The sequence below is a fragment of the Erithacus rubecula genome (assembly GCF_903797595.1).
Source record: "Erithacus rubecula genome assembly, chromosome: 8".
Taxonomy (NCBI): Eukaryota; Metazoa; Chordata; class Aves; order Passeriformes; family Muscicapidae; genus Erithacus; species Erithacus rubecula.
Window position 1 is genome coordinate 10,841,926 of NC_136659.1, and position 51,592 is coordinate 10,893,517.

Here is a 51,592-nt window from a genome sequence, read left to right on the forward strand (position 1 = left end):
CTCAGCCCTGGAAGTGTTACCACACCTGAAAGAATGACAAGCCAGGCCTGGCACTTTCCCTCAATAGTCAAAGACACAGGTGCATATCAACTGCTAAGGAGTTTCCCATCAGTATTTAACAGGTGTTGTCACAGCTATTACCATCCTCTGCCAAAATGCAAACTAGAAATTTCAACGCATATTGAAAAATGTTTAAAAGGAAACCTAAATATAATGCAGAGATATCCAAATATGTGTATATGTAAACTGCACGTGAGTTGGGCAAGAAGCATGTTTTTCTGGAGCTTGTTCTTCTGAAATATTACAGCTGCTACTTATGAAGAGATAGAAATTCAAATACATTAAATGCTTGGCTGTAGATATCACATCAGCAGATAGTTGTTCTTCACCTATTGGTGAAGCACCTATTAAAATGCTTTTGTTTGAGTACTGGGATTGAAACAAACTACAGAGTGTTTTCTTGATGTAAGAAAATATATAGAGCCTGAATTCTATTTTATGCTGTTTGTATACACCCTGAATGGGAGCTCAGGATTAGCATATATGCTATAAAAGTAATGAAACACAGCCAATTTCAGAAAAAGGGCTTTGAGTGTAGCAAAGATGACTTTTGCTGTGGTATCCTTTCTACTCAGAAACTGCAGATTTAGCTGTCTCTGACAGGTTAAACTAATTAACCACCCTGCAGGCAGTCCCAGAGGTCTGTATGGGAACTCAGACACTGAAGAGGTGAATAAGCCATTAGTTCTACCAGAGGAATTATTTTTTACATGCATGTCTCTCATCACTGCTAATCAACCATGATACACATTCTTTCTGCCAAACTCCCTGAGATGCATGGGTAAACATCCCCAAAGTAAAAAAAAATGCTACACACTTCACTTCCCTGTCCAACCTGCAGAAGGAGGGAAGAATGAGCAGTGAAGTGCACATGCAGGACAGGCTGTTTTAATGACAGCTCAGGAATCAGCTCATGACTGATCTGGTATATGAAAACTATGAGGGCTGCTGTGGGGAGAGAAGAGCAGATGTTGTAAGAGAAGCAGCATGTAGAAAGAAAAAGTCTTTCCTTTTACAATAATAGAGAACATAGCAAGGAAAAAAATAAATAAATAGAAGAATGGAGACTTGAGGAACCACAGAGAAAAGGACAAACATGTAGGCTGACAAATGTCTCTCAAAAATACAGTATTTTGTGCCTCCATTGGATGATATGTCTAAGCATTAATACACTCCATTATTGAATCTACTTACATATTGCAATAGCCACATGACAAAGATTGGAAGCAAACTCAGTGCAATCAGTCTCCATTAAAATTTGTAATATGTCACAGAAGATTTCTTGGACCTTCTTGAGAGTAGGAATAAATTGGGATTTTCCATTTTAAGTGGGAAAACCAGAAAGTTTCCACTCGGATCACAGCCTTAGGGCACGCTCACAGAGAAAAAAAAAAAAAAAATCTAGAAAACATTCTCCAGCAATATCCCAAAACTCCAAGCCAGGAGAAAGAGGATGTGTTTGGGAAAATTCCCGAGTGAATGCCTGAACACTTCTGGCTGTTCTGACCTTTTCCAACAGCGCCATCTTCTGGTGACCAAATATTGGATTTTTTTCCTAGTCTGAGGAAAAAAATAACCATATCTAAGATAATTCCCATACAAAAAAACTAGTAATGTGCGGCTAAAAAAAAAACAAAAAACAAACTATTTCAATAAAAAAATGTAAAATTTAAACTAAAAGAAATAATTAATTTTAAAAAGCAGCCAATCTTAAGTATTGGGTTGGTTTCTAACTTGCTACACTAACAAATAAGCTTAATGCCACCATATTTCCTTTAAGTCGTTTAATTTTCCAACGAGAAGAAGGCAGTCAATAGTTTGATTACTTGATTAAGCAATTAGTGCTCAATTAACTCTCCTTTCTTGAGTGGCTCAGCTAATGGGAGACAGGCTCAGTATTTGGTAGTTTTCTAGGTTTGCATACAAGTGTTTTTAAGTGGAGTAGGAAAATAGAATAAGGGAATAAATATGTGAAATATGAGAATTCTAGGAAAAGGAACCCTGAATGCTTAGAAATAAACTAAAAGGCTATTTCCTTGCTTTGTTTGCCGTGTAAAATACAGAGTTTTACCAGTACGCGTGATAGCTTTTCTTGCAATACAGCACAACTAGTACAACCAAAGCCAGTATTTCAAAGCTACCTCTTTTTTTTTTTTTTTTTTTTTTTAATATAACTACACCTTTACGCATACCTTCTAGTTTGGAAAGCAATTGCTCCACGTGGAGCGCTAAATCCCTGCTGGTGCCATAACTGGCACAGGCACACCCCGCGGGGTTTTGCCGCCCTGCGGCCACTCGGGCCCGGCTCCCTCAGGAGCGCACCCGCCCCTCACGGCCCCGCGCGCTTCCCGCCGCCTTTTGAACGGCCTCGTGACGTCACCGCGGGCGGGGCGGCGCGCGGGGGGCGGCGCGCGGCGGTGCGCAGGCGCGGCGCGCGGGGCGCGGGGCGCGGAGCGGCGCTCCCATGAGCCGGCGCTGCTGCTCGGCCGCCGCCGCCGCGCTGCTGCGGGGGCTCGCCGGCCCCGCCGCGCTGTGCCTGGGCAGCGCTATGAGCCTCTGCGGGGCGCCGGCGGGGCCTGCGGGCGGCGGCGGGGGTATCCCCGCGGCGCGGCTGAGCCCGCCGTGGCTGCGGCTGCCCGAGGTGCCGGGCGCCGAGCCGCACCGCACCAACGAGCTGCTGCTGCTGCCGCCGCCGGCCCCGCGCGGCCCGGCCCCGTCGCCGCAGCACCACGTCGTGTACTTCCCGGGGGACGTGCAGGTACGGCGGGCGGCGGGGGCCCGGGCGGGAGCGGGGAAGCGGCGCCCGAGGGACGCGTCCCCGCAAGGGCTGCGCGGGTGGGCATCGCCCGGCTCCCGCCGCCGGAGCGTCTGGCTGCCCCGCACGGCCGGGCACGGGCAGCGGGAACGGGCCCTCCGGAAAGCTGGAGCAGAAGTGGAGGGGAGGAGAGGTGTCTTCACAGAATCACTGAGGCTGGAGATCATTGAGTCCCGTTATGTCAACTAGACCCTGACGCTAAGTGCCTTGACTCCAACACCTCCTGGGCAAGCCATTCCGAAATCTAATCACACTTTATGTGAAGAGTGCTTGCTAGTGTCCAACGTAAACCTCCCCTAGCACAGCTTAAAACTGTGTCCTCTTGTCGCCCGGGAGAAGAGACCGACCCCAGTCGGAACTTGCAGAGAGCAGTAAGGGCCGCCCTGAGCCTGCTCTTCTCCAGGCTGGGCACCCCAGCGCCCTCAGCTGCTCCTCACAGCGCTTGAGCTCCAGCCCCTCCACCAGCTCCACTGCCCTTCCCTGGACTCACCCCAGCCCCGTAGCACTGCCTGAGGGTGACATTTGTGGCAGGGATGGCAGTGTCTGAACGCTGGCAGGGAGTGTCAATGGAGACAAGACAGGGAAGCCCTGAGGTGCCTGGTTGTCCTCCCCAGGCAGAGCACCGTGTCTCTGTGCAGGTGTGTTGACATCCCAGATCCATCCTTTGGGAATTCTCTTTGGGAGTTTGGAAAGTTCAGGACGCTTTCTCAGCCTGTCCTGAAGAAGGCACTTGTGGTGTCTTGAGTTGGCAGGAAATTGCAGATTCTGAAGTGCTGTCCTGAGCATGTGGTCGACCTCTCTAACATAACATGCTCTGGTAGCCAGCTAATCTCAATTGTCATGACTGCTTCTCAAAAGCAGGGGTAGTGCCACCTTCTTCAAGGGAAAGTTATTTCCCTTCTGTCAGGTAAAGATGCAGAATTTTGTGTGTTTTTATTAAGGATTAGGATGCCCTATGGAGACTTGCCTGATTGCCATTCTTGCATTTGGCTTCATTATTTCTTAGTAAAATAAATGAACTTTATGCCATTAAGATTTCAGACATGAGGTTCATTCATGACTTTGGTGTTAATTTCTTTCCATCTCTGCCCTTTATGGATGTGACTAAGGCAATAAAAATTTCCTACAGCTGAATGAGAAGGCCTGTTTCTGCATAAAATCCAGAAAAGTTGGTACAAAGTTTTAAGTCTGTTTTTGTTTTAAGATAATCAGTATTTCTGTAGATGGATATAATAAAGTTATATACTCTGTATCACACTAAGTTGAATAATATTTTAATTTTCTTTTTGTGTGAAGTAAACAAAAACTATGAATATATTCACGTGCTGATTTTATTGTATTGATCTTAGGGGTATTAAAAATATGTGGTAAAAAATATAAAATAAGCAAATTGAAATATACCAGTTTCTTTATTGTGTTTCTTATTCTGCAAACCTAAAAAATGAGAGCCTCTAAAGTGTGTTTTTCTTTTACAGTCCTTTCTTATAAATATGAGTACATTGGAGCGGAATATTTTGACACTGTAGTAATGCTTTTTTTCTTTCTTTTTTTTTTTTTTTCATTTTTCAGAACTATCATGACATCATGTCTTGCCACCCAGAAAACTTTCAGTGGGAGCACTGGAGTTTTGAAAATGTTGCTACCATACTTGCTCGCCGGTTCCCCAATAGCTTTATTTGGGTCATAAAGTGTTCTCGAATGCACCTGCACAAATTCAGCTGTTATGACAATTTTGTGACAAGTAACATGTTTGGAGCACCAGAGCACAGCACTGACTTTGGAGCTTTCAAGCATCTCCATGCTTTGCTAGTTAATGCATTCAGACTCTCTCAGAATATTCTGCTGTCCCAGAAAAGTGTGCATGGTGTCAGCAAGGATGCAAAAATAGCTACTTGTAAATCACAGCCGCAGTCTGTTCCTACAACAAATGGCTGCTCACCCAAAGAAAGGGAGAGAGATTGTGAATGCTCTAATAATTCTGCTGTGGACTTCATGGTACCATCTGCTGTGGGTGCAGCATCGTTTACTTTGATTGGCTTCAGTAAAGGTTGTGTGGTTTTGAACCAGCTGCTTTATGAGCTGAAGGAAGCCAAAAAAGACAAGAATACAGATGCCTTCTTAAAAAACATAAAAGCAATTTACTGGCTGGATGGTGGTCACTCGGGAGGAAGCAATACTTGGGTTACTTACCCTGAAATGCTGAAAGAACTTGCAGAGACAGGAATTGAAGTTCATGCTCATGTTACACCATACCAAGTGTTTGACACAATGAGGTCGTGGATTGGGAGAGAGCATGAGAAATTTGTACAGATACTTGAAGAATTTGGTGTGGAAATAAATGATCAACTGCATTTTGCTGATGAAGTTCCCTCCTTAGACAACCATTTCAGAGTTCATGAAGTATTTTGAGACTGTATGTATATGAACTTCTACTCTTTATAGAAGCACTTTAACATTGTAAATGTTGTCATCTAGATTTTCAGCTTTGAGCAGATGCTTTCTAAACAGAATACTAAATCAGTTCTGTGTTGCTAATAGATACTATATCTAAATTTCTGTAGCTTAAAAAAGGCATATTGGGACCCCATAACTATAACAGATGTTGTTTTTTGATTCCTGGAAAAAAAGTGTGATGAAGAACAATCCTATACATGTTTTTTGTTAAATCTGAATGTTTATTCTTAAACTGTTGGCAGAATTTTTAGTCCTGGATGTCTAATATCATATACTGCATTTAATAAGACTTTAAAGTACTTGAGAATTTCAGATGTGTAGATACTTCAGTTGAGTGGCTTCCAGGGTTTAAAGTATTGGTCTTTGTCAATAACAGATGTAAGGTTAGTGTTTTGGCTTAAGGAAATTGATTGTAAGAACAATGTTAGTTATATATTTTGCTGAGACCTGTTTTTATTAGGAAATTAAATCTTCCAGTTTTGTAACACTTCTCCTATTTGAAACAAAATGACAAATACTCACCTTTGGAATAATAGTGCCAATGCATTTCTCTTCCTTATGTGCGCCTTGCCATTTCTGTCACTCTAAAGTTTGATTAATTAATTGTGCAGTATCTGCTAGTGAACAGCCATTTCACCTGGGGGGCTTGAAAATTTTGATCTAGCTATGTTAAGTAACTAAGAATGTTGAGTAGGGTGCAGCTTGTTCCTGTTTCAACATACCTTGCTGCTGCTTTGCTAACTTCTGTAAGGACCATCAGTAATACCTTTGTCACACCAAGAGGTGACATCCCTACCTCGGGGTGGCAAGGTTTCTCTTGGTAACTGCTGCACTGATGTTGCTCTAAATTGAGCCATAAGCACATAATCTATTACAAGTTGCATAAAAAAATTCAGACTGTGTTGACTGTAGCTCTTTCAAAATGCCTATTTGAAAATCTAGTATCTCCTTTAAATGTATTGCAGTAGTTGCTTCTAGAACTATCCAAAAATCTTATTTTTGGAGCCTAATTTTTCCTACAGAAAAAAAACAATCTCTAATTAAATAGAAAGCCAGCCAGATTCGATACAAAAGATGTAATCTGGTTCAGACACCAAACCTGAGTGTTCTTAAGAAAGAAATACTGAAAGATGGACAATGATGGCATTAATGGAACTTTTCTACTGTTGCAAGTGACTTCCCATTTATCTACAAAACTTAGTATCATTCTTAAAGACAACTGCAGCTAATAACAAGAAACCAGTAACTCCAAATGGTTTTGGATTTCCTGGATGTGTGGGAATACAAAAGCAAGTCAGCAAAACACTGTGAAGATTACACAAACAATTGTGGGGACGTTCTGAAAAAAGGCCTTTTATTCATCTTTGGTTCTGTGTTTGATGGTTTAGTGAATTTCTGCCCTGCTCATTTCTTGTGACTCTTGTACTGTGGAAGGGAAGTCCTGGGTGATCTTTCTTCTGCTGGCATCACTAAAACTTACAAGGTTCCATGTAGACAGCTTTTGGTAGAAACTCTGCCAAAACATCAGTGATCACTGAACAATGAAAAAAGTGTGTTGTACTCCTAAGAAAATTTCTTTAACATTAAAATATTAAAGGTGATAGAAAGGACTATGCATACAGCATGTATCTTGCAATTTGAAAGAGAACTCTATCACTAATAATTATATTCATGTACCTAGTTCATCAAAAGAAATCTGTTTTAATTGATGGAGAAAAGTGCCACATGCAAACAATCTCTAAAGAACTTGAAATTTAGTTCCATCTGCTTTTTTATTTTGGGCTGTTTCTTGGAGATTTTGTTCAATCCTGTATGTTGATTACCATCTTAATAGGCTTATAACAACTTCTTTATGTGTTTCAAGGAACATTTTTTCCCTTTTTGGTCCTTTTGATAACACTTGCAGCATATGTGAGGACTTTTCTCTGTAAAGGAAATATGGTTCACCTAAAGAAGTGGTTTTAATAGAAGACCTGCAAATGGCTTGAAATATGTTTAACCATCCACTTACAAAGCAAAATTTTAAAAAGTAAACCAACAGAAGCCCCAGAACTTTCTATTGCTTTTGCTCCCTCAGTTTCAGACTGACTAGGCTAGGCTGGGTGTGCTAACACTTGCCCAATCCAGTAACACTGCAGATCAGAGACCAATTTCTAAACAATTCTGTGCCTGCCAAAACAACAGAACTACGTTGGTGCAAGCTTTTGGAAATAGCTATTAAAATATTGACATTGTCTTCAAAAGTTTCTGGATAGCTGTCCTATGAAAATAATACTAACCTGTTTGATGGAGGCTGCCTACAATAACTGTTAAATAGGCTTAAGTGTTGCTGCATTACTTTGAAGAATAGGCACTTTGTTGTAAAACTAATCTTGTTATGAGACCTCGTGTTGTGGAGGGAAAACTGACTGGTTGTTTTTCATTCTTTAAACAGCTGTAGTACTCTGTTGGAATGTGCCTCTGTCATTCACTACAATGCATGCTAAAAATAAATTTTGCAAACTATGTAGAAAATAAACTATTTCTAATGGGCGAAACCACTTTGATGTGAGTATAAAAACATTGAACAAGGAATCTACAGTTTTGTGGATTAAGCTTTATCAGGTGTTTGTGGAGACCTAGTTTAAAAAATCAGATTTATTTGATAACTTTTCTTCAAAGAGGATTTGTATTTTTGTAATCAGCATTCATAATTTTAAGACAGCTTACTGGCATCTCACAGACACAGGAAAACTGGCATGAAGTAGCCAAGGGTGGGACATCTCTATGTTAGGGTGAAATGGGTCATAATTTGCATATGCCCATTTTTCAACATTAACTGTAAAGGCAGTTTTTAATAAGCTTAGATGTAAATGCTTAAAGTTAGGTGGGTCTCCTGCTTGTAATGGTGTAGTTCAAGACACTTCTGTTTTTTAATGGAGTTAGCAACATTACACAGTCCTTAGTACAACCTAGTAATGACTGGTGTTCTTTGTCTTACATGCCTGTACAATAGACAAGACATTCTTCAGATTTTGAGACATACTAATGTTCTAAACTGTGTCTGTTAAATTCTTTCAAATCAAGGCTTGATTCTGTGAAATTGCCCAGATGACTTAAATGATTTTATTTTGTGTGAACCTAAAATGCTAGAAAGTTTGGTAAACTTTATCCCATCTGGGACTGATTTAATCACATCTCTGCAAATGCTGATGCATTAATCAGTATTGGCCCCTAATTCTGGAAGGTGATTAAGGGTCCCATCCTTAATGTGTTTTCTCTGTCTTCCCATTAATAAAATCCTGCTGCCTCCCTGCACAAGCACTTTTATGCTAAGCTGTTTTATCTTTCTAAACAAACATCATTGCTGACAGAGATAAGTAACAGCAGTGCTGTATATTTAAATAGTAATAGAAATTATTTCAAATAAGACTGCTAAGTCAGTTCAGGAGTTAGGTTGTTACAGCTGTGGATATGCACAGTTAAAAATGATTGTGCTTGAGTATGCACTCAAATTTTCCCTGGAGGTTCTTTTTGAGCTGTAACAGTTTCTTCACCTCTGCACATAACCAATATTTATTGTCTTGTACAGACTGAAATTTGAAGCACTGAGGTTAATTGTATACCTATTCATTTACCTAGAATGCTTATTTTAAATTACATGGGATCTTACAAGATAATACAGGAAAGAATTTAGTAACAATGAAAATTTTGGGATGTGTGTGCTCTGTTGTGAGTGACACTTTTAGGTACATCACAGCCTAGCAGAATCCACAAACACAGATTTATGTGTCTGGTGCCCTTGTGCAATACAAAGGCAAAGGCAGGTGTCTCAAGTCTGCAATCCATGAGAGACAGCCTCTTTAAATCACCTTCAAAGTTACTTCACAATCTTTTAAAATCTTATATTGAAATCTCATTTCATTCTTAAAAGGATGATAGATTAAAATTTAAGTTTACTTCTAATGATCATAGCTGATGAAAATTCAGACACATTTGAATATTGAAGATGGAGAACCTAAGACCAAAGCCAGCTTTCTGTTGGTGTTGTTGATCTGTTAACTCTGTTCAGATGCAGGGTGACTGTTCCTAACTGGAATAAAGTAGCATGAAGTCATTAAGCCAATAATGCAAGATCATATAACACCTACATGCCAGACAGGCACTGCCTCTTCCAGTGCCAAATGTACTGCTCCTGACTGACTTCATTCTATTGGTATTAATGCACTCCTCCTGCTGACAAAAAAAAAACCCACTTGCACTGGATTAGCTGTTCCACATCACTGTGGAAGACTGATTCAGGCAGTTATGTTGAATATAGTGTAGTGTGGGTTATATGGTAGTGATGGCTTTGTCATTTCCTGTCATTAGAGCTTGATTAAATGTTTCCAAGTGAGTCAAGAAGTATCAAATTCTACTTAAGCAAATGATGAGAAAAGCAACTGGTAATAAAAAAGAGAAAAATAAATTATCTAGTTTTAATTCATGTGTGTAAACACCTTATATACTTGAAAAGGAACAGAGTGCCATTACTTCAAGGTTCAGAATAAATTTTTCTCTCTTTCAGTAGGCTCTCAAAAGAGCACTTTGAGTCATGATTGCTAGTTTCTTTTGTTAAACTTGGCACTTCAGAGCTGTTGTTTCTAAAGAAAACACTGCTGCAAGATACAAAAAACAGTCAAGAGGCAGACCAGTGCTGAAGGGCAGGACAAGGCTCTTCTCCCACACCAGAGTTTATGCTCTGAGCAATACTCCTAAACATGGTGTCACAAAGCTGTTGTATCCCACCATGTGCTTAGCCTTTCTTTCCCATTCCCCATCATGAGAAATACATTAGGGTTTTGTGGTGGAAGTTTAAAGCAGTTCCTGCCTGACAGCTGAAGTATAAATGTTTTCACAGCAGAAATTGTCCATTGCTATGATCTGTGTTATGACTGCAAGCAGCAGCTTCTGAGGATTTTTGTATGAACGTGGCACTGCACGTGGAGCTGCGTGTTTGACATGGTTGAGCAGTTCTTTTAATGGCCTCAATCTGCAGCAAGGAACAGACCTGAACAGTTGGAAACAGAAATTCTTACATACAGAGCTCAGGATCTATCCCCACTGGAGAGTCTGACCTAAAGTAAAATATGAAATCTTAATGCACAGCTTTACTGAAAATTTGGCTAACTGTCTAAGAAAATGTAAAACTTGCCTGTCCTTCAAATAACACCAGAATCTTTGGTTATTGAGTGATACCAACTTAGAGAATCCCTTGTAAAAGCTACTGTCTCAGAATGTGTATCTTCAACACCTGTATTGTATGCAGGAACACACCAGGTTTGGGAAGATAGCTTTTGGTGAGAGGAAAAAAGAGTTGAGTATATACAGGAATTTCTCTGAAGTTGTGAAGTAACGCATGTAATACCACCTCTACTGTGATAAAATTATTCTCATCTCAGTCAAGTCAGTCTTGTGAAACCAATAGTGTGAATGAGATAGTTTCATCCTGCATATTTAAACAAAATTACAAATTTCTGATCCTTTGTGATTAAGTCAAATCCTTTCTCATTAGGCATTTAACTTGACACTTAAACCAGACCCTGTGTAGTTGCTGGAGAGGAACATGTTCTAAGTACATCAAATTGTCAGCACAAAAACAACAGGCAGATTTTTAATATGTTTAATTGTTTGACAAGAAAAATATTTTGACACTCAATTTTTTAATTTGAATGTTACCACAGCAAACACATTAAAAAATGGAATCTGAAATAATTTGTCATTCTTTATATTTCATATGGCTAAGAATAAATAATTTTTTCCAGGTGTTGACCTGCAACTAATTTCATTTTAAATGCCTTAGTCACCAAGTATTTAGAATAATTCAAGGTTTGGTGTAGGCCAAGTTTAAACTTCTGATTTCGGACAGTGTCTTTATATAACTGTCAACTCATCTTTCAGTCCTGGGCAGTCTGCAGCACCCAACTCCTACAAATACACTGTTTGAAGTGGCTGCTTTGAATGCTTAAGTTGATCAGTGTTTATTTTTCTAATACCTGTTAACACAACTTCATCTGTTTTATTGTGGCAGGATCTCCAGCAGACAAACGTCCACGGTCAGTGGCTCTAATTCTTTGTGTGATTTCAGTCAGGGATTTCTAAGTGTGTCTACTTGTAATCTCTTACTACGTTATCTGAAAGTTATTCCTTTAATACTTTCTCCATTCATTCATCACTTTACTGCCTGCTTCACACCATATTGCACAGTAGTTGCAAAACACTTAGTAACTTGATTTTTTAACACAGTAACTTCCAGATTTTTATTACTAGTCAGATTATACTCAAATTAGGAAAATACATTTTGAAATGCTTGTATTCTTCTTTTATAGCATTTCAGAACAACTGTTTTAGAGAAGTACTGAATAAAAAATTGAAGAAACTCTTTCAAAGTGAAATAAAGGCTTCATTTTAAAGCTGGCAGCATGAAGATAAAATTTACACTTGGGTGTCAAGGGGGCCTGAGAATACCAAGATAACACCTCCCTTTTGAGAATGGAGACCCAAGGAAGGAATGGCAAAAGGAAACATCAGCACACTACTTCTCTGTACCAGTATCTTGAGAAGCTCCTGGCAATTAAAGTGATGGCTGTGCAGGCACAATGCTGGAACACAGCTTTGTTGAGCCCTGCAGGCTCTCTGAACCTCTCCATTCAGTCCTAACACATAAAGAATATGCTCTGTTCACCTCTGCAATTCATAATGGGCCCTTGACATTGCCAGTCCAACAAAGCCAAGAGGTTACCTCAGCCTAACAGGCAGAGAGATTCTGTCTCAGCAGTATGCACAAGCAATCCTTGTTCCTTTCTGAACAAAATTTTGGGAGACCTATTTGTGATCCCAAATTTAAATTCTACCCTCAGAACGTACAATGATGCCCGTCAGAATCGCTTGGCTGGTTCCATTCATGCTTATTCATTGAGGTGGCTGGGTGCCCATTCACATGGTACCAGACTATTTTCACTGTGCTGAACTGCCAAGAAGAACAGGTTTAGAAGAATAATCTGCACAGTGTTCAAGCTCCTGCTCTTCTGAGGAAAACTTTTTTCCAGCACTTTTTTAACACTACACATTTATTTAGTCTAAGAGCTTTTGACAAATTACAATTCTGAAAAAACTTTGCTAGAAGTAATAGACTGACCTAAGTCACATAAATGCTGCTTTCCCCTAACAGCACAAGTAATAACATCAGAGGTGTTTCAAAGAGACAAGGACTAGCCTGTCCTTTTTGTCAGATCCCCACCTTTATTTCACAGGGCTTTTGTAAGCACCACAATCTGCTGAAAAAGTAACCTTCCACAATGCCTAAACAACAGGCTCCATCCCAAAAGGTGCTGTGCAAACCCCCTTTCATATGGTAACAAAGAGCATGTCAAATACAGCTCCCAACAAATTCTGTGTTCACTCCACCACTGTGCAACCCATTGCAGACACTAGGACTGTATCTGAATGGATTTGTGGGCACATTAGTGGCAACTATTTCACAGCTGCAGCAATAGCAATGCTGTCTGCACTGGAGCAGTGACAATAAAGATTTCCCTCCCAGTAGCTAGGAAAAGGGTAAATCATTTACATTGCAGTCAAGCTGCTGCACAATTCTAAGTGTAACCTGGCTAGTTTTTTGCTTTTTTTTCCCATACCTACTCTGTCTCACTACAAGGGGGAGAAGAAACTCCCCACACTAATTGCCAGGTTATTACATTAAAAGAAAACACGACCATTACAGCTACGACCAATGGCTTGCTTGGACTTCCTCAGAAGCCACTATGGCTTTCCTAAAATTTAATGAGGTTGCATTCACAAAGATGTGCTGTTACTTCTAAGCATACCTGCTGTCAGCCCACATACCAAAACTTTTGTTCAGAAAAATGTAAAGGGAACATTCCAAAAAGGTACATTTTTAACTGGAGGCACTGCAAATATCTGTCTCATTGTAGAAAAGAGACCATCTCCAGATCAAGCAGGCTGTGACCTCACTGCACATGAAAAACTAGAAAGAAAATCTACAAGATCAACTTTGTTACAGATGAATGTTTATTGACAGTTATTATATTATATATTGGTCTCACAGAAAGTGTATGTAAGTACATATGGACTGTTTCCACACCATACTAACATACAATTTTCTAATTGCAAGGGACCTTGCTGAATACAATGTGTGTTACTTTATCCATAATCATTCCTATAGGCTTTTTCTTGGATACGTAACACCATTCTCCGAGCATAAAAATCCCTATATTCCTCAGGTAGTTCTTCAAGTGTTTTCAAGGCTCTGTCCAAGATTTGTATAGCTCTAGAGGCTGCCATGGGATCTTTATTTCCATAAGTGTCAGTCTTATCATAGGACTCAGCAGGAAGATGCTTCCAAAAGACATTCAGTGCCACTCCAAATTCCTCAGAAAGTACATTATGGAACCACAAAGCTGTAGGAAGAATAGTGTCCAGAATAAAAATTACTGTCTATAACTTCCATGTGACTCCATGCAGGTGTCAGAATTGCCCAAACTAAATCTGGAAAAGCCTCAACTGCTGTATTTTTGTTGATTTATAAATATCCATATGAATATATTGCATTGTACCAAATTTGAAAAGTTATTCAAGACACTTATGCTGATCCATAACTTCTCATAAAAGTAACAATTGCTGAAGTGTAGAGATACTCAAACATAGCAAAGGATAAATATGTGTAGGATGAAAAACCTTCCTTTGCTCACCTCCACTCTAAATGCAGGTTGTCTATTTTCACTTAGTCCCTAACCTTGCACACACTATCCAGGCTTTAATGTAAATCACCAGCATCAGCCAGGTCACTCAGGCAAGTTGCTAATCTTCTCATAATGAAGGCAGGACGTTTTTTAGTTGAATCATCATGACTTTAGTAAGGAAGCCAAAACATCTTTGTTTCACTGAGTACATTTAAAGAATCAATTTAATATGGTATATTTAGGATATCTGAATTTTAAGATAAAAGTCTGAATGATGTGTTTATTGTATCTTATTGCCTGTAGGTGCTGAAGACAGAAAAGTTTATTCTGACAAATCATCAAGTTTCTTTCAGGTTAAGAAACTGCTTCTACCTTCTTCATAATAACCAAACACGTTCCTCCAAAACATCTTTTTTTTTTCAGTGATAAGCACTGCATGATGCTGACAAAACACCATTCTCTGGACTCAAAAATCCCTATACTCCCCAGTCAGTCTTAAGAGAGCTGAGCGTGTCTCAAGTTTGACTCTGCTCACCCACTGGCAAAGACAAACAAGTATCTGGATTTCATAAACAGAAAACAGGGATGCTGACATCAGCAGCAGTGTGACATACAACTATCTAACTGTAACCAAAAGTTTATTTAGGAAGAAACATAAAGGTAAGTTTAAAATTGAGTAACAAGTCCAAGGCTAAGAAACTATTAATAACTTCCTAAAACCTATTATCTTCTTGTTTACTGATCTGTTTATATTGCCCAGATAATGTAGAAGTGACAGGTTAAGTCATATCTGCTGCAAGCTCATGATGAGTGAAAATAAAATCAGAACAAGGAGGAGTAGTTCAAAAGGAGTAATACAAATATCTTTCCATGACTACCACAATTTGTCACGTCAGCCCAGGAAGCAGCTTTCTTCCTGTGCAGAAAAAATACTAGAACTTGTCTTTCCATTCCCCAAAGATGATTATAAATCTTAAGAAGGTCCAATAAATCTACCAGCCATAATTCTCATCAGACCATGTGCCCCACAGTGCTTAAGTGCCAGAGCTACAGAAGAACAGAAATGGTATTTCACCCAAATTGTGTCACTAAAAAACTCAGGTCACTGAAGTTATTTCAGAAGGTAAGTTTATAATATTAATCTATTAAGACACAAATTCAGGAGCATAGAATGTACACTTGAGGGAAAGTCAGATTTGTAGGTAGATATAATAATACTGTTTTTCAGGTTAACCATTGGAAGAAGTAAATGAGTTTTACCAACATCCTTCAATGCTCCTACTTAGAGAAATGCTTTAATAACCTCTTACCATCTCCAGAAATCATAAATTAAAAACAAGACTGTTTAACATCATGCCATGCTTAGGAACTATTTACTACTTACCTGGAATAAATAACACATCTCCTGCTTCCAAAACACATTGATATCGCTTGGCTTTCACAAAAAGGGGATATTTCTCCAAGTCTGGGTTATCCACATCCAGCACCTCTGATTTAGTACCTAGGAAAATTTCAGCGAATAAATATTCCACTCTTCTAATGCTAACAAAGCATTATCATATTGCTGGAAATGGCAGTTCTTGAATCAACTTCAGCACTGGTTTATTTCCCAAAGCCAGGGAAACCTGATGGCACCTCTCATTTACTGAAGGTATGTTCTCCTGTTGTCTGTATTTGTTCTGTAACTGCAACCTTATTTAACACCAAAAACCACTTTTCCTGACATTTAAAAAAGCATTTTGAATGCAGACAGAACATTTTATTCCTTCAGTTAGGTGTTGAAAATAACCAGGCAAAGCTGCTGCTCTCTTTAGCTCTGACTAAAGCATACAGAATCAGAGTTAAAGGAACAAATGACTTCTTTTATACCAAGTAATATGTTAGTGATTATTTTCTACAGTGTAACACTTGTGAGCTGAAAAGCTAAGATCACCAAACTCTGAACTAGACACCTATGACATACATACCTGATAAATATAAATATGGTGCATCTCGAGGACTGTACAAAACAACTCGTTTTTTCCCTGTCACTTGGATTAAGAAGTTGTCCATTACCTGGGATGAGCATAATAATAGAGATGTCAGCCAAAAGTTGAGTGGATAAATATATAGATTTCAACTGATCTAATTATTAAAAAAGAGAATTAATGAAACTTCACAGTAAGAATTATCTTTTAAATAAATTTATTCAGAACTCACTGCACAATGTTAGAAGATAATCTTATTTGGAATCTATTGCATTGTAGCCAGAAACCACTACAATCATTGCACAGTTGGCAGTGTATTGTACAACTAGAATTTATCCTAATCTGGCCATTAGAGTGAAAAAAAGAAGAAAAGTATTATTGAAGACAAAAGTGTTGAAAGTTACTGTTATAGATTTTCAGCTGAAACTCTAAACAGTTTAAGTAAATGGAAACAAAATAAAACCCAAAACTAAACAACCCAGACATTTTACAAATCTGGAATTACACATAAACCCAGTCAAAATATGCCCAAGCAATGCAACATTTAAAATTCACCATGCCACTGAATGTGGTTCATTTCATTATTTTAAAACATGTGAAGTTATTATTCTCTAATCTTTGGCAGAGATCTGTACCTTATTATCTCAACTCTGTAATGCCATCTGAAACATTTTATGCTTAACTCATGTATTACCTACATCATAATGTGTCCATAACTGCAATCCAGCTGAGCTGATGCGGAAAACACTAGAGAAAAACTGTTCCTTCTCAAAATACTCTGGAATGTGAACATCTTCTGCTAAAACAGGAAACTGCTTCCTGATATCTGCAATATCCTGAAACAGAAAGGCATAACTCTTAGAGAACCACCTATGCACATTTAAATGAGGGAGCACCTCACAATCATTTCCAGTCATATGAAATGGGGTTAGAACTTCAGCACTGGCAAACACCTGAAATCAGCAATGCTTTTCAGCAATGCTTTTGAGCACTGATTTGCTCAGTGCCATTAATAAGAACAGCCAGAGACCTGCTCTTAACCATGGCTGCTAGGAATCACACTGAAGGAGCAAGAGATCAGCATAAATCCTTTTCTAATAGTTTACAACAAAAGCTAAAGACAGAGAGTTTAGCAATGTACTCTTCAGTGATCAGCTCAGCTTCCATGCAACAGAAACTATTTTAGACACATTGAAGTACTCTGACCTAAATCCAGTCAGATTCACATACCATGTGACCCTAAGTAAGCTGTATGACAACAGGCTTTTAAAATTATTTCTAAACTGCAACTTTACAGTATTAGAACTGCAATCTCCAGCAACTTACCTTCCTAACATCTTCACCCACTGATCGCAAATAGTATTTTTCATCCTGAAGAGAACACAAAGAGAATGGTTTGGGGTTTTTTAATAAGAATTATCAAAACACTTAAACAAAGAGCTTGTATTTTCTCATTTATCTCATGTTTCATTAAAATATGGTACAAATTAAGGGCATCTACAAATTCAGCTACTTTGTTAAACTGCTCTTTACTGATCCCTGCAGTTCACTTTGAGAAATAGGAAAAATAAATTAACTGGAAGAAGAGTAAAGTGTGGGGAGAGGGTAAACTACTTCAGCTTTCTGTCACTGAACAGATTCAAAGCAAATGCAGATTATTATTTAAATTCTTCAGTATACTGATGCAGAAAATTATTTTGATTTGCTTCAAAACTTACAGCATTCGATGAAGCATAAAAGGTAAAAAGCATGTCTACATTCAAAACTATTTGCTTCCCAATCACAGTTAACTGAAAAATCCCTAGCCTGAACACTGATATGTAAAAATAACAACATATTTTCTACTCACAAATTATGTTACAATATACCTGGATTTGTATTCTGACAGTCATAAAATTCTAAAATATCTTAATGACATTTCTTGCAAAACACATAAATGATATGTTACTCTAAAGCAGGATTTTGATTTCTCAATTTTACTCTCTAATTTTTTGCTCATGTATGCAGTTTTTGTTAAGAGAAACAGAATGACTGAAGTTAACCACAGTGTACACACACAAAAAAAACTTCTGACAAGAATTACTTCTCACATTTTTCCTCTGGCATCAAGCCACAAGAAGGTTAAATTAAAGATAAGTCTTTTACTCAAGTAAGACTTTAAATTACAATTAATCACTTTCTTCTCTATATGCAAAATAACCTACAGAAGAAATTGTGACCCTAAGGAAATTACCTCAGTAAGAAAGTACTCCTTGTGCTTGACTTCAGCTGCTCTTCGTACAAATACATCAAAAGGCAGAGTTCTGAAATAGAAATATGTGAATTTGTACCATGAATCAGTGTAACAACACACTGTCTAAGCTCTAGATTTTTAATAACTCCCTTACCATATCAAGTATATTGGAAGATGCAATAGCCTGCTCTTGTATTCTTTTAACTTAACATAGTGACTAATCAGTGTTAGCAGCAAATGTTTGAACAGTTGTCCCAAGACAGAGAGAGACTCTGAAGTCAGTAGGAGTTACATATTTATCTACATAACAGGATCTTTTCATACAGATTACAGACTTTGGTATCAGTTGATAGCTGAATGGCAAACCAAGCACAATCAGCAACAGGACATGTATTCATGATTATGAATTCAGTGTTACATTCATGCAGCTCACCATCTCACACTAGGTGTCACTGGATAATGAATTATTGCATGTAAACATTACATTTCAGAGCAGCCATCAAGTACCCAGGGTTAAGAAGAAATCATTCTCAAGCAAAATTTTTCTTGATCTTGTTATCTTTTTTACTAGAATGTGAACCTGCATCTGACAGTACTTAAACCAATTCTCTAAACATTTTAGGCTTGTTTGGAATAGGCAAATACAAAACCCACTGAAGTCAATGGAAAACCAAACAAAACCCAATGCTCTGACTTCAGCCAAACTGTTCTATCATGTCCACTTACACTTGCTTCTGAAGAAAGTGAGTGCACAGCTCTACTATAGTTTGAACTGATGCATTTTGGTGCTACCACAGCTCTGCCCTTGCTATCTGCCCTCATCACCCCATCTCCCCCCTTACAGTAGCACTGGCACTCATCTGACCTCTCCATGAACCTGCTTACAAAGCTAAAACAGCAGAAAAACATTCAGATTTCTGCAGCATGCCACAAACCTGGCTGAATGAGTTCCAGAACCAACACAAAAACAGGAATAGGACCATGCAACTTACAACAGAACTACACTACTACTAATGTTTGTCAATTTAAATTTATGGAACTGCATGTTAAGTCCTCAGAGCTTCTATTCTTTTGTTTCTACTTATTGTCCCTTCAGATTAGAATGAGGGGCTTGCTGTGGAAAAGGTCAAAGCTTCCTGAACTTCAAGTTTAGTATGTGAAAAATCCTGTAAGGAAACACCATCAGAGTGTCAAACCTGCTAAAACTAAGACTCCAGAACAACTGTTCCTGAACCCACAGCAAGAGTTACTAAAAAAACCCCAAAACAGAGCAGGGAAAATTATGTATGGAGATAAGGCAAAGTTAGTCAAGTACAAGCTAATTTCAGAGATTCAAAAGTTCATTATGCAGTGAGCAGAATGCATCGTGATTGTAACTTGTGTTTATCCCCCGAATAACAGGCTCCACTCAGAGACTTGTTAACACCTACAGCATACACTGCCACCTGCTTAGAACCTTCACAGACTGAGCACATCCTGTTCCCACTTGGGGAAACAAAGGACTGCTAAAATAAAGGCATTTACCCTTGAAGGACAACACAATGACTGAGATTAAATGAACTCTGAAGAAATGTTCTGGCAGCTACATAAAAGAAGCTCCAGAGGAGATAAAGGTTTTTTTCTGACCCACATCAAGATTAAAGAGCTGGTGAAATGTGTGGTATCCAGTGGTTTGAACATTCTGAAAACTGCACATGCTAACTTTGAAAGGAGCTTGGTTTTAATTAGTTACACCTTTCTGGAGTGGAATACCACGGCTGGCACACACACACCATCAGTCAAAGGGGATCAGACACACAGTGAGTCAGAAATTATCAGATTATTCAGTAACATTGAGCATGTACCATATAACTAGAACAAACTACCAGGTCACTGACTGGAGATATCAAGGGTGTTTTCGTTTATTTTTAATTAATAGCTGCAAATGCCAGGCTCAAACTTCCACCAAGAGTGCTCTAACAAAATACCTTTACAACACTTCTCCATGACATCACTTTTAAAGTGCTGTTTGGGCCTCCATTTCACCCTCATTGTATTTATTCAGGGTGTAGAATTAATAGAAGAGGGAGAAATCCAGGACAGCCCTTTGGTACATATTGTAATGTTTTCACAAACTATCTTCCTATTCCCACCCTCAGCTTCAAACAGATGCACTGTATGTCTGTAAGTTACAAGCACATGCCTTTAAAATACAAGAGGCCTTGAAGTGAAGTACCTATATACAAAGTTCTTACTGAGGAAATCCATCTGTGGCACTGCAGAAACATGAATCTTTACTTCTTTAGATCCTTCAGCTTGGCTCAAGTAATCTGTTGTCCATTTGGTGGTGCAAGTGCCCAGTTCCAGTCCTGTCAGCACTACTGGCTTTCTCTAAGTAACAACAGCAACAACAACAAAAAAAAAATTCAATGGTGAATGACCACAGCATCCAACATAAAAAACCCCCCAGGATTAATTTTTCAAATTATAATCCAAGCAAACCAGTCAGTTCAATGCCAGGACCCACTACACAAGGTCACAACTAATCTGTTCACAAGCAAGGTGAACTACTGGAACTAAGGAAGGCTACTGAAACAAAATGCAGCAAATTATGGAATTGTTTCTCTATTAACTACATATTCTTTCCTAGTTGGGTAAGGAAAGATACGGACAGGCAATTGTAGCCCACACTTTGTGCTGGGGCCATTGACGAATCCAGCCTCCAAGAACAGGTTTTATTTTTCGAGCCAAGGCTTAACACTAAACATGCAAAAGCCCAAACAGTTAAGCTGCAGACTGTGAGCTGTGGTGATGCTGTATATTCTCATGTGAGAAGCTTTTTCCGCCTATATCAAGGTTCTTTGCTACTCACAAACACGAACAGGTTTGAACCAGCCCACACACAAAAAGCAGAAAGAGTTTTGCTTTTAATTGGGACCTCGGAGGGTGGGGGTAAGGGGGCGACGGGGGAAAACAAAACAAGAGATAACAAAGCAACAAAACTAACGATCACACTTTTTAACCACTGCTAAAGGAAATGGACTCTCTTACAGAGATCACCGTCGGAACCTGCCAGCAGCTCAGACAGGATCTGCCTATAGAAGCTCCTTGTTCCTAAAACTCCCATTCCCCTCCATGGATCAGGGCACCTTTCCGGGAACACACACCCGCAGACCCTGAGGTTTGCCTGCCCGCTGAGGAGGGCTCCCCGGGCAGCCCCTGCCCTGCGCCCCGTACCCGCGGGTAGATGTCCCGCAGGAAGCGCTCCCGCGTCACCGCGTGCAGCCGCTCCACCGCCGCCGCCCGCTCCCGCCGCTCCATGGCCGCGCGCCGCGCACCGCGCCGCTTCCCCCGGAACGCACAGCCCGCGCACAAGCGTTCCGGCCTCTCCCTCTGGGCCAGGGCCGGGAGCCCGCGGACCATAAATTGTCGGGGGTGGAGGGATCTCTGGAGACCATCGAGTCCAGCCCTGCCACGGCAGGGTCACCTGCAGCAGGTGACACAGGAACATGTCCAGGCGGGGCTGGAATGTCTCCAGGGAGGGAGATCCATGACTTCCCTGGGGAGCCTGTTCAAGTGCTCTGCCACCCTCAGCGTCAAGCAGTTCTTTCTCAAGCTGAGGTGGAACTTATTGTGTTTTAGTTTATGGCCATTACTCCTCGTCCTGTCACTGAGGGCCACTGAGAAGTGTCTGGCACCAATCAACCTCTTGGCACCCGCCTTTGAGGTATTTACATGTATTCATGAGATTCCCTCACAATCTCCTCCAGACTGAACAGGCCCAGCTCCCGCAGTCTCTCCTCACGAAGGGAGATGCTCCAGGCCCTGAACCATCTTTGTGGCTGCGGCTGCACCCTCTCCAGCACTCCTTATCTCTCTTGTACGGAGAAGCCCAGAGCTGCACACCGTAGCCCAGCCGCGGGCTCAGCAGGGCGGCAGAGGGGCCGCTCCCATCCCGGCGGTGACCGGGGCTCGAGCCGCTGCCCCGGCCCGGCCGCAGCCGCGTTTCCGGGGCGCGGGAGTCACGGCGGACGGGGCGGGGCGGGGCCGGGCCGGGCCGTCATGGCGCTGCGCTGCGCGGCCCCGGGCCGTGTCCGCTGGCTGGCGCGGGCGCTGGCGGGCTCTGCCCGGCTCCTGCCGCCGGCCGCAGCCGCACCGGGCCCGTGGGGCCCCGCCCTGACCCGTCCGCCCCAGCTCAGCGCTCGGTTCGCCAGCAGCGCCGGATCTGGGACCGAGGGCCCTCAGCGGCGTGTAATGGTAGTGAGGATCACCAGCCCCTTCGCCTGGCTCCGCACCCGCTTCTACTACCTGCTCATCCGCCTCTACTTCGACCAGGAATTCAGCATCGAGGAGTTCACGCGGGGAGCCAAGCAGGTGAGCGGGCCTGGGGCTTCGGGGCGAGGGGAGCGGCCGGCCTGAGGGGAAAGGTCCTGCTGGCCCTCCCCAGGGGCCGCCCTTGCTCGCGGTTACTGTCATGGAATATAGAACGCGCTAGGGTGGAAAAGACTTCGGAGATAATCGCAAATTCACAGAACTGTGTAGGAATGGACCACAGTGGGTCGTCTGTTTCATCCTCTCTGCTCCAGCAAAGCCGTCCTAGAGCACATGGCACTGGACTGTGTCCAGATGGTCTGGAATGAGGGAGACTGTAATGAGGGAGACTTCACAGCCTTCCTTGTGTTCAGGTAGAATTTCCGGTGCATTAGTTTCTGCCCATTGCCTCTTGTCCTGTTGCTTGGCACCACTGAACAGAACCTGGTCCATACTCTTGGCACTCCCCCCTTTAAATATTTATACACATCGATGAGATCCCTCTCAGCCATCTCTTGAGGCTGAACAACTCCAGTCCCATGAGCTTTTCCTGTAGGAGAGATGCTCCAGTCCCTCAATCCTTGCTGCTGGACCCACTCCAGGAGCTCCCTGTCTGTGTTGAACGATGAGTCCAACCTATGAGCAAACACCACTTTGTCAGTCAGTTTCTGGCATCAGTGCCACGTCCAGTCTTTCCTTAAACACCTCCAGGGATCATGACTCCACCACCTGCTTGGGCAGCTCATTTCAATGTTTAGCAGCCCTTTCCATGAAGAAATTCCTCCTGATGTCCGGCCTGATGTTATTATGTGTGTAAAATCCATGGAGTTCCCCAGTGCTGGCTCCAAGGACCACGCTTTGAGGGAAACGACATGAGCAGGGCTGGACCTTTCTTCAGGAATTTGTTTTCCCAGATTCCACAAATAAAATGAACTGGTTAAGCCATCCCCAAAGGTAGTGTGAATGAAGGTGCTTCCAAATGTTATAGTGATTTTAAGGAGAAGTGTGTCTCCTCTTACCAGGTTTTCCTGAAATGATAAAGCTTAGACAGGCATAGAGCTGGTGTATTTATTTATTTTTCCAAATTTATGTGCCCAGTAAGCTTTGTCAACAGACTATGTCAAAGAGCTAAGTATCTCAAAGCTAGAGAGTTATCTGTTAGCAAACTTTTTATTACTATATTTACTTTTAACAAAAAAAAGCAGTTCAAAACAATACATCAGAAGACAGAATGTTAAAATTATTAGAATCAATTCAAGAGAGGAAAAAACCCACAACCTACAACAAATAATTTGACAAGTCTGCAGAACCACCTGTTTTACCTTGGCCTGGTTTTTGGGGCTTTGTTTTGGTGTTTGTTTTTACTTGATATAGAGTCCTAAATACACTAAATTCTTCACAAGTGCACTACTTGAATATATAGAGGCATAATTGTATGTAAATATACCTACAAAATTGAGGGAGAAAAGGAGAGTTGAACTTCCTGAAGTCTAGAGACTAAACCAGATTTCTAAATAAAATTTGTAAATTGCAGTATCAGTTTTGACTGAAACCAGAAGATAAGGTGGAATAGAGGGCAGGGGAACAAAATATTTACAGGGAAAGACACAGACTGTTTGAATTATCAAAAAGAGTAAAAGCAGCAATCAGAATACTGCAAAGCTTTTTTTTTTCTGTAAACTATGAATTCAACTATTGGAAGCTTTGATGTTTTAAATAAGAGATTGAAAAGAAATTGTATGTTTTTATCTGTTCATGAAATCACTCTTGTAATGCTGGAGGGATTATATTTCAATGGTAATAACCTCTGCAAATACTGAAATCTTAAATAATGGAATATTTGGGTAGCTTGTCATATACTTATGGGGTTTTTGTGTGAAAATTAAGCCAGCCCAGAGTTGCCTGTTCATGCTTGGGTATTGTTTCTGTTTTATTTTGGTAGGCCTTTTCTGTTGTTTCGAAGCTGCTGTCTCAGCGTAAACTTGACCTGCTGGAAGAACTTGTATCAGCAGAGGTAAATGCTTTCCATCTATTCTAGCAGTTGATTGTCTGTTATAAAGCAACATGGATGCATTCAGCCTGTCATTATCTACGAGTTGCCAGTTTGGTTTAATTTGGGAAAAACAGCGTAACGCGACATAGGGTGGGCAATTTTTTGTCCTGCAGCTTTTTTGTGTTTAATTTCAAGGCATGAAGCTTAATTTGAAGTTACTGTATTTGAAATAAAATAAAATATATTTTAGCTGTTGAGCATATGGACTAAATGCCAGAAAGATTGCTGGTGTACCAGGAAGGATGGAAAGGCAGCAGGCTCTGGATGGCAGGTGGAATTGTGTGTCTCTAGGTGTAGGCAGGTGGCTGAAGCTGACTCAGTCTGACACCAGAATTCGTGTGAATAAAGAAACTGGTTTGTGCTCATCCCTGCTGCACTGATACATTCCCACCCCCAGCAGATCATTCAGCTGATCACTGGTTGTGGCTGGAAGGCCTCAGGCTTGTGTCATGGTTTCAGGGATATATCACTCACCTGGTTAAACATCAGTGCTGTGTTTTCTATGTTCTTATGAATTTGCAATTGCTGAAGTTGTCTTGGCCTTCCCAGGGCATGGAGGTAGCAGATGCATCAGAATCAAGTGGAGGAGACACTCCAGGTCTGTGTCTGCCTTGTTACAGGATGTCAGCGTGGCCTGTCCTATTGCCACCCGTGCATTTGCAGCAAAAACTCTGGTGCTGTTCTAGTGCATCCCCTCAGAACAGTCTTGCCTCCTCTCTCTGAACAGAGATAGCAATAAAACGTGAGTTTGTTTCTTGAAGTTGTTTTGAAAGAGCATCTCCTCTGCTTCTTCTTGAAAGAACTTGCTCTGGTCGCTGTAAATTTTTCAGGTTTACATTGATGCAGAGACTTCATATGAGCCAAGGATGTAGTAGATAGGGCTGTGATCCCACACACCTTATCATTTATTTGGTCAGTGAATTTTGTACCTGCAAAATGTACTAGAAACAACTGTCTTCTTTTGAAGATTTTCCTCTGGTTCCATGTAACCTCTGCATTTGTTTGTTATTTAAAAATAGTAGATCAGGTTTGGGTAAAAAATGAGTATTAGTTAAAAAGAAGTTCTGCAGTTTCCTCTTTCCTTGTGACTTGACTTTCTTACGTGTTTGAGGTGCTACCTCTGTGCAGTTTTTGCACCCCACCATTGTCCACTTAACACAGCTGTGTGAATCAGAGTACTCTTAGATAATATGGATGTGAGTGTCATAAGGACATTAATTAGAAGGAGAACATTTTTCAGTCTGTTCTGATTTGCAAGTGTTCAAACTTCTTTGAAATGTGGTGTGGATCACAAAATGGCAAAGATTAACTCACTGGTAATGAAACTGATTTTCAAATAAATTTGTGAAAGATAGCTAAAGATACTGAATCAAGAGCTTAGGAGCCTGCACATAGTGAGAATTCAGTGGTGAGAAGGCAGAGTGTGGTTGCGGGAGCAAGCTTTACTGGGCTGTTCTGGGCTGACATGGCTTTTGTTGATGCTGCTGTTTTGACAGTACTTTATCTAAACATTTTTTGAGGTGCTTGATTTTCATTTGTTTTGAGCAGTAAATGGACCTTCTTCAATGCTGCTGAATTAGGGTTTAGGAATGCCCAAACTTCCAAGTGCTTTTTCACTTTAGCTGTTACATGTATTAGGCAAATATTTTTGCAATACAGCTCATTTTATTAACTGCAGTAGAAATAAATTGTTACTTAAATTTCCTAATGAAAAACTAAGTGACAGTTTTTCTGAATTTAGGTACTTCAGGTGCTGAAGGAAAAGATTTCTTTGCTCCCTGACAGCCACAGGGATGCTTTAGCAGCTGACATTGATGCAATCATGTACACAACAGAAGGAGATGTTCGCATTTACTATGATGATGATGGTATGTTTAGAATCCTAAAACATTTCAGCAATGAGCAGTCTTATTTACTGATTATGCTACTAAGCAGACATTTTCCATGCAGATTTGGTTTTTAGTGCTGTTTCTCATTCCTTGTTTCTCTGTTTATAATTCATCCATATAAAATTTCTTGATTTCCTTTTAAACTAGAGACAGAGATTATTGTAAATACACCATGGTACTGTTTTGACTTCTGTTTGAGTTTTGCTTATTCCTCTTCTTTAGTACAGAATTTTATATTATTAGTCCTCAGCAATGTGAAACCACTCTAAAACAATTATTCTAATATATACTGAAAGTTGCTTGCTTCAAAAATAAAAATGCATTCTGCAAGAAGAATAATAAAGGCTGGATAATTAAATAAATTTTACTGGTGTAGTCTTTCTGTGATGAAATACACTTTGTTCTAGGACTCCTCGATTGGTTTGGGTTTTTGCAAGCTAGTGATGAACTCAAGCAGGTTTTTTTTGAGGTTGGATACCAGCATTGTGTGCTCTTTTCATTATCTGACACAGAGGAGATGATATGTGGATCTAACTCTGGGTCTTCAATTGAGCATTTCAAGTTGTCAGACCCAGTGAGCATTTTTCCTGGTTTGGAAAACAGGAATTTATTTTTCCTCTTTTAGATTGCTTCTGTGTTTGAACTACTCTACATACATCTGTGGTATCTGTACTTAACTTTGGAATTTGTGAGAAACAACCTTTTTTTTTTTTTACAGTTTCATTATATACATTGTCACACCACACTCATGATAAAATGTTTTGTTGGTTTTTTTTTTTAACAGAGTCTATTTTTATTGCTCAAAAGCATGAGTATGGCATAAAGTAGCTGTATCATTCATTATTCTATCCTATATTCTTTATGGCTGAAGTCAGCTATCTTTCCAGGGTCTCACTAGAATATATGCTAGGTAGCAAATAGGAGTATTTGACCAATGAAAAACATGAGATCTAACTTAAGCTCTGATTTGTTTCCAACAGGAAGAAAGTTTGTTAGTATCCTGATGTGCTTCTGGTATCTGAATGGTGCTAATCTACCTGACGAAGTGCCAGGTGAAGCCAAAGTCTTCCAGATTGTGTTTGGAGATGAAAACACAAAAGAAAAGAAACATCTTTTAACAGCAAACTATGAGTAAGCTTGCATGTCCCTTTCTTTTCCCGTGTCCATGAGGTATCTGTGGGGTAGGCAGTTCTGCAAGCATTCCCACTGTGCCACTGCAGAACCTGGTGTTTTTAATTTACCTTGATTCTAATTAAGTTAATTCTCATATAGTTTTGATTATAGGGCCAAATTTTTCAAATACCCCTAGCGTCACTATGTTATTTCCTTGCTTCTGAGTTGGCATTAATGGGAACCCTTTCTCTATAAGGAAGAGCAGTATTTGGAGCACTGAATGAGGTTTGTGGTCCTCAAAGCACACATTAGGAAGATGGATTTTCATAGGAATGCTTATAAATAATGTCTGTGTTGGTGTACTGATGTCAGAATAGTGCAGAAAATATCTACGCAGTTGGCAAAATGTATTGAAAATAAGATTCTCAGAAGCTGGGAGAAATGAGGATTTTTGTCTGATAATTGCAGTATGATCAAGGATTTCTACACCCACATTTGAAATTGAAAATATGGAGTCTAGGTGATGAAGAGCTCTGAAAGATAATGCTCATGAGGAGACCAGTGCTTTTTGCCTGGATAGATTGTTGTGGATCAATCCCTCAGCTGAATTCAGGATCTTCCTTCGAGTGGGAGGCTTCTGAGGCTCCATTAACCTTGAGAGCCTTCTCTTAAAGCCAAAATATCTTCCCAATCCCACTTTGCAGGAGTGGATTTGCACATGATTGCAAAGCAATGATATTATACTGCTCTTGTCCATGACATGCAGGTTATTTGAGAACATGAGAATTCAGCTTGAAGCTCAGACTTGTCTTTAGATAGGGGAGATTCAGTACACTGCTAACTTGATTTTTGATGTAGTTCTGAAAATATATTTTTAAACTACTGTTCGGGAAAGATGAAAATTTTCAAGTAAAATATGGAGAACATGATTTCCCTTCATTACCATCCATTAAATGAAATCCTTTATTTGCAGATTCAGATCTTCTATAAAGCTTTTTCTATATTCATGCTGTGAAAAATGAATGTTTTCTTGATATCAGGGTCTTTACTGTTGCTGCTTGATCCTGTCTGTGGGATCTGAACCAAAACACTCTGAAGTCAGTGCATTTTGTTTCTTAGTATAGAGATAATTTTTATCTGCCATTTTGGGGCATAAGCATTAAAGTTTAAGTAGATTTTACAGCAATAAGTTTGAAATAAAATATTTCTTCATGATTTCTTGTCATACTAGTAGCTCTTTAAGGTCAAGTAAGTTTTAACAACTCTTCACTTACCTTCTTTTTCAGGTTCCAAAGGGAGTTTACAGAAGGAGCAAAACCAGACTGGACTATTACACGGATTGAACATCCAAGGCTATTAGAATAAATGCCTTCTGCAGCCTTTTTATGTACCACTGTAATTGTTTTGATTTAACAAACACCAGGCTTTTGGGGGTCTTTTTTCCCCCTTCCTGCCCTTTCCTCTAAAAGAGGGATGAATTTTCTATGTAGGATTTCCAAAAATTTTTTCTGAAGTTTGCACCGTGCTGCAGCATCACAGCAAAGCCTTTTCCCTGGAACAGGCTGGTAGAAATTTAATTGGTTCCAGTGCTCATCCAAGGCATTTAGACAGCACAGTTTCATTCAGGCAGGTGTAATGGATATGTCAATTTCTTACATTCTGAGAAGAAATGGTACTCTTTGAAAATAAACAACACTTAAATGACTGATGGCCCCTCTGAGTTACTTTCCTGTGTTTTTTTCCCCAGGGACTGTACAAAATATAACTGAATAATATGCAAGATGAAATAGAGGTAGATGGACTTCTTAGCCTGTCTAGCCTCAGCAGTTCATTTTGAGGTAATCTTGTTTTTGAATATATTTGAGGTTAAGAGAGTTAGAGCTGCTATTAGTATTTGCTGTAGGATTGGAAAAAGAAAAAGCTTTTAGCATTGCACTGGGAAAACTGATCAGAAAGATATATATATGTTTTGGAAAATTAAAAAAAAACCAACATTTCTTTCAATTCAGTAATATATAGGCAATTCCAAGTTTAAAGAATTATGGAAGAAAAAACAGTTGAAAACATGAATTTAAAAGAGAACCTGTCAGTGAAGCTAAATGAAGTTCTCTGTTTGAAATGTATGTTGAAGAAATTACCAAATCCTTACAATTAGATGCTGCAACTGAACAATTTCCTAGTAATCACTTTATCTCTGGTTTTTGGAACATGAGAATCCTGGTGTAAGTAGCTGGAGGCTTTTCTGTGCAAATTAACAGAAGATCATAACAGGTTTCTTCATCCCCTATATCAAATGTAAAGGTAACTTTCTACCAAGGCATATTGTAGACATTAGTGCAGTGTTTTGAAAGTGTAAAGTGTAATTACTGTGATTCACAGTAACTGTAATTGAAGGTATAAATTAAATTTTCCATAGTTCAGCTCTTTTGATCCAATGACTTAATGAGAGGAACATCTGAAGCTTATCAACTAGTTGATAACACACTTTTGCTGCAAAAGATGTGATGGGAAATTCACATGCACTGTTTTATTCCTTTGAAGTTGTTTATGTCTGGTGGGTTGGAGCCAAAGGGTGCAGCAGTTCGATGTTCAGGGTTTTTTCCCCACTTCTGATCTTCAATTAGAAAATTATCCTGGAGACTGCAAATCTCCAACAGACACAGAACTGCCCATGGATTTATTGCACCATAAATAAATCAGAAAGGCATATAAATTACTGAGCTTGCTGCATTGGAAAATGGCACTCTCCCACATTGAATAAAACTGGCATAATTAAACTGGATTTATAGTCTAATACTGGCTTCAGAAGAAAAGACAACACCCTACCTCAAAAAAAACCCTCACAAACCAGCCCCAAACCCAACTTGTAATGAACAAATGTGGTTTGACTCCTTTTACCTGTCGTCCATAAATTCTCTGTCATAAATCTGATCACCATAGCAATCAATCTGAAGTGATGGCCACTGAAGGGCATTTGTCATTTTATGGCATCCACATTTTCTCTTGTGGAAATGCTTTTCTTCTGTGTAATTTCTTTAATCAAAACAAGAACTTCAGGTTTCTAATGTTGCCATCCAAAGTAGCAATAAGAAACTATTTCAGTTTCTTCAAGCTAGTCTTTATGCTATTGAGGTTGCCTGAAATTCTTATGGCAAGAAGGATGAGTAAAGGGTTAATTTTACTTCATCTCAAAGATGGAGAGAATATTGTCTTGTAATTTGGGGATTTCCAGTGCTGCCACTCAAATACTTCACTCTAAAAATCATAATGCTAACTTAAGTGTTACAGAATTTGAAAATAGAGCTAAAGGAAGTGTCTTATTAAAAACATCTTCCTGATTTGGGAATAATGATGCTCAGCAGGTAACACTAGAACAGTGTGGGGATCTCTGTGCTATTGCTCTCAGTTTCCCTTGCTGATTAGTCTCAGACATCACCTTGGAAATGACAGTGTGTAAGGATATGGGTGTACTTAATTTCCTTCCATTTCCTTGCCTGGTGTCCATTTCTGTTGCCTAATGCTGGTGTGCAGCCAATAAATCCCCATCTAAAACCCCCATTTAAAGTGTTGGCAGTTTTAGCCTACAAATGTTTCCATTCAGACCCCATTAATTCTTGAAAGCAGTGTTACCAGGTTTAGTAGTGATTTTGGAGGTAAAATTCATATCTCTGTTAGCAACACTAACATGTCTGATTCATTTTACACAGAGCAGTGGGGTGGCATGGTCTGGTCTAAACAGGATGCAGATTCAAAGTACCACACTCTTCTCTCCTAGGCAGCATCATGGTTCTTTAGATCCATGTCGAGTTGGGAAGCCTTAATTTTTTATTTATTCATCCAAATCTTGTATTGATCATATTTAGTAATTCCTGACAGCTGCCTGCCACAATTTCAATGCATGTGCCTAAATCTTGACAAGCACTAATTAAATCTGGCCAACAAACCTCCCATTAATTCACACACCCCACTCACCAGTAGATGGCCTTGGTCACAAAGCTATTGTGGCTGGGAAGTAGTAACTGATATTAATGAGAATGTAAGTGGGGCAAAGGATAAAATTGTAGAAGCATTCAGTACTATTTAAATAATTTAGATTTGTCTTATTAAAAATTCTTTATATTTTTCCTGGCTTTCATTGCGAGTCAACGATAGTGTCTTGTGTTCTCTGCAGTGCCTGCCCATTTTAAAGTGGCCATTTACCTGCATTCTTAATGTGGGAAAGATGTGCTGCACATGTGAATTCATGCAGGCACCTCTGTGTCTGACAGTAGCAAAGCTAATTTTTAATATTCACATTTTCAAATCTGTTTGTCATGTTGATTGTGTTTTTTTCCCTCCTGTCCCAGCATTGTCTGATTACTTCAAGGGACACATGCAACTTTCTCCAGTTTTTAAGGCATGTTCAAGGTCAATCTTCTCCTCACTTCAGGTTATATTTAGTTAATTATTTTGAGGGCTTATGGCTGGAAATCTGTTCAGTAGTAAAAGTCATATTGTTTATCACAGTAGTATTCATACTCCTTCAAAACTTCACAGCTCCCCTGCTTTTTTTGTTTGTTGTGTGATTAAACTTGATTTCTGCCCCCTGTGCTTTATTGGCTGCAGGTAGGAGCTTTGAAATTCCTCAGGCTGTAGTCACATGATGGCTCACAGCTTATAAGAGATGGGATACAAGTGTGTGCAGTGCTTTTAGTTTCATTTCTCCCTGGTATGTGGGTGTGATAGCTGATTTCTAGGCACTGGACCACATGTAGACACAGGAAGAGGTATTTAGCTGCTAAAAAAGCAAGCACTCTCTACACAGCTGTGCTTTTGTTCTTCTAAGGGAAAAGCAGCTGGGGCAAAAGTGCTCAGCACTGTGAGTACTGAGTCATAGGAGTTACCCTCCTTTTACCTTCATTTTCCATTCCTGGTGTGCCAGCCTTTTGATTTTTATAGTCTTGCCATAGGATAGAGGTTGGTAAGTCACTGTGAAGTTGTGCAGCACTGTTGGAAAGACCCCCTTAATCACAATTCTTCTCATATGTATATTTTGTTTGATTTCAGTGGTGTGTGCTTTTCCTAATATAAAGTTCTCCTATTGGAGTTGTTCAGGGGAAACTGCTCTGCATTTTAATGGGAGCTGACTGCAACTTTTTTTGCTGCCTTTGAAGTTACTCCATCAGAAATAGAGGGAAGCTAAAGTTAGGCATGCTGTATTTTCTTGTGTGCCGTTTCATCCCTCCTCTGCTGTCACAGAACAAGGCTTTTAATAGTGAGCTTGGTACTGTAGTGCCAGGAGGCACTATGAGGGAAAGGAGGATAGCAAAGAGAAGTGCAGAGGAGGTGGCATTTCACCAGACATGCAGCCCTTTGCCTTGAGGACATAGGGGGTTTGGAAACAAGTGGTGCCTTGAATGTTCCTCTAAATTGTAATTTGATAGTAACCTTTTGCATAAAAAGCTCTGCTTGGATATGGGGAAGATTAGAGCTAAGTTTGCAGAGATTTCCTAGTCTGACTGAGGAGTTCTGGGAGAGACTACCCAGGTAAAGGTGGGGTATATCAGAGCAACTAAAGGCTATTTCTGCCTTTGGCTAATTAGCAGCTGGAATATCCCTAGGAATTGGAGTAAAAAAGGAGAGAAGCAGGGAAAATGCCTTGGTAATTCATCTCTAGTGAATTTTCTGGAACCAATTGGCAGGTGCAGCAGCTATAAGATCAGTTCGATTTGCAAAGTCTGGAAGAGAAAGTTTCCATGGTGCAGTTGGATTAAGTGGGTACCTTGTTCCAGCCTATGGGGCTGTCCCAGCATTGGGTTCTGTACTCACTTATGGTGTTAATGCTGATTGAGGACCTTCATCTGCTCATCAACATTACAGCCAGACAAGGTCATTACTTGTAATGTTGGTTTTTTGTATTGTGTATTTCATTTCATAAACTGAGAACAGATGAATATAAATAATTCTTTGGCAGATATTTTTAAAAATACTTTCAAATGGAACAGGATTGAGAGATTGCAATATAAAGTGACAAGCTAGTGAAAATGAATTTTTGTAGTCCAGAACCATGTAATGCAAAGCATTGACCATTGACTAAGTGAACATCCAATCACTACTGGTGTGATTGGGACAGAAATTGTCATGAAGAGGCTGCCTGAATTATCTTATTCTGTATTTTCAATGTACTTATATTATTAAAGTCTGTAATTAGCTCAGTCAAGTACTCTGTCCTTTTTAAATTATCAATGAGGTAACTGTCCCTTAGGCCTACCTCAGGCTCAGCTCCCTATAGCAGAACCTTCTGAGCTGTTAGCCTGTTTCCTGTGTTTTTGTCACTAGTGTCATTAAGTCACTTTTCTGATATATTTGTCATAAGGTAGAACAATAGAGAGATTGCTGATCCTCTGCAGTGTGCCTTGCTTGTTGGTATAGGAGTCCTGCTTGGACTTCTGCTGAGATGTGCTCTTGGAAGGCATCATTCATGTTGTAGTGAATTAGTCTCTGCCTGTGAAAGCACTGTCCAAACCCACTAGTGTGAGAATTAAATTGTGTGGTTTCCATTTTGTTGTAAGGTTCCAGCCTCCATCTGAGAAGCTAGTAAAGCATTTGTACCACTGCTTGTAAACATGGTGGGATCACTGTGGCTTGAATTGTAAACTTACTGTGTAGATACTTGAAAGTTTCAGTAGCAAATCTACAGATCAGATGTTAAGTCTGAATCTGTATTAGCTGCATTAAGACAGTAATTTTAATAAAGTCTTAGCATAATTTTTGCTATGAGTAAGGGAGGGCTTTTTCCTTTGTTCATGTTGTTCTGTGGTGGTTTCTCTTTGAATCTTTTTATTCTTTCCTAAACTCCAGCAATTAGTCAAGGCTAGAGAAAGTGTTTATTGTGTAAGACATCTAAGGGAAAATTAGGTTATCAGTAATTTTTACATATTTCATGTTCTACTTTTAGATTCTGTATTGGAAAGAAGTAGGGCTTTTAATGCCAGATTGGTAACACTGACTGACTTTCTCTGCAGTGGAGCCTGTTGATTCCTAATGGAATCATTTGCATGTGTTTTTCCCCAGTTTTCTGCCAGTGCAGCTTGTGATGCAGGGTCTCCTGTACTGTGCAATTTAATCTCTTAATTTCACTGAAGTATATGGGTTTCAGCAGGGACAGCTGGGTGAAAGTTAGTGCCTGCATTATACTGGAGATCTGCTTAAGTGATCTAATAGTTTCTCCTGGAAAAATCTGTGAAATTATAATAGCAGAAGTCGAGAGAAGAAGGGGATGAAAGGTGGGTGGTAATGCAGGATTCATATGAAGAAAAAGCAAGTTCTATGTATTCTGCTCCAGAGCAGAAGCTGAAGCAGCCCTGAAATGAAAGTAAATATAGAAAACTTGAGAAAAATAAACTGTGAGAGGGTTGCTGTTCTGGCTGGAGAACTCCCTTGCACCTGAGGCAAGGAGAATTTCTTGTAGGATTCTCAGGTGGTGTCCTGGGTATCAGGAAGAAGCAAATTCTAGAGGATTTATAGTGACTTCTCACAGTTGTGAGAAAGGTGTTTGGAATATTATGTAGAGTGATGACATGTGCAGGAACCTTCACTTGCAAGAGCCAGGGATTACTTCTCTCCAGCAGTGGTTCAGTGCCTTCTCATGAAATTGTCTGATACATTCAGTCTGCAGTCAAGTGGCCTTTGTGACTTTATTAACTGTCACACTACCCCCTTCTTTCCTAATCCTGCAGGTTTAGCAGTGGGTATTTGAGAGGAGGAGCTGGTGGTGCTCATTCACAGATGCATTAATCCCTGTGCAGTCTCAGAATCAGTTGATTGTCTTTTCTCAAAACTCTCAGTGTCTCTAACACCCTAACCAGAGCTGAGCCTGCTGCTGCAGATGAGCCTGCTGTACTTATCCAGTGTGTTGGAATAATTTCCTCTAATTTTATATATAAGAATTCTCAAGCTTAGTTTGCAGGATCTCATTTCTGCTGTTAAGCATAATAGCAGAGTACTTGAGATTTCTCCCCAGCATTATTTCTGACCCTGTGTGTGACCAGTAGGGTTTTCTTTCCTTGTTTAATTGGGGCTCTTTTGTCCAATCACATATTACCACCATAGATTTTTTTCTCCTCTTGTTTTTAACTTTGTGCATTCCTATTCTTTTTACTACATTCAAATGTGCTCTCCTTTCTTTCTTGTTCCTTTTGCCTTCTTTATGGTGCATTAAGTGATTATTTCTTTCATCCTGTGCCCAGAAAAAAGATAAAATCTGTGTTTCAAAGATTAAGCCCAAAGCTACTTAAAAGAAGATTTGCTGATTCAGACATTCAAAAAATGCCAGGGCAAGGCCAGCTTTAGTTTCCTGTACTCAGATTTTCATGAGCTCTTATCTTGCTGCCTGTCTGCGTGTCTCTGCTGGGACAGGCAGAGCTGTGTCACTTGAAGTCAAGGCCTGTCTAGATGCCAGTGATTCTGATAATTGGCCAGTGTACCATGTCACAGTTGTGTACCCCCTCCTGCACTGATCTCCAGTCATATTTTTCATATGTAAGTTGATAGCCCAACTCAATACAGTTTACTTGATACGTAAAATTTGTGACTATTCAAGCAGTAATCCAGCCAATTGTTTGAGCACAAAAGACCTAATTGTTTGCTTTAGCTTCCCTGCTGCTTCACTAAAACTGTGATTCTTTAACTTATATTTACATGATCTTTCCTTTTTGCTTAAATTTTTCTTGAACTTTCACTAGACATTTACTTTAAAAGCCTTCCCCTTACCATTTGGGTATAGAATGAGTTACAAAACAAAGAGGATTTTAAAAGGATTCATTTAGATACATAGTGTTACCTGCTTGCTTCTTAGCTGGTTTGCTGGGCTTTGTGGTTTGTAAGAGTTGTTGTGGGGGGAGTTTTGAATTGCTTTCTCTTCTAATTTCTAGTTTGCATTCACAACAGGCTGCCTGTTTTAGTAGTCTTCTATATTTCTCCCCAGTGGACTATATTTCCTGTTTTCTTTGTGAACATCACCATATGTAATTGTTTTACCATTCTTGCTTTCTTCCTGAATGATTTGGGAACTATTTTAGAGCCTTTATCCAGATAGACATCCCTCTCCCAAGTGTGAGCTCTCTTGTTCCCTGAACAAGACTGTTTTGAAATCCACATATGTACTTTCATGTATTTTGTTTTTTCTTGCTCGACTTTCTGTTGCATTTCCTTGTGGAGTCTTGGCAACACTATTGCAGTGTCTGTGCTGATGCCACAGCTGTTTGGAACACACAGGTATCTGAAGGAAGTAGCTTTATGCTGTCATTGCAGTTATTCTTAAACTGGTAGCCCTGATTATTGATGAAGACCAAATCTAAATATATAGTCTTTGTGGGTTTGCTTGTGTATTGGTTTTTATGTTTGGGTTTGTTGGTTATGTCTTTTTTCTATTTTTTTTTTCAAATGCTGCATCCAACTTAATGATTCATAAAGTAAGTCACTGAATAAATTTGTAACTTCTGTCATCAGAGCCTTAAATGCCTGAGGTGCTTCCTGTTTCATATTCACAGGGCTGAAGTTGCACATAATTAAAATCCTGTCATTTCAGCATGAATTATTTTACTGAATCATATTTTATTCACATGCCTTTTCTCTTTCAAGGTTCTCTGGTATGCATCAAACACTTGCATGTTAGTCCTATAGTCTGGTGTAGCAGCTTAACTTGGATTAATTTCTTGTGCTTGTTAGTTTGTGACACAGCTCTGATTTTGAGTTTTAGTTTGTGTTTTCCATGCTTCACTTTCTCCTCTTCTGTTACTGTTCTTCCCCCTAGAAATTGTCCAAGAAGATTCTTTTCAGTAGATATTTTTATGTCTGGCCCTAAATGCAGATCAAAATTCCTAAAAAGAATACACTGCATCTGTTAGGGGATTAAATGAAGCATGGTTATTATCACCTACTTGAATAGCTTCTGTTATTCACATCCTGTTATTCTTGGTGCTGTATTCCATCCTGATATTCTTAAAGGTGATTTCTACCAATGCAAACAAGCAAAACCAAATAAACATGGAAGAAAAGTCACTTTGGAAATGTAGAAATGCTCTCCTTGCATGGAGTTTCTTTAGGCACTGTGTAAGCTACTGCACAGTTAAGATTATCCTGGGATGGACCTACCAGAATTCTTAAACCATGAACTGTAAAACTGTGTGTGGGCATCCTTAGGCAGTTTTAAAATAAAAGGTGTAAAAGTAATTTCCCATGTGGCATAAGGCATAAACACTTCAAAGGGGTCAGAAAGCATATGTAAATATATGACATGGTGGCACAATAATCCTGGTATTGAAAGTACTGTTTCAATTTTGCACCTCTTCCTCATGCTTAGTTCTTGGCTGTAATGAGAACAGTTGTCCTTTTTGCTTGCTACACAAGCAAAGCTTGATGTTTTCCTGGTTATGACTGTTTAACCAGATCACAGAGAGTGGTTTATCAGTGCATCTCTTGCACTAACTCTTTAGTGTATTTGCAGTAAGAATAAGGCACCTAACATATGTCATTCCTAAAAAGGTGTTGCATTCATACAGAAATGTTTCTGTATGCCTGCCCTATAAGCCAACCATGGTAGCTGGTCTTTCTAAACCACTGAGAAATTAAAAACCTATTTTGCATGTACCTTTCTGAGCATTTTATTATGTTCATTTGCAGATGGAAATGGGGTTTTGGGGAGGAATTCTTGGCTATATCCAGGTTTACTTGCTGAAGTCAGTTGGAGAATACAGTTCTCCAGTCTCAGGCTGGAGAAAACTCCACCGTTTCTGTGGGATCAGAGCCTCCCTGGCAGTATTTGTACTTTTAAAGTCTGCATTTTGCTTGTTTGAGGCCTGAGGACTCTGTTTTCAAAAGCCTCAGTACCTGAAGTTTTGCAGTGACTTCAGCAGTGCAGCTGCCTGATACCATTCACTGAAGTCAGCTCACATAGAACATAACTCAAAACTTCTTATAAATGACTCTTTGATTTCAGCATGCTTCAGAATATTCTGCAATTTGCTGGGCACTCAACAAGTGAGGTGCTGCTTTGTGTACTAGCCTCAGTGCTACCAAATATTCTGTAAAAGTACCATGGATTAGAGTTTCACTCTTGCTCTTTAAGTTCTATGGTTTCTAGGAATTTGTTGTTTGTGTAGGGTTTGGCTTTTTTGTTTGTTTGAGTTTTTTGGATCAAAATTATGACCACAGCGCCTGTCACACTGCAAAATTTATAATGCCTTTTAGATTCCTTTCATAAGTCTGAGCCTCAGTTTCCCAGTTTGATAAGTTTTCTTAAGTACTGCTAGGAACATGTTTTTGAGCCTTGCTCTCCATGTGGTTTTTGTCTCAGAGCAGGAGCAATGATGATCTTCTTTTCTCTGAGTGCAGTCCAAACCCTAGCTTTGTATGAAACCTGGCCTCTTCTACCCTGTCATGAACTTGGAGCAGTAAAATAATATCTCTGGTGTTCTGTGGAGAACAGCCTGGAGCAGAACTGTATCTACAGCACAGAGCAGCTGTATCCTGCTTTCCTCAGAGCAGCAGAGCTCTCAGAGCTAGCCCTCTCCATGAACCAAGCTGTCCAGTGTTTGTATTTCAAATACTACCCTGACCTATACACTAGACTAAAACTTCCTGTTCTAATATTAAGACTTAAGTATCAGTGGGTTATTTTTTTACATTATCATTCTCTTTCTTATTTAACAGTTCCCTGGGATATGCAGAGGGCCCAGTCAGGCCTTCCTAGCAGCCAGGATAAGGGGAACAGAAAAGTACGTGAAGGACATGTTATGAAAAAAGGCAGAGCTTGAATTGCCATGCAATTCACAGCGTATTTTGGTTCTGCAATCAAATTGTGTACTGTAGTTTTTGCCAAAAGAGAAGAAATGCAGCATTCTTTCTCTTGAAAGCTTGCTCCTGCAGGAATTTGTTAGCTTACTTTAAGTTTCATATTATTTATAAGCTCTGACCCAGACTTCTCATTAACTGTTCCCAAAGCACTAGAAAAGGAAAGTAGAAGTACTTCCTGCTTCATGTATCTGGTTAACAGCTGTGTCTCTTAGAGGAAGGAGAAAATAGCCAGCAGTGATAAAAACTCACCCTGCTCGCCCTCAGCAGCAGCACTGCTGCAGTGTGAGCTGCCTCTCCCCAGGATCCTCATGTAGCAGCATTCACTACAGTGATCTCAAGTGCAGCTTGCTGAAAATAGTTTTATTGTGGGCAAAGAAAGGTTTACTCATTCTCCTTGCCTGACCATTGGCTACCTATTCCCTCTATTACTTCTTTGTTGTTTTTAATTTTTAAAAACATGCTAGGCTGGGCTTCAAGAGTAGTACAAATGCTCAGAGGTATTGGGTTCTTTGCTTGGGTATTGCCCTGGCTTAGCAGTTGTGAGTGTTGTGAAAATGTGTTAAACCAGTTTTATTGTAGCTGTGCATGTGATCAGCCCTGCAGTACTGCGTTGCCTTCTTGCAGCAGCAGCTCTCCCTCAAGGAGCCTGGTCTCTGCAATTGAACTGATGCTGTGGTAGCCTTCTGTCCCCAGATGTGTCTTGTTACATCAGACCATTAACTGCATAGCTGCTGGCATTCTGAAATTACATGCTCATCTTCCCCCTTAGTTTTTTGTGGTTGTTCTGATCCAATGTTCTTCAATACAAACAGTCAAAAATGACAGCAGTGGTTTAATATTTGTTAAATGAATTAAACTTGGAGATCTGACTGCTTTTGGCTTGTTTTATTTTGACTTCATGAGTTTCTAAGGTCATTAAAGGCACATTTTGGAAAGCTTTTCTATGTAATATTGGAGACAAGGACAGTGTCTTCCAGTGCCACCAAGACTGTTCCCAGTTTGTATGCTTTTAGGAAATCAGGATTTAGGATCCGTGTGAGGCATGATGAGAATCCCAGGAGTTGATAGCAGGGTTTACTTGTGTTTGCAGATGGGGACAATACACATGCATGAACCAGCTGACCAGCCCTGCCTGTGGAAGAAAACATCCTCAGATCTTTTCATCTGTGTGTTGGCACCTGAGATTCTCTTTTCCTAAGCAGCACATACATGCTTAAAGGAGGTGGTGACATTCTTACCCAAACTCTAATTTATAAGTCAAAACCAACTAAATGCAATTCTACAGGTTGCTTTCTCCTGGGGCTTAAAAATTTCCACCTTTTTTGTTTTATGATATTGAAAGTAGTTTACCCTGCATGCATTTTTCAGTCTTGGGAAGAGAAAGCATTTCTAATCCTTCCAACTCAGGAGAATTTTAATGCACTGGGGAACACTGACAATCTCTCAGTATTTTCCTTCAATATATTTCATGTATATATATTTGAAAACCCCCCAACTATTAACAACTATCCACATTATTTACTAAAACTGCCTCTTCCATAAGGCAAGGCCAGAATTCATAATAGTCCCTTGGGTATAAGAAAGATCAGCACTCAACCATTACTTTTTCTGTTAGGAAGAAAGCAGTGTGGAAGAGTGCTCTTGTATGGCTGTTCTCAGAATACTTTATCTGTGTCCTAATGAAAAAAATTATGCCTTTGTATTTAACTTAACCCAGTTTGTATTTCCCTGTCTAGAGTACCACACTTTTAATGGCAATTAAGAAATTTACTTCTCACTAGACAAAGAAGTAGTTACACAATGAAACTGGATCACTTTTCAACGAACAGGAAATCCTCTTGACCAGCTTAGTTCCTGCCCTAGAATATAATCTGTGTGCTTTACCTCTGTTCATACATGCTTGTATACATCTGTGGAAGGTTGGAGGAATTAACAAGTAATCTAGGGAATTTTTAGGAATAAATCCCTAGCCTTCAGCTAGTCTGTAACCTGGAATTTGTTAGCACTTGTGGAGTTTGGACTGAGAGAGCCAGGCTCCAAACTGAAAAGCTGTGTATTTTGAATAGCTTAAGGTAACTGGGATCAAATTGTTAGGAATGTAACTGTTGGTTAACATGAGTGTTAGAAGATCTGGAAGGGGTTATCTTGATGGCCATAATGCTGTGCTCCTGGCTGCCTGAGTAAGTAAACATCCCTGTGTGGAGCTCCATGTGCTGCTCTCTCAGGTGACACATCTATTTGGTGTCTCTCTTCAAAAGCTATCTTACTGCCTTTATTTCCTTAAAAAATAAAGCCTCCTGTTTTCTGCAAGGCAGTCACAGTGGGGTTTTATGTACATTAATGACCTGGACCTTATGCATTTAAAGTGCTTTAGGAAGGATTTTGCAGAGAAACAGTGGATTAAGTGTTGGTTTGAAGCTATCAGTCAGTTGCAGTCCTAGGTTTTGAGATGTGAGGTTTCAAGGTATGCAAGACCCAAACTCTCTTCTGGTCTCTCTCCCAGCTGGGGTTGCAATACAGGGGGACAGAGCAGCCATGGTCTATCTCTTCTCCCAGAGGTGATTGTACTTCCTTCACGTGATGAAGCAGCAGAGGAAAGGAATGGAGCAAAAGGGCTTCAGAGAAACTGGCTTGTGCTAGGGAACCTTTCCTGGAAACCTAATGAAGCACAGGATGCGATAAGCATAGCTCACAGAAAAGGAAACTGCTTCAGAAGGCTGCAAGAACAATGCAGCATCACTTGAGGCAGACAAGGGGATTAGAATGCATTGGCTCAGGCTGAAGAAGGAAGTCTTGAAAGACAGTTTTGGAAAGTTTTTATTGTTTACGTGTGGAAAGCGTATGTTCTTTCTTAGCAGTTGCATTTTGTGAGTCTGCATGCTCTAGCTAGAATTAACTGTTTATGAAGAGTGTGAAATGCTCCCTAGTGGTAGCACTTATCCACTTCCTGTTGTCTTCTAGGGAGATGAACTGCCTTTCTAGTAAACGTGGTTCCTGGAGCTGGAATTGTCAAGGGAAAGGAGTTGTGGGTGGGTGTTTGGATATTGCCTGGATTTGCAGAATACCTTTGTGCCACAAGGGAAAAAGGAAGCTTTACTGAGGGGCTTTGTCATTGTTTAACCAGGAAGAGCTCTCACAAGGGTGAGAACAGTATCAGTGTGTTAAATATCTCTAAAATGACAAGACTTGGCAGTGAGACACGGATCTGACAATCCTTCACAATGCCAGGATTAATTGCCCATGATTGTGATGTGAAGGTTGCCCTTCTGTCAAGCTTGTTGCCTAATGCATTTGATGTTCCCACTACAAGCTATTGCTAAGAATACTGTAGAGTCACCCATCACTGAAAAGACTGAGAAACATGAATGTCTCTAGTTACAGATGTGAATGGTTGTGTTGGCATTATCAACTGCTCAATGCTAAGTTGTTTTGTTCACTTATGTGCATTATGAGGTCAGTGAAGTTAAAATCCTTAGTAAAACGTGTATTTGAGTCAGAAGGCTCCAATACAGTCTTTGATTTGAAATTTCAAAAATATTGAACTTGGGATGAGTGGATTTGCATTCATTATTTTGCATTAAAGTTCAGGTGGTTTTAATTTAGACCAAAATAATCTTTGTTGTATCTTATAGGTAACTTTGGCCTTCTGTATTTACAAAATTCCGTGGTAGTTAATTCATGCTGCTGCTAGGAAGAAGTATGCAAGCAAGTTTAACCAAAACCAGGCAACATGGTTTGCTGTTTGATAACCACCATCTTTTTCCACCACAGTGAAAGTCATCTTACCAACCTCTGACACTTGATGATTGTTATGTCAAAAGCCTTTTGGGGTAAGTAAAGCAGACAACTTTTTTTAGTGCCTTCTTACTTCTCAGCTTATATTGAAAATGGAAATGTGTAACTCAGATAATATTTTAAACTTCAACTCTTTGTATGCATAGTTCTGTTTCCATTATATGTAGTTACAGATACCAAGAAAACAGAAACACTATAATCTGTATTATTAAGTGACATGTCACAGATGACAGATAATTGTTAGAACTGTTACAATCATCAAATGGTTTTGTACGTGAACAATGCTGATAATATATTTATAAAAAACATATTTAATTCAGAGGATTCATAAGCAAAAACCCCCTTCTGCATGTTTTTCAGTTTTGTTCCAAGTGACTTGTCATAACTGTAGACATTACGAAAGTGTTTTTAAATTACTATAAGCTAATACTTTTCTTACAAAATGTGATAAGGGAATCTTACGTTGTTTTTGGCAAGTTTTGTAATCACTGAAGTTGATAGGGATTATTTCACCCTTCTGTAAATAATATCCTAAATGGTTACACAAAGCAGTGCAACTGTTTAGGAAAGGAAATGCTGTGTAATCATAGAAATCATAGGCAAGATTTAAGTTGGCAGACAGCTCTTGATACAGGTTGAATGTTGCAAGGTCACTATGTCCTTCCTGTCTGTTTTTTGCTGAAAGAAGAATTCCTGGAATTTTCTTGATTATTTCTGAAACACAAGCTTCTTTTCTGAAAGCAGATGTGTCTGATGCCCTTAATATTATGTTTTAGGATTAGATCTTGATGAAAAGTGAGAAAGACCTGAAGAATCATCTTAATATAAAAGGTTTCAGCCAGTTTCATTTCTCAGATAGTTGGGTCAAATAGATGGCCAAATGTCTCTTTAGCTAAAATGTATTTATTTCTGTGTAATAATATATTCTAAATAAAATTTTAAAATGCAAAAACTAGGGAGGAAATTAGACAACCAAGTGTTCCTTCCTTTTCTGGGGGTTTATGTGTGGAAGAAATACATCTGTGGTTCTGTATTCATATACCTGAGACCAGTGTATGAATGTTCCTTAGGAATCCCCTCCACAACAGCATGTGTTACACACTGGTCCTGCCATATTCTAAAGCCTCACAAGAATAGAAATAAAATGTATTTCCACCACTCTTAGGATTATGGTTTCCATCACAAGCCAGGGAGCAGTTCCAGAGGCAGGCTCTGAGAGCAGGCTCAAGTGTTGCCAGCAAGTTTGGAACACATGGTGCCTCTTTAGAATCCCTTCTTGGAGAAGAAGGATACTTAAAATAGACTTCTTTTCTGTAGAACCATATGTAAGCTATTATCAATCAAAACTTTTCAAACTCATTGTTTAACTTTCTATAAAGGGAACCTTCTCAACAAGAGGGAGCCCCCACCTTACAAAATGCAGAGGAAATGTGCTCAAAACAAAGGAGTCCTCCTCCATTTTAAAACCCAAAGATTTAGTGGTACAAGCAGAAAAAGGCTTTTATGGCTGTTTGTGTATTTTATATCCCTACTAATGTGCCTCTTTAATCTAAAAGTACAAAATCACACAATGCCATTCTGAAAAGAAGGTTCTCTTGTTCTGGTTATATTTTTTCTGTGTTTTATAAGGAGCTAGACAGTGGCTCACAGAAAGCACAGTTAACCCTACTAATTTAATATCACCAAATTTTGTTGTTTGTTTGAGTGCAAAGCAAGGTCTGTCTTTGCCTGCTCACACTGTGTAGTTTGAGCAGCACAGAGCAAGTGGGCTGTGCTGAGCTCTGGGCAGGAGCCTGTGGCTCTCACACAGAGCCTGAAGAGCAGTTCTGGGCTTGGGGTAGAGCTTTGGGACCTTCAAAGGGCTTTTCTATTGCTGCAGCACTTTTTTTCTTCATGGTTGTGGCAACAGTGTTTTTCTGTCTAGGAGGCTGTCTGCAGGGGAAGCAATTTTAAAGGCATCAGGTAGATTAGAACAGTTTCTCGCACTGTTGCGTAACCATCACTTATCTCTTCTTGACAAAAATTGCAGTGCAAACATGATACTACCCCCTCAGGGAAATTGCAGCTGAGTTGCAGGTTTAGACTTTGGAAAAAAACACAAGTGTTTTGAACCATTGTTTCTTTTTTCTGCTTTTAGTCCTGGCATTTTTGGAGGTGCATAAATCCCCAGTATGTTAATTTAGTGTTTTTCAAAGTTGTGTTGCTACAAACACAAAGCATGTCCTTGTGTGAGCTGCTGTCCCATAACAGGACAGAGCTCCCACAAGCTAAGTCTTCTGACGTTATTGGGGCAGTCTGGTGAGACCATTTCCTGAAAGGGTGTTCTGATCACATCTGTGAGGTTTCTAGGGTAAATGCTAGGATTTGAGTCTATATTACTTCTGACATACAACTGTTCTTCAATGTGATCTCTGTCCATAAAAAATAATAGGCTTACTCTGCACTAAATAGGTACTCAGGCCTTCAGACTTTGCATGGCTGGCCCATGCTGGAAAATTGAGTGTGGTTGTCTGTCACCTGTTTTGGACAAAAACATGTATCAATACTCAGATCAGCTTTTAGCTGTGAGACAAGAAATGGGTCTTACACAGTATGGGTCACTGAAGCTGATAATTGCTAGCAAATATTTCAGATGTAGTCAAAGAGGGTGGGATCTTAAAATATATTTTTTTGTTTCACTTAAGTACAAAACTGGGCTAGGTGCTCTTGTGAGTCTCAGAAGATATCTGAACAACTTTGCATGTCCAAGCCCCTGATCTCTGGGTAGGGCAGAAGGGACTTGTTCTTCTGTATGCTGTGATCCTGGGCTTGACCTTCAAGAGATTTCATGATATCATCTGGGACTTCAGAGTTTGAAGATTTTTAGCTTCTGTGCAGTGGCTTCTTTTTTTCTTAAGCTGCTGTATTGAGAATTGATGTGCCAGTTTTCTGCATTTTGATGCACAAAGTGAAGCTGTTAGTCTTATTAGTTCAGTTCTGCAAATACTGCATCAGCTTCCAAAAGCCACGTGTAACTGCTCAGGATGTATTTTCTGAAACTGCTCAGCAAGCAATGCCTTTGAGACTGGTGTGATTTATGAAGTAATCTATGTATATCAGCCAGCTCAGTCCTTTCAGGTCTTGATAGATGGTTCCTGAGATTAGTTATATGTGCCTAATGATCATCCAGGAAATACGCCTAATCCAGGAAAAGGGCAGGAGCTGTGAGAGGCTCTGTGCCAAAAAGCTTCTGGGTAAATTCTGCCATATTCCCAATGCAATGCCCTGTTATGTACTAAAAACTGCATACAATGCAGTTGAGAACAGCATTTTTAAAATAAAATTGAGGTTTTCAAGTTCACATCAATGATTGACTGATTTAATCATGACTGCATAATAGTCAGTTGAGAGCTGAACCCCTTAAATGAATAACATGTCATTACTTTTGGAAATAGTGAATAACCGAAATAACAAATATGGTCAGTGGAGAGCATCTACTTCCAGAAAGCTAAAATGAGAAAATAATTTGAAGTGAGGAAGTTTTTTAATACATTACTTTGAACAGCAGCCCAGTTAAAAAAATTGGATCAGATTCACAAATCAAAATGTTGCATTTTTCCACAAAGCTGAATCTCTGCAAAGAAAAGCAGTGACAGCTTGAGAGTACCTGTTTTCTCTCAAACTCTGCTAGTCTTTTCAAAACTCCAGGGCATGCTTCATTTTAGTGCAGATTTTTTGAGTCCCTGCAGGATTTCACTAAATTAGTAATATTCCCTACAGAGAACTTTTCCTTTCTGATCTCTGCTTTAAGCAGTTAAATAAAACAGGGGTTAGTAATGGGAGCTCAAGACTGATGGTAGAGCACGTTATGGAGACAGGCTGGAAGGGGAAAGTACAGCTGTCCAGGATGTGATTCTGGCCATGCTGTTGGCAGTGCCTGTGCTCTGAACACTGGTGCAGGTTAGCCCAGCTGGCTGCCGTGGTTGAGGCAGCTGAGGGCAGTGTGGCTGGTTCCTCATGCAGGAGAAAACTGGAGAGAGTTGTGTGGGCATCTCCCAGTTCCAGTGACAAAGCTGTGGCACAGCCTGTGCTAAGTGAGTTGCCAGACATGCTCCCAGAATTCATCTCCTTCATCCCAGAGACATTCAGACACTGAGGGGATGGCTTAGATTATTGACCTGGAGCTAGAAGCTGTTTCCCTGAAAAATCACCTAATCTCTGGCACCAGCTAAGAGTATGTCTTGTTACCTTATGGAACTCTCTTATTAAACTAGTTAAGAGAGGGGAGTGGGTTTTGTTTGGCTATTTTGTCCAGTAATACACTAACAGGAGGTTGTTCCAGGTCTTTAGCAGTTGCCTATCTCAAGAGTAAATACTGCTTTGCTGATGCTTTTGTGACATCACCTTTTTTCCACTGCCTTCTGCACCTTGGACCCCACAGTACAAGAATGAGTCTGTCTACTTGAGATTGTTGTGTACCTTTGTGGAAACACAGGTGTTTTTGGGTCACAGATGGTATGAATAGGTTTAGTATAACTGGGGCACTTGCTTGATGCACCAGAGAACAATTTAAAAAATCAAGCTCCTGTCTTTGTCTCCCAATCCTATCCTCATTGAGATTTCCAGACAAAAGAAGGTATTTAGCTGTATCTTGATAGACTGCACAGCACATAAACATGGACAAGATGGGTAGCTATAGTAGTGGAAATCATAGATTCATACTAACCAGCCCATATGGGACAAAGCCAGTGTCCTGACTTTCAAGTGGTCAAACATGGGTGACTTCCTCCCCTGCCTCAGGCATAGTTTTTTATACTGGGCAAATGATCATGTTGTCTATGGATTATATAATTTTCTTTAAGCTTTTATGTATCTAAAATTTTTGAATGCTTATCATTAGTCTGTATATTTTTGAGTCCAGAAATGCACTTTCAAAAGCAGGAAGTAATTTGCTTGTTGAGCAACTGAAGTCTGTTGTTTTCCTGCAATGCTCTCTATGCTATGCATAGCTGATAATAGTGGTCAGTTTTTTGCTGTTTCAGTCACTGCACCTTTTCCCCTTTCTCAACCAAGGTGTTTAGGATTCCTATCAAACTTGCAATTACACAAGAATAAACAGAGTAAGAAGTATTTTTAAAGAGGTGTTGGATCTTATGTCCTGCAAAGTTAAAATTGTTATAGATGTGTTTATCCAAGTTCACTAGTGTGTAAACCCTTTGATTGTTTAGTTTATTGAGCATCTCTAGGTCTAGGATTGACTCATCCCTGCATTCAGTCACATGGCCAGATGTCCAGAAGTGTTGTTTTGCAGAATAAGTGGTTTACAGTACTGCTCCAACATTGTGTGGGCTTTTCTGCCACATGTGCCTACAAGTATGTAAAAAGCCAGCTGTTTGCAAACTTTTGCACCATGTGTCCTGTTTTAAGGACAGTGTCCCACTGACATGCTGCTTCCACTCAGGGCCACCTGTTCATCTGCATGGATTGTAGCTCCTCCCAATACTGATGTCAACTGGTATTTAGTTAGAAGAGTAATTGTTTGATTTGACTTTTGCTGTCTTTAGGACAAATGTGCTTGCAAATTATGGAAAAATGTGGCCATTAATGACTTATGAGAGAGCAGACACAAGAGAAAATGATGTCTTCTCTTTTTCAGTCCCCTGGTAAAAGCATGAAGGCAATGCAATCCATTTATCATCGTTGTCCTGAGACTTTATAGCCAGGCCTCCAGGCTGCAATTGCTAATTTTGTGGCAAGAAATCACAGCTGTTTTTGTTCACATAATCCTCAAGCCAGTCAGGTTTTTTTAACTGGCTTTTCCTCATCCCTGCTTCTACCACTGTAAATTAGAACAGTCTTTGAGGCTGGTTTGGAGGTACATTTACTACATGTATGGCTGTGGTTGACTAGAACACTTGTCCTCTCGATTTAATGGGAAATGTTTGAGCCAAAGAGAGTAGGCTGTGTAAATCCAGATCTAAAAATATGTTGATAACTTTTGACTAAGTAGAAACTCTACGGAGATCACTTGACTTTTCTAAAGAGGTGTCACCAATGAGGAGTCAGCTGATGGTCTCTGTTGATATGAATGCCAGAAATACCAATAAAACTTGTAGAACTTCCAAATTTAAACTTTTCTTTCAAGTATAAATGTTTTTCTGTGTTTCAAAGGAGGCTGGGTTTTTATATGCACTTAAAATTTAAAGTAATTTTTCTGCTAATAAAAAAAAAGTTATAAAGAAGCTGACAGCCGTAGCCAAGAAGTACATAATGCAAAGTGCTTGTCCAAACACATTCCTTCTAACTTACACCACATCCTTTTAGTCCTTTAATAGATCTTGTATGAATGGATAAAGCAGATTAGAGAGTCACCAACACCCCAAGCTATTTCTAAAAGATCTTAAACTACAATTCTACCACCAGGACTATTCATTGGAATTGTATACAGTGAGAATGTGAATGCAGATCTAACTTCAGACATTTTCCTATTCCTTAGAGATCCAAAATAAGAGTGAGAGATTCGTAATTTCAAAGCAAGACAGACTCCTTTGGGTATGTCTATATAATACTTACATTGAAGTGATTGATTTGGGATTGTTGGTAAGGCTAATTCTTGTGATTAAAATCAACATCTGAGAAGGAGCCCTGTCCAGTGTGTGAGAGGAAATAAACTCTTAGTTCAGGCTGGAGTCAGAAGTTTGGTCATGAGTAGACAAGATCTGTGCTGGGGTCAGTCTCTGCCCAAAATGTGCTTTCCCTTGGGGTGTTATGATGAGGTCAGTAAGGCAGCTGTGTGATAAGCAAACCCACTTCCTATCTGTCTGAATAGCCATATTTCCCTGGGCTATGCCTCCACAATATAAATGTGGCAAGAGTAACTTTCTGTAGAATAGGGACTGTAAAAGAAGTTCTGCTCAGAACAGGTCCTTAGAAATATATTTTGAGCTTCTTCCTCTTCATTCCCTCCCTTGCCCAAATGCAGTCTAAGCAATTTATTGTCTCCTGTTCTGAATGCTTTCTCTTCATTGACTTTCAGATGTAACCATCAGATGGTCACAAAGCTGTGTGTGTTTATCATTGCAGCATTTGAAAGTATGTAAATGGCTAACAGATGCTCTGCTGGGCTGTAACCAAACTTGGCTGTGTCCATTTTAACATACACATGACAAAACCACACTGGCTCTGAACAGGCCTCAGTGTAATAAGCTCTCTAGGTTCTCCTTCTGCATAAACACTTTTATGTTCTTATTAATTAGAAACAGGAGTCTGTTTCTTTTAAAGTTCATGTGATAGCTATCAGGCCAAAGAATGAGGTACATACAATATCTGAATGGTAGTATGTTGATAATACTGCCAGGGATCTGAAGTTTATTTTTTGGGAAATGCATGTTTATAAGTGTGTTTGTGTATATATATATGTGTGTGTGTGTATATAAATCTATAAAAGTTGAACAAGCATAAACAGCAGAGCTCCTGGAATATTTGATGTGGTATATTTGCAGTTAATTAATTTCAGTATGTATTTCCCATGGCATATTGTTGACCTTAAGCTTTAGTGAATATTTTCTTGCCCTTATATCTTAATGTCTTTCAGCACAAACAGATCTTGAAGCTGCTTTATGATTTGGCAACAGCACTGTGACTTACTGAAATAAAAATATAAGAGCAATCTGGTAATAATTATATACATCTCCACTCAAAAAGGTCTTTAGTTTGGCTGTAATTAGGGGTATATATCAGTAACTTCTGTTTTATAGCACTGTTGCATAACATGGCAGTATTTGAATGTGAAGTATTTTAAATAGCTGGGGCCAATTTAACTTTGGGCAAATGGGGAATAACTTTGTTATTGATCATCTGTTGACAGATAAACTTGTTCAAGTAAGTGAGGACATGGTTTGATTACAACAGTCCAATTACCTGAATAATTTTTGTCAAGAAATTCTTACCTACTGTGCCACTCCCCAAATAATTCTCAGAATTTCCTTTGGCTATAAATCACCATGAATTGTAACTTTCTGTGCACTGGTGACACATGAATTGCAGACTGGTGGTGGTACAGAAGTAAGAAAGAGAATAGAGAGAAGGCAGATGGTGATGAAGAAAACCCCCTCTGGCATGAAAGAGTGTGTTTGCAAGTTGCACTGATGATGGAGATAGTGAACAAGCAGGGATTTGGGGCCCTTAGTAGGCCCATCTCTTGGGGCTGTGATGTTATTGGAGAATAGTGGGAAATTCAGATAAATGTTGACAAAAATTCCCTAAGCTGACTGAAGAAGCCAGAAATGTTGATGAATTACACACTAGTTGATGCAGACTGCTTCATGAAGACATGGCCTGGCTTAGCACATATCATCAAATCTGCTTCCCTTCAAAATCTCATCAGCAT

At 39.7% G+C, this 51,592-nt stretch overlaps 3 protein-coding genes across 3 annotated transcripts; 2 read left to right on the plus strand and 1 right to left on the minus strand.

Annotated features, from left to right (window-relative positions):
* Positions 1–2,479: 2,479 nt before the first annotated feature.
* LOC306804652 (mitochondrial protein C2orf69 homolog) lies at positions 2,480–9,790 on the plus strand. Its single transcript, XM_079311526.1, has 2 exons — positions 2,480–2,818; positions 4,445–9,790. Exons 1-2 carry the CDS (start codon positions 2,525–2,527, stop codon positions 5,282–5,284), a joined length of 1,134 nt encoding a protein of 377 aa, XP_079167652.1. The 5' UTR covers positions 2,480–2,524; the 3' UTR covers positions 5,285–9,790.
* A 3,570-nt stretch (positions 9,791–13,360) lies between these two features.
* TYW5 (tRNA-yW synthesizing protein 5) lies at positions 13,361–22,192 on the minus strand. Its single transcript, XM_079311528.1, has 8 exons — positions 21,466–22,192; positions 20,465–20,619; positions 18,250–18,319; positions 17,343–17,387; positions 16,715–16,852; positions 16,017–16,104; positions 15,434–15,550; positions 13,361–13,767 (listed from the first exon to the last, which is right to left on the minus strand). The coding sequence occupies exons 1-8, from the start codon at positions 21,649–21,651 to the stop codon at positions 13,511–13,513; spliced, it is 1,056 nt and encodes a 351-aa protein (XP_079167654.1). The 5' UTR covers positions 21,652–22,192; the 3' UTR covers positions 13,361–13,510.
* An 81-nt stretch (positions 22,193–22,273) lies between these two features.
* On the plus strand, positions 22,274–29,299 carry MAIP1 (matrix AAA peptidase interacting protein 1). Its single transcript, XM_079311821.1, has 5 exons — positions 22,274–22,602; positions 24,482–24,553; positions 26,334–26,460; positions 27,462–27,612; positions 28,881–29,299. The coding sequence occupies exons 1-5, from the start codon at positions 22,291–22,293 to the stop codon at positions 28,957–28,959; spliced, it is 741 nt and encodes a 246-aa protein (XP_079167947.1). The 5' UTR covers positions 22,274–22,290; the 3' UTR covers positions 28,960–29,299.
* The last annotated feature ends 22,293 nt before the right edge of the window (positions 29,300–51,592 follow it).

Excerpts from the sequence above, each read along its gene's own strand:
- LOC306804652 (XM_079311526.1), top strand. The coding sequence starts at position 2,525 with ATGAGCCGGCGCTGCTGCTCGGCCGCCGCCGCCGCGCTGCTGCGGGGG. Across the intron at positions 2,819-4,444 it reads ACTTCCCGGGGGACGTGCAG|AACTATCATGACATCATGTC; the intron begins GTACGGCGGGCG and ends TTCATTTTTCAG.
- TYW5 (XM_079311528.1), bottom strand. The coding sequence starts at position 21,651 with ATGGTCCGCGGGCTCCCGGCCCTGGCCCAGAGGGAGAGGCCGGAACGC. Across the intron at positions 20,620-21,465 it reads TGCGGGACATCTACCCGCGG|AGAAAGCCAGTAGTGCTGAC; the intron begins GTACGGGGCGCA and ends GTTGTTACTTAG. Across the intron at positions 15,551-16,016 it reads ACCATATTTATATTTATCAG|GTACTAAATCAGAGGTGCTG; the intron begins GTATGTATGTCA and ends AAATTTTCCTAG.
- MAIP1 (XM_079311821.1), top strand. The coding sequence starts at position 22,291 with ATGGCGCTGCGCTGCGCGGCCCCGGGCCGTGTCCGCTGGCTGGCGCGG. Across the intron at positions 26,461-27,461 it reads CATTTACTATGATGATGATG|GAAGAAAGTTTGTTAGTATC; the intron begins GTATGTTTAGAA and ends TGTTTCCAACAG. Across the intron at positions 27,613-28,880 it reads CTTTTAACAGCAAACTATGA|GTTCCAAAGGGAGTTTACAG; the intron begins GTAAGCTTGCAT and ends CTTCTTTTTCAG.